Source organism: Amblyomma americanum, chromosome 1, assembly GCF_052857255.1.
Source record: "Amblyomma americanum isolate KBUSLIRL-KWMA chromosome 1, ASM5285725v1, whole genome shotgun sequence".
Classification (NCBI taxonomy): domain Eukaryota; kingdom Metazoa; phylum Arthropoda; class Arachnida; order Ixodida; family Ixodidae; genus Amblyomma; species Amblyomma americanum.
Window position 1 is genome coordinate 408,620,042 of NC_135497.1, and position 64,255 is coordinate 408,684,296.

The 64,255-nt window shown below is 47.1% G+C and overlaps 1 pseudogene; it reads right to left on the bottom strand.

The window, feature by feature from the left end:
* Nucleotides 1-42,346: 42,346 nt before the first annotated feature.
* On the bottom strand, nt 42,347-59,910 carry LOC144124254 (uncharacterized; annotated as a pseudogene).
* Between the last annotated feature and the right edge of the window lie 4,345 nt (nt 59,911-64,255).

Consider the following 64,255-nt stretch of genomic DNA (forward strand, 5'->3'; position numbering starts at 1 on the left):
CTAGTCCAAGACCCACTGCGCAGACACTCAAGGTTCAGTAATAAAGTGAGAACAATAAGACAAAGTCAGTGAATTATGCCCATGGAAATTTGACCACTTGGGAGGGCAAAAAATATGCACAAAATAAACTTGCTAGTTCATGGTCATACCAGATGCAAATGTCCAGTCCGTGTCTGCACTACTGTTGGTTTCAGTTCCTGCTACACTGGAAGGAAGGAAGGAAGGCCTCAGACGTTGCTGGCACATACCCACTACGGGGGAGTGGCCAAGACACAGGCGGTTAATTACTGGATACAGGAAATTTTTGACGGGAAAAGCAGTGGAAATAGTATGTAGTCTGATAGATTGGAAGAGGGAAGGAAAGGGGTCCAGTTAACTTGGAGATCGAAGACGGGACAATTGCTTAATGTGCATAATAGTACACAATGCCTGTAATGTTGCAATGTCTTACTGACAGAGATCAGGAAAAAGAAATTAGAATGGGAGTCGCTGCGTTTCTTGAAGAAAATTTTGCACAGCAGAGCGCACACTCCTGTCGCTTCGTCCAAGCAAAGAAGCGCCAATGGAAAGAACAACCGCGGAAGACACAGGCAAGCCCAGTTGATGAAATGGAATTTGCAAAAGACGCTTCCTCAAATGAGAAAAGCGGCGGCAGAACAGCAGGAAGTGATCTATTGTCTCAGGTTCGGCACAAAAAGGGCACAGTGGGGAAGCTGCCAGGCCAGATCTGTGAAGGTAGAAATTTAGAAGGGGAACCCGGCAACGCAAGCGCGTGAAAGAGACCTCTAGTCTGCGTGAGCGCCAGTCTTTGCTACTCCAAGGATGCAGAAGATGCTGATATTCGGGAGACGATGTAAGAGCCGAGGCAGCAAATTCCTGAAATATTGTATAGCTGCGAAACCTCACCGCAGCTGTATATGCACACGATGGTAGGACAGCAACAATTGGGCCGCTGAGAGAGGCTCTTGCTAAGGAATCTGCAACCTCATTTAAGTGAAAGCCCATGTGACCTGGTACCCAAAGCAACCTTACCGAATTTAGATGCAGCGGAATCAGGAACTTAAAGAGGCGTAATGGCCGAGAGTCAGTGGGCGAGGATAAGGAAGAGCAAATGGACAGAGAGTCTGTCATAACCACGACCTGGGAAACGGTAGATTCTAATTTTCGTAAGGCTAAGATTACTGCTAATAATTCAGCCAGAAAAATTGGAGTGAAGTCAGGAAGACGGAGAGAAAAAGATCAATCCAGTGAAGGTGAAAAAATTCCCACACCTGCCTTTTCGCGATCCTGCGAGGCATCGGTAGCAATAAGAACATGAGAGGGAAAGGACCTTAGGTGGTCCTGCAATAGACCCTGAAGAAGCGGGAAGGGCTGCAGCTTTGCATTCGATGGGAAAATGTCATCGAATTCAATCTGGACAGATGAGGAGTTGTTATATATTTGGCGGACATCAGTGAAATGGATATTTATGCGATCAAGGAGGGACTGCACGTAACATATCTGCGGGGTATGAAATCGAGACCAGGCAGCACTAAAAAAGGCGGAAGGTTGACTAAGAAATATTATACTGGAAGCGTGAAGAGGGGAGTCGCACAATTTTAAAAATGTTTGAACTGTTAAAAGGCGAAACCTAGCTGATAACGAAGGCATTCGCGCCTCAAGGTGCAGAACAGCATTGGCGACATATTTTGGAAGCCCCAGACAAAGGCGCAACGCCTCACGCTCCAAAAGCACAAGAGGGCGAAGTTTATAGGCAGGAGCTCCTGAGAATAAAACACACCCGAACTCCAAAATTGGGCGGACGTACATTTTATAAATCATCAGAAGCGTATGCCTTCTCATGCCTGACCTAGCACTACAAAGCCTGCGCAGGATGCCAATGGCCCGAACTCCTTTTGCAGAAACTTGCTCAATGTGTGGCCGCCAGGAGAGAGTAGAGTCGTATATTACACCGAGATACTTCACCGTCTGGACTTGAGGTATTATGTTATTTCTATAGACCAGGCAGATGTTTACAGGAACAGAAACTGGAAATACTAACAATGCGCATTTCTTCACATTAAGGGACAGATGAATTCTTCCTAGCCAGTTGTCAAGAAGATTGAGGTAATTTTGCAGTGTGCGATAAAGAGTGTGAATGTCACCTGCTGATGCAAAAAATGCAATATCGTCGGCGTACACATAAGTTTTCACATTTTGAATGCATGGAATTGAGCTTAGAAAAATGTTAAAAAGAACAGGGGAGAGAACTGATCCTTGCGGAACACCTCTTGTCTGTGGAAATCTCCTCGAGGAAATACCATTTTGGCAGCAGTAAAATTCTCTATTTTCTAAAAAGACAGAAATCCAGGCTACAAAATAGCTTGGGAAGTTGAGTTCCTGTAATCTTAGTAATAGAGTCGAGTGCTCCACGCTGTCGCATGCTTTACTGAGTCGGTTCAGTACATCTTCTTCCACTTCCACTTCATTCATGTGAGCATTGTGCTGCTGCAGCTGCTCTATTGTGAGTGTTTCCCACCTGGAATCATCACAAACAAAAAGTTCATTGCTGAGCAGATATATAGCCATACCCTAATTTGTGCACATAGCACAACCGATCATTGTAGAAGGTCTGACATCCCATATACAATTAGCAAAACAATTCCATCTCGGTCACTCGACTAGTGCGCTTGCTTACTAAGGCTAACCCCTAACCCACTTTTACAAAGCTTGAAAAGAAAAACAGATAGCCATAGACAGCCTCCCGTGCCTGTCTGCAAAAAATAAAAGTAGATACAATCACTTAACATCAATAACTTCTAAAAAACAACAGGAAAGCTGCCTTTATGCCATGCAAGGTCATGAAGGGACTGCCTGTACACACAAAGTGGGATGTGTTCCTGTGTCAGAGGCCAAGCATGTTACCGTATTCATGAGCATTCAGCATGTATCCTCCTTGCTTACACCCTACTCTAGCTTTTATTGAACTGTCCGTTGCTAACATGGCAGCTTGAAAGCAGCAATATAAATATCCCCACATAGTTAACGCCATCACGTCGTAGAACCAGTACACCACGTACAGTACACCACGTATTGTGCCAGTGCTCTACAAAGACGGAACGCTGATTGGTGTTGGCAGAACCACATTGTCAAATGAACTAAACCTCTGCAATGTAACTATCCCCACATAGTTAACGCCATCACGTCGTGGAACAAGTACACTACGTATTGTGCCAGTGCTCTACAAAGATGGAACGCTGATTGGTGTTGGCAGAACCGCATTGTCAAATTAACTAAACCTCTGTGTTACGAATGCGGCTTTTTTGTAAAAGGTGTCAACTGATATCACGCAGTTAAGAGGTCTTATTAGCTCCTAGGAAACTGCGGAAATTTTTGTGTTCATAGCTCCGCTCCAAGTGTGCAAATCCCACTGTGAAAGGAAAGGATTATAGTCAGTTTCATACACAGCAGTCAACATGGCAGACGCTGCGGTAGTAATGCACCCTCAAAACCAAATTACTCCACCACATATCATTCATTCTTCTCGAAGCTTTGGTGAGTGGACGGAAACAAAGAGTGCTATAGACGTTTGCAGTAAGGGTTCCATGGGCACTGCCATAATGTTCACTGCAATGTCATGAGCCCCTCGTGCTAGCACGGCAGAAGAGGTAACAGAATAGGTTTTTGACAGTCTAGAGAGCAGGCGTTTCAATAACTGGCTCGCCCGATGCAAAGGTCTATAAAACAAAGCGTTAGCTTTGGGAATCAGTGTTTAAGTTACGAGGCGCTCAGTGTTCAGGCCCTCTGGCTATTATTTTCACCGAGTGTGAACTATTTTTAAAATGTTTTTTGAAAGTGGGCTGTATAAGAGTTGTAATAAAAGCTATGGCAGTGAAATTAGCTAGCAATCTTAAATAGATGCAGCTTGCATTAGTGTTAAAAATTGGATTGAAATTTAGCCACATATTTAATTTTGTTTAATTTTCTACTAACGTAGAAAACTTAGAACTCCGACTTAGACTTAGAACTCAGGGAAAGACGGCTCAAGTTAATTAGAGAGGAAAACTGGCAGCCAAGCACAACATCCAATTATTCTGCAAGTTGTAGCTTCCATTTCCAGCCAAGGAAATGCTACTAGACAGTTTGACTGCCCACCAAGACAGGGGTAGAGTCTTTTACCCGACGTCAGTGCTCCGAAGAGTGTTACATGGCCTCAAGAAGTTCGTCGGTATCATACTCAAAGACCGAGCGCATCTTCAAAGGCCACTGGACACATATGCTTGCTCTACAACTAGTGTGAATAAAATCTCGGGATTGCCTGTCCTGGCCCGTGAGAACAAGGATAGCGTACGCATGGAAGCACTACTGAATATTATATGCAAGAAGCTTATCAAACCATTGCTAACAAACCATGCACTCGACATAACAGACAAAAACTTATGCAATTGCGAAGATGTACAACAAGAAACCTCTTTCCCGAAAATTCTTGGAACTGCAGTATAAGAAATGATTTCCTCAGCCTTCATCGCACCGACGCATGCTATTTTTCCTTGTAAGTGCGCCTGGGTCTGTGCCTTCAAGCGAAGTTTCTTTTTAATATTCACAAGTCGCTCGCCATGTCTGATACTCCCCTTGTTCCAGTTCATTTCATCAACGCACGTGCTGGTCATTTGGAGAAATGCGGTCAGTCAGGCCTGCTGTGTCAAAGTCACTGTGCGCGTGTGCACCACACAGGAACCTAGTGAGCTGTGTTTCTTGCGGAAAGAATAGAGAAGAGGGGCATGTGTTTATCTGAAATTTGTCCACGTTATTCGAGGAGGTACCGTTCGGCGAAGGCTCGTCGGAAAAATGACCAGAAACAGCGCAGTCTGGGCCCTCCAAGATCTGCATCACCCGATCGAAACATCTCTCGCAATGCTCCGCAGCAAGATTGCAACAGACTCGCGCTTCGCAATGTTCTAAGAACATTAGATATGAGGGATGTGCCCCCTGCGGGCCAATTAACGACTGCCCAGGCAGGTTACCACGAGGTATTCGGCTTCCATCGATTGAGATCCAGGCAGTCCTCCTTTCCCACGGGTCACCTGGCTACAGTTGAGAGCTCAGGCATCGCCTCCTCTAGGAAGATGCCTGCCATGTGCGCCAAAAACCTGCTGCCCTTACCTTTTTCTTTTTTACTCCTTTCCACTTGATGTAGTAGCTAGCAATCCTTGTGGCGGCCGCTTGCAACATATGCGCGCATGCGCACATCACCGCGCGGTCGTGGCACACCCGCGCCGTAGCAGACGACGTCTCTGCGTCAGACGGCGCCTTCCGCGCGTTTTCGATTGTTTAAGCAAACGAAAACAAAAGCACGCAGAGCTGAAAGTAAAAAGTCGCACACAAGTTCATGAAACCGCTGTTCACCAACTATGCCGCCAGCGCTACCGACAGGAATGGTGTTGTCAAGTTTCTTGGTCGCAAGCCTATTTCCCGCAAAGTGCTTAAATTGTAGGTGACTTAATAGGCATACGCCAAACTCAAATGATTTGCTTTTATGTTGTCGTTGAACCTGCCCCGAGTTTACCACTAAGCAAAACCACGTGCGACTCGCATCATGCTGCGTAAGCGACATTCCAGGACGAGGCAAATCTGTCAAAATAAAATATTTTCTGAGGGCGTCTGGTTACGTTACTTGTGAACGCTAACTGCATTGACTGCAACAACTGCGATACGTGCAAAAAACTAAAATTTCATTGCAAGTGGCCAGAACACAACGACTTCGCTCAAATACAATTGAACAGACGGGTCGCGCCGCGCTTGTCGAGCAGCTAGAACAGCGCCGCCGATGCCCCCTACTGGCTGCTACCGCCGCGGCACCTTACCACCCTGACTAAAACCTCCCGCATTGGCGCAGATAGGGAAGTAGCTAGCGCTATCTCTTAACAACCGTCCGCAACTTAGGGCACGGCATCTACAATGGGTGAGCGAGCGGCGCCGCAGGCATGTTTCTAGAGGAGGCAATGGCTCCGGATTTCCTCCGGTTCTTATTCTATCTCAAGGATTATTTTCTCTTTTTGCTTGTCCGAAGTAGTTGATTTCTTGCCATTGGCAACAGTACAATACAACCATGCATCATCCAGTGTAAATACTTATTTTGCGGCACTTCTAGCCACTTCAAGCACTTGTTGCAATATGGATGTTTCGAACATGTTCCTTTGTTGTAAACCGTCCAAAAGTTACTGCTTATGCAGCAGACAAAAGGTCCTAACGGCATGATAGAACGGCGTGCTCACCACGCTTTCAAGGGACACTGAGGAGAAATTGAAGTTGGCTTGTATCGATAAAATACCAGCTCCTGATCACAAAAACGCCGCTCTTACTGAAAACAAAGCTCTTGTAAGGTAGAAAATAGCAAGAACCAAAATACAGCTATCGCCACCACAGGCCAATCTCGCAAGTACAAGCGTGGTGACGCCGTAGGACAAGAGACGCCACCTTGGAGGAATTTCCCATCCTACTTGGGTTCGCGAATCTCTGAGGCTGACAAAGGTAGGTTGCGCAGATCAATAATGAAGCAAGTTTTGTTTTAAAACCAATAGTGCACTTTTATCACATAAGGAAGGCAGGCAAAAGACAACCTGAATGTTGGAAGTAAAGAAAACGGATGCTTGGCGGCGCCACAGGCGGCCAGGAGAGTTTCGATTTTTTATGGCGCTTCGCGTCTATGAGCTTTGCGTGCCCTGTGGTTTTGTTTATGACGCGCTTCGATTTACAAGCGCCGAACAGCAAAGGAACTCCAAGTGACGCTTCAAGTGCTAGTTAACCTTTGAGGGAGCCTGTTAAGGCTTGTCAGATGATCGCCACGGTCGATGAAGAGCTATGATGGCACGATGGTCGGTGATCGTACAAGGCAGCACTTGTGTATTCGCACGCTTGCCCGGCGAAACATTCCCGGCTGTGCCAGTCAAGTTTAAACTACTTCACGGAAATCGTTTATTATGGACGGGAGACAAGGTACAAGGCAGTTCAGAAAAATTGCTGATGGCCTTGGTCTGTTAGGCCAGGATATACCTAGCGAAAGCGCGATGATGTCTGCATCAGAAGAGTGCATTCACTAGATGCGCCTTTATTAAAGGCTGTAGCTTGAGGCGTCGTGGCGGAGCGGTAGAGTTTCCGCCTCAAACGCCGAAGGACCTTGTTCGTTTCCGAACCTCGGCGCTGGACTTCTTTTTCTTTTTTTTACTCAGTGAGTGGGCGGGAGGTTTCAGTGGCTCCCATGGATGCCGCCGCCGAATACGTTGGTTAGCGTTTAAGCGCAGGCTCTGTTAATGCGCGTTTATGCTGCGGCGAGGCGCGCGCTGCACGGCGAAGACACGTCGGTCAAAGCGATACCCTCTATACTCCAACTGCGCTTGACCGCCGACGCGTTCGGCGGCTTCGGCGCACTCTGACCGCACTGGCGGGAAGATTGGAGCATGTATTTCGCGCCGAGTGCGCCAGCCGCCGCCGGCCCGGCTAGACTGATTTGGCTCCGCGGCGAGGTGCGCGTTGTATTAAATAGCTGCGGCAGTTGTGCGGAGCTGTTCTTTTCGAGCTCGGCTATCTTAATCCATTCACAGTACATATCTGAAGGTACATGCAAGTTGGCGAGAGAGCCAGATCCAGTGGACCCGTTGGATCTAGCGGAAGCCGTTGAAGCGTCGTGCGCCGGCCTTGGTTTCAAGCCGCCGACTTTAAACGCGACCGCCCTCGAGCACCCATTTGATTTTTGTGGCAAAAAATGAATAAATAACTTGGCCCTTGCAACCGTGGGAGGCCTCGACGCCGCCTGCTGCGCCGTGCAACCGCGCCGTTCAAGGAATCACAATCCGTTGGCCCCAAAGCCCCGGCCAACCTCCGATGGGCGCAAGGCGCCGACCTTGTCCTGGCCCCTTGCGACTCCCCGCACTGGGGTTATGATATTTAGTTTACAACGGCTGCTCTCTGAGGAATGGGGAAACCACCCGCCGGCGCCTAACCTAACCGTGCTCCCTCAAAAACATCGCACGCTCTGTGGGGTGAGGTCGCTGAAATGCAGGCCAGAGTTTTTGCGAGAACTACGTCGTCGGGTTCGGGAACGGGATCCATCGTAACGCTGGCAAGACGCCGGTGCAAACGTAAACGAAGCGACGGTGGCGACCCCCGATAGATGCCTTCAACGTGCGGCGGCGGTAGCTTTCATTTCGGCAGCTGCTAGACCTCACCGCTAGCCGCAGAAATCACGGAGTCTCCGTTTACGTCACGTTTCACGTCACTCCGTTCTGTGTCGTCATAAGAGTTAATAATAATAATAATAATTGGTTTTGGGGGAAGGAAATGGCGCAGTATCTGTCTCATATATCGTTGGACTCCTGAACCGCGCCGTAAGGGAAGGGATAAAGGAGGGAGTGAAAGATAAAAGGAAGAAGAGGTGCCGTAATGGAGGGCTCCGGAATAATTTCGACCACCTGGGGATCTTTAACGTGCACTGACATCGCACAGCACACGGGCGCCTAAGCGTTTTTCCTCCATAAAAACGCAGCCGCCGCGGTCGGGTTCGAACCCGGGAACTCCGGATCAGTAGTCGAGCGCCCTAACCACTGAGCCACCGCGGCGGGTTCATAAGAGTTCTCGAGTTTGAATCGGTGCGGCAGGAAAAAATTTGTCAACTTCGAATCCAAATTTCTTTGAAATAAATGCATCTTTCGCTCCCGGACAAGCGTCAACAAAGCCATGAAATGCCGAACTATCAGATATTGCTAACAAAAAAATTTTGATAGGGTTCTCCTCAGTGTCCCTTTCAGATTTCGATATGGAAACATGATCTTTCAGTATTATGTGGAAGTCAGCTGAGGCTTCTTAAGCAATTGCTGCGCTCTGAGACATTCAAAAACTTGTTTTTTTTTGTCATTAACAAAATAAAAGTTGTTGCTCAAAGCCCGGCAAAAGGATGAAACAGCATGATCGGGTGCCGTGCATCACAGTCTCCCATCTCCCAGGCATTGCAACCGAAATCGAGGGTCATCTTTTATCGCCGCCTAGCGGCCAGTCTGCGCAATGTTGAGGCGATCTCGGGGCCCATTAAAATCGAGGAGACGCTTCAGGCATGTTCTTAGCCCTGCTGCACTGCGGCACTGGTGCTAACAACCTTCATGCAAAGAAAAGAAAAAAATTAATTTACCAAACCATCCAGGTTGTCAGGTAAAAAAAGCTACCGTAAAATTGTATGTGCGCCTTTGCGACGTCAGCGACGTCGGCATGGAGCGAATACGCGAATGGCGCTATGAATTTCCCGTGCAATCTGTAAATGGCAAATGGCATGGCTGCGCGCCAAACTTGTAGACGGGCTTGCAGAGGTGGATTGTGTTGTCGGTGCGAACAGTTGGGAGTTAATCGACTGAAATTGCTCAAGGGAAGTCAGCGGCACTACATCTTTATTGTTTCTGTGCTTCGCGAGTGACTTTGGCGGCAGCCACACGGCAACGTCTCCGGTTTGGCGAACTTGTGAGAAGGTGAGCATTTTCGCAAATTTTGAAAGCGGTTTTTTGTTTGTATTATAACCCTGCGTCTCGCCGCATGTTATGTTCACGATAACATCAGTATAACGTGAATGCGCTTTCTGTCTCTATTTGAAGTAACATTGGTCGATTAGCGTAAACTTTTGGATTCAATTAAGCACAGAGTGTCCATGTTGGTAGTGCGTGTCGAATGTGTTTTGAGATGATTCTGCGCAGGAGATGGTCTTCTGATAATTTGTGTACTACCAGATATAGTCTAGAGATTTGAAACCATTCATCTCACTGAAACAACGTTGGAAAACTGTTTTGTGTTCATGCATCTGCTGTCCTTAAACTTGACTTTTCGGCAATCATTCGCATGGCTCCTTTGGATCTGGACAATTGACTACTGTTGCTAGGGGTGCCTGGTAGCAGAGCTCCTGGGGACGCCCAGTGGGTCAGCTGTTTGTTCAAGTGCCGAGTACCAAAGGTACCATTCCTGACTTTTTTTCCCAGTCAGTTAACCTCATATTCCTTGCAAAAATTACATCATGTAATCAGGTAGTAAAAAAATTGGTAACATCTGCATATTTCAGAACAGTTCGGAGAAATGCAGCATCAGTATTCTCTCAGTAGACTTTCTGAGACCTGGATTCATTTTTTCTAGGACTGTGGCAAGCAGTAGGTCAACTGTACTCATTTATTTTCCTCTGGTGCAAAGTAAAGAGTGCAAACATCATAAGACAAGTCTCTAGTCTGTTTCATTCTCACTGCATTTGGCCAAAGCATAATATGAAATGCTGTATTTTTTATACCCTAGTTTCCTTTACTTTGAGCAGTAGATATTGACAGTGAACAGCAAGGCAACTCCACTCGCTGACGATTTTGCCTTCGGCAGCAAAGCAGGGAATACCTTACCCCATGTGTTATCTCGACAGACTCAAAACTGTGATGGACAGCTGCAATCACCTCTCAGGTGCATGCACTCGTAAGACACATAAGGGTCATTCAGTCTATAAATTCCTATTCTTTGTCCAGTGAATCCTCTTACGTCATTTTCAAGCCACAGAGTCATAGCTCCTTTCACTCGGCCACCCCGGGCCAATACTGCCGTGTTTCTCATTATCATCATTAGCAGCAGCCTGACTACATCCACTGCAGGACAAAGGAATCTCCCATACCTCTCCAGTTGTTCCTGTGCTGTGCCAGCTGTGGGCACCTTATCCCCACAAACTTCTTTATCTTATCCACTTAGCTATCATACTTTCTGTCAAGATGCACCACACCATGAGGAACTTCATATACAGTGCAGATATTGACTGATATTTAATGTGTCCAGGAACCTCGAAGTGCCAGGGGATAGATTGATGGCAAACAAGTGGAAGATAATACTGGATGCTGTGAGTTACTTCTTAGTACTTTGACATGGAATTGCATTGACGGCTGATCACAGTTTAGAGTGGAGCCACTATTCAGTCCAATGCCAGGGAGAAGGGAGCTAGAATAACTTCCTCCCTTTTAGTTACTCAAAGTATAGGCATTAAACCTTTAAGCCATAGCTAATTCAAGCAGACTGTAATTGCCTGTTCTTCTGATAGAAAAAATGAAAAATGCAGTGATTTTTTCTGTGGCTGCACATGATACTCTTTATGATGCTGATATTTCAAGCATTCATCTCAGCCCAAAAGAAGTTTTGTAGAGCCGCCACGGTGGTTCAGTTCTTATGGCATTCGGCTGCTGGCCCGAAAGACTCCAGTTCAATCCCGGCGGTGGTAGTCGATTTTCGATGGAGGTGAAATTCTAGAGGCCCGTGTACTGTGCGATGTCAGTGCACGTTAAAGAACCCCAGGCACTCGAAATTTCCCAAGCCCTTCACTACGGCGACCCTCATAGCCTGAGTCACTTTGGGACGTTAAACACCCATAAACCATAAATGAATTCTGTAACCTTCTGAGAACAAAAGACTTGTGCTTTTTTAAATTTTTTGTTCTGTTCTCAGTCAGTTTTAACACCTATCTTTCTTGGTGACTGATGCCTTGATGTTTGTGCACAGGCCACTAGTGGCCAGAAAAGGTCACTGCACAAAATAAATATCAGGTGAATAAAGTGAGCAAGAAACATGAATTGTCAGAAATTCTAAAAAACACTCAGCTGACCCAATATCACAGCATGGCAAATGAAATTTGAATGATGACCTGATGCCTTATCATATGGGGCTGAAAGGACAATAGACACCTAATTTTATAGACCATTTACAGAGAGCAGTTTGCTCTGTCCGCGACAGGCGGCGCCACTAGGATGACCGCTACTTCTGGCCTTCAGAGCCGTCATTAGCAACATCGGCACGCAGTGGGAAACGCTGCTGCGGAGCTCGTATACGAACGTCAAGCGACTCTTAAGCAATCCGGTTGTGACACGGATGTCATGTATATTGTGGAATTAATGTCTAGAGCCCGTGTGGTGAGAAGCAAAACCACGAAACAGGACGGGACTGTGGCAGGCGACAACACAGGGTGGTGCCCTACCAACTAGCCTACAACCGAGTCCTTCTAAGTTAGAGCTAATGTCCCTGCGGTCCAGTGTAGGAAAAATAGACGCACTTGTTACATATGGGAAACTTCGCAACACAATTGTCGCCGTCTTTCGAGGAGCATTCTTGCGACTTCATGATGCTTTCAGGGAGAACAGAATGCTCATGTGTTGTTCCATGAAAAAAAAGGTAAACATATCACAAATGCCATGCGCCAGTTTATTTCAGAGCCAGCAGTAGCTGCGGGTATGCCAGAACGAGCGTACCTGCCTGTAACCTTTCTCATCTTCGACAAACACTGATCCACTATTTCGAATACGTTACATTATTATTTGCAGATGCACCTTAATAGGTATTTAATGGCTGCATTTTATTTTCTTCCTTTTTTATTTATTTTAGTTTGCCTTATCCACACCGCTCTCGATCCTTCCGTCCTTATCTCCTAAATTCCCTGCCCTACGCAGAGTACCATGCCAGTGATTTCCAAACGCCGGCTAAATTTTGCTTTTCCATTAAAGGGTTTCTCTCTATATTTAACCTTTGCAAAAACAACTTCCTGGGCATCGGCGCAGTGCTCACTAAACGGTCGTGCATACTTGACACTAGTACGATGGAAGCGCAGCAACGGAGCTTTTGCAAAAGTCCTCAGAAGAAACACTTCGACATGCAATTCTCTCGCCCAATGCAAAGCTCTATCGAAGTACGCTAATGCACGGGACAGCGGTGGAATTTATCAAGACATGTATATTATTGCTTACTCCGGCTGGCTACATCTGCGGGTCCTGAACTCCGGAGCACTTTTCAGTTTTACTTGGCATGCAAGAGAGCACAGTCCAACGTCGCCGAGCTTCTCAAGGCGCCCTTGAAAAACACCTTATCCTTCCTTTTTAAGCCGGACTGTTAACGGAGGATAAAGTAAATACCTGGGCAATCGGCCGGCGATCACACCCACGTTCGGTTGTAAGTCGCGTGCACAGTGCTGAGCAGTGAACGTTCTTAATAGATTTGAACATATATTCCTACATTCGGCAAAAATGTCGACCTCTAAAAAAGAAAGCCTTCAGGCACTGTCCCGCTTTTAATCTGCAGTTTGACAAGAAGTTATGCGGTCCGCAAATAGCGTTATACAGTGAATTGACTGAATAAATATGAACGCGCAGGTAGCTGACCCCGCGGTTTGTTGACACATTCGAGCGGATGCGGGCAGCCCAAAGGAGACGAGTAAATGAGGTGGTTAGACGCAACATTTCCCAGTACGAACACGTTCTATGAGCACTCACGCTAAGTTTTTGTGCCGTCCGACAGCTCGTTATCCACAGCTAGAGCCGGAGAAGCGTCTTGCAGCCGGGAACCAGCGCGCCGACAGCCGTCGAAACGAGAAGGCCCGAAGGCCGGCGATGGCGAAATGGTCACGTGACCAAATATGGCGACGGCCATGCTCCCGCGCTGTAAAGCGTCTATTGCGCATTTTCTTCTGTCAAACGATGTGTTAGACATTAGAATACATGGGTTACTGGGTGGTATTTGCCTACAACCGCTAAATAATTTATGATTGAATTTCTTCTCTTATGCTGTTTCGATTTCGTCAACTGGACGACGACTGTGACGTCAAGTTGATGTTGTGGTCACGTGATGCACTAGAAAAATGAATCACTAATATGTAGTTTTAATTCACTACGACATTTAGACCAGCCTCTTCCAATACCTGGAATGACAAAAACTGATGTGTCAGCAATTATATAGCCCAGTTTTTGTGCCCCATACGACCTAGAGACCAACTACCCGTCACAGTCATCGTTCGACTGATTAAACCGAACAGCGTTCGGAAGAAATTCAATTATAAATTATTCAGCGCTCGTACATGAATACCACAGAGTACTCCATGTATACGAATGTCTAATGCATTGTTTGAAAGAAGAAATTACACGAGCAAAAATTTAGTGTTTATAGTCCCTTATTCAGAAGTGATACAATGTAACCATCAAACTTCTCGTATTTTACTTCACATGCTTGATGTTGGTTGAAAGATTCAGGCTACATTTAGCACTGCCTATGTACTGGGTATAGTGCGGGACTTGCAAGGGGTAAAGCTATTCTGCTTCAGGTGTGATTGGTGCAGTATCATTTTGTTTCTGAAATAATGGTGGCCATTCCACTCAGATGTCAGACAAGGTCTCAATTGAATTGCACTTATTTCTGATTTTCTGCAACTCTGGATTGCCATTTACATAGCATTGCTCATTCCAGTTGCCGATGAACACCTCATAAGTTGTACTATTATGCACTCTTTTCTTTGGCACTATGTATGAGCTTCTGTTCTCGTGCTTTCTAGAAATAATGCATGCAGTTTTGAAGTGCGAAAGGGAATTTACATTTATCTAGATTGTCATGTTAGGGCCGTATGTTCCAGCCAAATTGCACATTGATGTCAATGTTGGTGGTTTCTTTTCATTATTGTAAGAGAATGTTATAGTTTCACCTATAGCAAATAATAGCCCTCACTAATTAGCTGTTTTTGTCATGTCCAGTATTTTGATATATTAAGCCACCAAAGCGTGATTCAGAATGTGGTCAGGACGAAAGGCACTGAGCCTTTCGTGTCACTAAAAAATGTGCTTTAGTTTGGTATGGCTGCTTAAACACCTATCTCTGGCATCTCACAAACTGAATGAGGGAGGGAAAAGCCTCAGGGGGCTTGCCGACATTTCGACAAGAGCACTTGTATTCGTCTGGAAAAGTGGTTATCATTGGTGGGGTTTAAATAAGGTTTTCACTTCGAGGTGAAAGGCCTGGTGTGTGGGACGAGGGTGCGATATGGGAAAGGCATTAGGATGGGGAGCGTGAACCTTGTCCAGGCATGTTGGCTGCTAAAGAGGATTAACCGGTTGACCTGCAAAACTGTGAAAAGAAAAGGCCAGCTCAGTAGAAAGGAATCCCGGGTTGTGGAGTGTGGAGAGATAGTGGACTTGAAAAGCTTTGTGTCCAGCTGCAACAGGTGGCTTGGTATGGCTGACTGCCTTTACTTGAAAAACTAGGATAAAGGAATTAAGCAGCATGGCAGAATAAAATACCAGGGGGGGGGGGGTGCAAAATAATGTGAAGGAAAAAGGGAAAATGAGGGCGGGTTCGGAGAAAAGGCAAAAAGAAGGGGGGAGGGAAGAGTGTGGAAGCCAAGGGTTCCCAGAAGTGACATCAGGAGGTGCAGGATATAAGGTAAAAGTATAACAATAAATTAAGGAAAAAAGGAAAGGAGTAGGATTCAGGGGGAAATGATGGGTTGGGGTGGAGGGGTAGGGTGAAAGAAACCATAAGTCATCAATATGTAGTACTTGGAAAACCTCTGACCATGTGCAAGGCCTTTTTAAATAATTACTCCAGTGCCGGAATGTACAGAACTGGCCACATTTGTACAAACATGCGAGCGCGTAGCCGCAGTGTTTAGAGGTCTACTGCGTGCGACACAGCCACCCATCGCTGCAGAATAGAGCAGGAGGATGTGCACCTGCATGTGGTGCTTTGTGTCATCTGTCACTTCACTTCGATGTGCGGCAATTTCGGAAGCAGTGGCCCTCCAAAGAGCACAGCAATGCGCTCGCGTGTTCGCACTAAGAGTGGACAACCCTGTACTTGAGAGATTCTAAGTTTCCTCAGGATATGTTGACCCCACACGAAAACAAGTCCTCCTGTTGAAACATTGGCAAGCATCTTGAGGTTTTCCACTCCCTTGTTCACTTTGCGAGCGTCAAGAAACCATCTGCCTACTCTCTCTCTACCATGCAGTCCTTGTATGGCGAGTTACCTTTCAATTAAGCCCTTACTATGTACAGATAACCACATCTTGTACAGTTGTTTCTTTATGTATACATCAGTGATAAATCAAAAAGGAAATCAAGTGATTTGCATTGTTTAACACTTACTTTAAATCTACATCATGAGGATATAGTTGAAAGTGTGCCGTTTTCCGGCTACAGGGTCTTGGTTGTGTGGTGACTGGTTTTTCTTTATCAGGGCTACTTGACAGTTGCCATGGAACGCAGGCTTTTGAAAAGTTCGTTCCTGAAATAAGAAAGCGTTTCCACTGTTCAATGGAAATTTTATTAGTTAAAACTTCAATCATTGCAGGTCAGGGATTGATATTTTTCATATAGCTAGCCTGAAGTTAAAAATTCGCCGAAGGAACTTTGTAACTTCTTTCCTGCCTTAAAAACCCAGTATTTATTTGTCGCTTTCAACAGCAGAGGGCTGTTTTAGGGCACATACTTTTCACTACCTTGAGCGAAAATTGTGCAGTACAGACCCACCATAAAACTAGGGGTGTAGTATACAAATTGCTTGTATGCAACTACTTTAGCATTAGAGCATGCATAGCGTGGTCTCTAAGTCAGATTCTTTAAATTTGCAACTGGTTCATAAAAGGCCTATTCTGGCAGATGGCATTTAGCAAAACTGTCTTCCTTTCACTGCTCCTAAGGATAACTTTAGTTCTTTCAGAAACATATGTATTGACAACATCTCTTAAAGGCATAATTCCTCATATTAGCTCTTGTTACCTCACAATATTTAGTTTTGTGCCTCCAGCATCACTGACTTGCATCATATTTTAAATAGAGTAGTAAAATGCTCGCTATTAGTTTAAACCACAACTCATCATGGGGCTGTGCACTTTTTGTTATGTTGCATAAAATATACTTATGTATGAAACAATTTCTTTCAGCTGCACTTCACATGATTCAATTTCCACCAGAAGAAAGGCTGTCACATGCTCTTGTCACTTGGGGGGCTGTACACATTGAGCGGGGATTCGGTTCGGCTGTTGGGAAGGAAGTGCATGAAAGCATGCGGGACTTCAGCGTAGTCAAGATTGAGCTGATTGGCTTTGAGGTTGCGGTGTACGAGGATGGCGGTACTCGAGCAAAGATCTGGCGCCACCGGTTGGTTGTAGGCGGCATAGCTGGTGGGTTTGGTGTCAGTGAACATTTCTTGGAGCGCGATAATGTGGGGTGTGTATGGTTGGGCCTGCAGGGTATGCTCCAAGGCTCTCCGCTTTACCTTGAAGCCCCTGCATTTAAACTGCCATACCGTGAGGGGCGCGCTAGCCATCCCGTTTCGTGTTGGGTTCGGAGCGCTGCGGAAGCGCTATGGTGGTTTTGAGAATACCGCCAGCACACGCGCGCGTGGCTGCACTCTCGGGCGCGGGAGTCGGAGCAGGCGACTAAGTGGCCGTGGGAGGGGGCCAGTGAGGTCGACCATTTGCGGGGGGGCCCGTGAGGCTGTCAAGACGAATGGTGAGGGTGTGGATATTGGCTGCCATGGCGGAACAGCCGTCAATGATACGGTCAATAGTGGGAGTCAGCCGTTGGAGGACGTCCTCTATTTTAGAGATACGAGCGTCAAAGGCATCGAATTTGGCATCACAGTCAGAGGCGGATGGTGGGGGTGCCTTGTGCTTAGTGCATTTGGGCTCGTTGGTGTCCATGTTGGAGTCATTGGTGTGATCGGGGTTGGGAATGTGAGCCATCTGCAGCGGCTGCAGTTTTTGGTGTGCCTGCGCAGACTCCAGGCTGTGAATTCTGGCATTGGCCTGTGCCAACTGGAGCTGTAGTTTGACCATGTCTACCAGTTCTCTTACCTGCGGTTTGGCTAGTTGGCTTGTAGCTCATGGAGGAGTTTTCCATCCGACCTGCTTGGCGGGCTTGCTCTCCGGCCTGGTCTGGGAGTTAGCACGGGGATCTCGAGAGTGTGATGAGGAGCGGCTACAGCTGTTGTGGTGTTGGTTTCCGCGGCCTCGGGAACGCTACTGGCAGCCACGTGACAAGGTTCCAGGGTCAGTGTCAGCATCCGTGGATGATTGGGATGATTTGGGCCGGTTGGTGGCCACGAAACGATATTTGCAGCTCCTGCTGCCGGTGGGATGCGGGTCTTTGCACACGATGCACAGTGGCTTGACAGGTGGATGGTTGGCGAGCTGGTTGGGGCTCATGAGCCACGCCGCAGCGGCGGCAAGTGGGTTGGCGTGGTTGAGGGCACACGTCCGCTTTGTGGCCCAGCTTCTGACAGTTGCGACAGCTTCCCCGATAGATGCGGTACTTGGGCTTTACCTTCGAGGTGTTCCCTTACAAGGGGCGCCCGGAGGCGTGTTTCGAACCCGGGAACTCCGGATCAGTAGCCGAGCATCCTAACCACTGAGCGAGCCACCGCGGCGGGTAGCAGAACCTACTTTCATGACCTATGCATGCTGTGCCGGCAGACGCTATCCCACTTGGCCGGAGGCCAAGGTCAAGGTCTAAGTCGAGATAGTTGGTGTAACAGCCGCTGGTGTCAGTTGCTGTAGATGACGTCGTGTGTCGAACCTGACTACCACCAGTTATGCTCAAGCATCACCTATGGCTCAAGGTTTGACCTCTACCTACACTCAAGGTGAAACTTGCGGCCCCCATGACCTCTAGCTACATTCAAGGTAGCCGCATTTAATTCCAGCTTAAGTTGAGCTCAACTACGGATGGTATTTAAAATACACGTATTATGCCGCAAGCTTAACGGAATCGCTTTAAACGAATGCCTTAGTCTTGTTAAAAAGTCCTGAAAATGAAAAAATAAATATAGGCTGTTGGTTTCGCAGTACTTAGCAGGTAGATGTTTCACACAGGCTCCATCGCTGTCCATAGCCCGAGGCAGTGAAAAAAATTAATGTGGATTAGCTCAGCCAATCCAGGATATACAAAGCGAAATATGTCGGCATTCACTGTGTTCATTGGCGTTGGCATTGACAATGTTCTAGACGCGATGGCTTTGAGCAAAGGAAGGGCGCATAACTGGCACCCTGGATATGCGGACGCCTCATTCGTGCTTTGATACATGTGGCGGTGGTGAAAGAGAGGCGTGGCTTGAATGCATTAGCACTGACAGCGTTGTCGCTGACATAATGCACTGCAGTAATAGCTAGGCTGCAGCGTTCATTTGATGATCAATCTCTTACGATCAACCATTAACTGCATGACACCTCCCAGGGTGGCAGGGAGGGCACGCTGCCTACCCAGTCTGCGGAACGCAATCAAAGGCTTTTGCAGTTGGACGCCAACGCCATGTACATGAAAGCGAGACTGAGGTCTCCATGAACCCATGGAGCTGGTTGTGTGCCTTTCCTTTTGTGAAAATGAACGGCCTTTTGTGAAAATGAACAGCAAAGTTGTCAACGCCAATGAACTCTATGAATGCTGTGGGCTCACTTGTTTTGTTTGGTTTTTGAGGAAAGGAAATGGCACAGTAACCGTCTCCCATATCTTGGTGGACATGGGAACCATGCTATAAAGGAAGGGATAAAGGAGGGAGGATAAGAAGAAAGAGAAAATTGGAAGTTGGATTTTGAGGAAAGGCCCGGCAGGGGAACACCTGACTAGGCTGACTGTGGCTCGGTGCTACTAGTGGTGCATGTGCAGTAGTGACTAGGGAGCGAGAGAAATATTCGTGACTAGGTGTGTGATGTGACTTCATGTGCCTCCTCAGAGCACCAGGACGGCAAAATCGCAAGTTCGCGGCCAGTAAAGCTTTCGCTTTAAAAATTAGCAGTGGCTTAGCTCAGCTATGCCAGGATATACGTAGCGAGAGCTGTAGTTCTCTATTGGATGCACATGTTGTCGAGTTTGTTGTGACTAAAATGTTAAGCATTGAACAAGTATTTGGTGAGACACATTGTTTATTTATTACTTTTTGACAGAGATAAACACTGCCCAATCATTGGTAAAGTAACACGCAGTTGTCCCAATGCTGCCTACACAGTATTTAGACTGGCTGCTTTTCTCTCAGATACACAAGGTCAATCCTTCCACTCCAGGATCCGGAGTACCCAGGTTCGAACCCGACTGCGGCAGCTGCTAAGGCTAAGGTGCCCGTGCGCTGTGTGATGTCAGTGCGCGTCAAGGATCCCCAGGTGGTCGAAATTATTCCGGAGCCCTCCACTCCGTCACCCCTTTCTTCTTCCAGTTCCTCCTTTTATCTCTTTCCTTAACCCATTAGCGCCCAGCGTACTTTACAAAGTACACTTGGTTTTTGTGCTATAAAGTATTACCAACCGAATATTCGGATTTGGTTAGTTCTCATTTCTGACACCAGGTGTTACAACATGACACTCCTAATCTTATATATTGGCTCGGAACCCTTTCTTTCAATCTACGAGTCATCGTCATCCCGGAAAACGTGGGCTGGTCGAATGCTTGCGGTGAGTACTGCTTTTTTCTTTGTTTTCTGATGTTTTACGCCATATATTGTATAAACAATGGCATAATCAGCCTTATGAGGCGTAAGGTGATCGCTACCAAGCGCAGGAAGCAGCTAGACTGATCCATTTTGATTTGAGGGGTAGATAAATCGCGGTGTACTTTGCATAGTACAATGGGCCATCGCGGGAGCTTACACGTGTTTGTTGATGTAGGTTGCCTCAGGATGGATCCGGGTGTTTTCTTTGGAAAAAGACCGTTTTGCCGGTTGTCTGAGGCTCTCGAGGCTGCCGCTGATGTTGCTGTGCATGCGGAAGAGCCTGTAGATATTATTATTGTGCCTCCTGAGCCTAGTGTGGAGACTGTTGAGGAGGAGGGAGACGACGACGGTACAACTGATACGGTGGTGAACGACGTCTCAGGTGAGTAGAGAGACCTTTTACATACATTGATCTAGAGAAACATAAGCCTTTATATTGTTTTCTAGGCAAGCTGGAGTTGCATTGTGGTGGATGTGAGGAAACTCGTGACGATGCAAGGCCGCGCAACAAAAAAGCGAAGGTCCAGCGTCCGTCTTGGAAGAACAGCCAGCCAGAGTATCACTGGGCCACTCCAACTAGGGGCACTGAGGAGAGAGAGTTGAACCTCAAGTCGTTATACTTTGGAAAGTCTCCGAATGAGGTGTTCAGTACAATACTCGATGATGAAATTTTGACTCATATTATTGTGCAAACCGGAAAATATGCAAAGCAGAATTATGAGCACGGTTTTGTCATCAACATAGAGGATGTGAAGAAATTCATTGGAATTCTGTTGCTGAGCAGATATCACAAGCTGCCCAGCCAGCGAATGTACTGGTCCCTTGACGAGGACGCTGGGGTTTCGTGTGTTGCAAGCTGCATGAGCTGACAGCGATTTCTTGATATAAAGCGCTTTTTGCACCTAGCTGACTATGATTTGATTCAGAGCACAAGTGACAGAATGTTCAAGGTGAGACCGCTAATGGAGCTCCTGAACAAAAAGTTTAGACAGCACGGAATTTTTCATGAAATCCTGTCCATAGATGAATCAATAATAAAATATTTTGGGCATTACTCATGCAAGCAGTTTATCAGAGGGAAGCCGATACGCTTCGGCTACAAGAACTGGATGTTATGCAGCGCCAATGGATACTGCTATGCATTCGACACATACTGCGGCAAGTCCATTACACCTGATACAAGGCCACTGGGCTCGCGTGTCGTTCTTTCTCTTCTTGAAGTTGTGCCGACGCCCAGCGACCATGCTGTATTCTTTGACAATTTTTTTACCAGTCACAGCCTTCTCGTGTCTCTTTACACTCTAGGATTTCGAGCAACCGGGACTATTTGAGAGAATCGTCTGAATGGATGCTCTCTGCTTTCTAAAAAGGAGATGGAGCGAAAGCAACGTGGCGAATATTGCTTTTGTTTTGATCCCGAAAACGAGGTTCTCTTAGTGAAGTGGAGAGACAATAGCATAGTGACGATGGCGACAAACTACGACACCATTGAACCCCTGAGCTCGGTGAATCGATGGTCATCTTCCGAGAAAAAAAGAGTAAAGGTTCCGCAACCAAATCTCTTCAGCAGCTACAACAGTGGCATGGGAGGGGTTGATCTTCACGATCAAACTGTGAACAACTACAGAATTGGCATCCGAGGAAAAAAATGGTGGTGGCCCCTATTTTCGCAGATGATCAACATGGCCGTAGTCAACGCATGGAGAATTTACCAAGTTGTAGGCGATTCGCAGCTTGATTTACTCGCATTCACCCGCATCATAACGAGGCACTACTTGTGCCTTGGTGTGCCTAACAGGACCACCAAGAGGTCTGCAGCGTCTGTCGTACCTGCCATTATTCTCGATCCGCACGGACATTTTCATAAGAAGCTGGAAAAACAACTGCGCTGCACTGTCTGCCACAAAAGATCAAAATGGTCTTGCGAAAAGTGCAATGTTACACTCTGCATAAAGCATGGTTGCTTCAATAAGTTTCATGCACCGTGCTAAATTTCACATTGCCATGGAAGCGCCCAGTGTACTTTCTAAAGTACAGTGTCATAACTTGTGAACCAATAAAGATAAAGCTATAAAACTTTGCAGGTGTTGTTATTTACTTCAGTTAATAAAATGTGCAGAATATAATTGAAATCGTATGAGTAGTTTCTCCATGGGCCTTAAAGGGACACTGAGGAGAACCCTATCAAAATTTTTTTGTTAGCAATATCTGATAGTTCGGCATTTCATGGCTTTGTTGACGCTTCTCCGGGAGTGAAAGATGCATTTATTTCAAAGAAATTTGGATTCGAAGTTGAAAATTTTTTTTCCCGCCGCTCCGATTCAAACTCGAGAACTCTTATGACGACACGGAGAACTCTTATGACGACACAGAACAGAGTGACGTGAACGTGACGTAAACGGAGACTCCGTGATTTCTGGCGGCTAGCGGTGTGGCCTAGCAGCAGCCGAAATGAAAGCTACCGCCGCCGCACGTTGAAGGCATCTATCGGGGGGGGGTTGCCACCGTCGCTTCGTTTACGTTTGCACCGGCGTCTTGCCAGCGTTACGATGGATCCCGTTCCTGAACTCGATGACGTAGTTCTCGCAATAACTCCGGCCTGCTTTTCAGCGGCCTCAGCCTCACAGAGCGTGCGATGCTTTTGAGGGAGCACGGTTAGGTTAGGCGCCGGCGGGTGGTTTCCCCCCTTCCTCAGAGAGCAGCCGTTGCAAACTAAATATCATAACCCCAGTACTAAATATCATAACCCCAGTGCGAGGAGTCGCGAGGGGTGCGTTGCGCTCCTCGGAGGCTGGCCGGGGCTTTGGGGCCAACGGATTGTGGTTCCTTGAACGGAGCGGTTGCACGGCGCAGCAGGCAGCGTCGAGGTCTCCCACGGTTGCAAGGGCCAAGTTATTTATTTATTTTCTGCCACAAAAACAAATGGGTGCCCGAGGGCGGTCGCGTTTAAAGTCGGCGGCTTGAAACTAAAGCCGGCGCACGACGCTTCAACGGATTCCGCTAGATCCAACGGGTCCACTGGATCTGGCTCTCTCGCCAACTTGCATATACCTTCAGATATGTACTGTGAATGGATTAAAATAGCCGAGCTCGAAAAGAACAGCTCCGCCGAACTGCCGCAGCTATTGAATATAACGCGCACCTCGCCGCGGAGCCAAATCAGTCTGGCCGGGCCGTCGGCGCGAAATAGATACATGCTCCAATCTCCCCGCCAATGCGGTCAGAGTGCGCCGAAGCCGCCGAACGCGTCGGCGGTCAAGCGCAGTTGGAGTATAGAGGGTCTCTCTTTGACCGGCGTGACTTCGCCGTGCAGGGCGCGCGCGCGCGCGCCTCGCCACAGCATAAACGCGCCTTAACAGAGCCTGCGCTTAACCGCGCTAACCAACGTATTCAGCGGCGGCATCCATGGGAGCCACTGAAACCCCCCGCCCACTCACTGAATAAAAGAAAAGAAGTCCAGTGCCGAGGTTCGGAATCGAACCAGGGCCTTCGGCGTTTGAGGCGGAAACGCTAGCGCTCCGCCACGACGGCTCAAGTTACGGCCGTTAATAAAGGCGCATCTAGTGAATGCACTCTCCTGATGCAGAAATCTCCGCGCTTTCGCTAGGTATATCCTGACCTAACAGAGCTAGGCCATCAGCAAGTTTTCTGAACTGCCTTGTACCTTGTCTCCCGTCCCTAATAAATGATTTCCGTTAAGTAGTTTGAAGTTGATTGGCACAGGCGGGAATGTTTCGCCGGGCAAACGTGCGAATACACAAGTGCTGCCTTGTACGATCACCTACCATCGTGCCATCATAGCTTTTCATCGACCGTGGCGATCATCTGACAAACCTTAACAGGCTCCTTCAAAGGTTAACTAGCACTTGAAGCTGCACTTGGAGTTCCTCTGCTGTTCAGCGCTTGTAAATCGAAGCGCATCAAAAACAAAACCACGGGGCACGCAAAGCTCATAGACGCGAAGCGCCATAACAAATCGAAACTCTCCTGGCCGCCTGTGGCGCCGCCAATCATCCGTTTTCTTTGCTTCCAACATTCAGGTTGTCTTTTGCCTGCCTTCCTTGCGTGATTAAAGTGCACTATTGGTTTTAAAACAAAACTTACTTCATTATTGATCTGCACAACCTACCTTTGTCAGCCTCAGAGATTCGCGAAACCAAGTAGGATGGGAAATTCCTCCAAGGTGGCGTCTCTTGTCCTATGGCGTCACCACGCTTGTACTTGCGAGATTGGCCTGTGGCGGCGATACCTGTGTTTTGGTTCTTGCTATTTTCTACTTTACAAGAGCTTTGTTTTCAGTAAGAGCGGCGTTTTTGTGATCAGGAGCTGGTATTCTATCGATACAAGCCAACTTCAATTTCTCCTCAGTGTCCCTTTAATGGGTTAAGGCGCAGTTCAGCTTATACAGTGAGACAGATACTGCGCCATTTCCTTTCGCCCACAACCAAATTATCATAAAGTTCGGCATCTGCGTTTTTATGGAGGAAAACTGAACACCAACTCCTCCTCCCCGGTTGCCATGGTAACGGCGCATGCCAAAAACCGGCCTCTCCCATGTACCATTGTAACGGTGCATGCGCACAACAGTCCTTTCGCGTGTACCGCGAAATGCTCGACAGGTAGCATAGTGTAGCTCTCGCTACAAAAAATTGGCTGTGGTTTAGCTCTGGCTAAACCTAGTTGAATTGCAAAAGCTTCGTCGTTTCTTTGGCACGTTGTCTACGCAGCGTCTCATTCCGACGCTCTCGAGAAACCGGTCTCTTCTGCAGTTAAAGAATCACTGCTGGACATGGCACTTTTTCTAGCCGCAGCTTCATTACGACGCTTCTCGAGTCGTGCGGCGCGTTCTTCTGGTGTCTTTTGAGCGCGTTGTCTCTTCCTCGCTTCGTTCTGTCGTTGTTGCATCTTTTGCACTCTCCATAACGACTACAATACACTGCTGTTGCTGCTGTTGCTGATAGGAAGAAGGAAAAGGAAAGCGCACGGGCCTGCCTACTGGCTCAAGCCAAACCACGCTCGCTGCCACGTGCTGAAAGTAGGAGAGTTAAAGGACAGGAGAGCAAAGATAAAAAGAAAAGGCGCGTGCTAATATGCTCCGGGCCGATTCCGGAGGCAGTGCAGTACCAAGTCGACCCGTGCCAGAGTGCTTCAAGCCAAGCACTCCGCCATATTCCAAAAATAAGTTTAATATCTTGGGTCCAAGGACCCGCAGGAGATATTAAATCAGGTATCAATATCACGGTGGTATCACAATACACTAAGGCGAAGCGCATATATATACCCCCCGCGAGGCGACACCTCCTCTCCCTGTGCCCCAGTCTGGTGGAGCGAGCGTTGTCGGCATTGATGCCGGCGCCATCTGTTGGAGCGCGGCTGCGGCGTTGCTAGGCAATGGCGGCTCAAGGTCGTTCGTCGGCCACAGCACACGGCTGAAGTGCGCGAGCCAAAATGGCTCGCTGGCTGGCGTAGTAAAGGTTCCGCTTTAAGAGTTAAGCCTACACACCACCAAGCAATGGACATTGCTTCTGTGAACTACGCTGCGGTTTTCTATGCGGGCTGTGAGTGGATCAATTGTACATGCTAACGCGACTCAGCAGATGCTATCTACCGCGAGGAATTTGCAACGCTATTCGATGCTTTCATGACATTAAAAGTCACCTGAATTTGGGCCATATGACTTCACTGCAGTGGACAACCCTATTTATAGGTTGCCGAAACTGCACAGGTGCTTCTGCAAAGGCATGACCGTAGGTGAAGCTTCCTTCTCTTTTCTAAATTGACGTAGAAGAAAACGTTCGAAACATATTCGAGACGCAGTTTCGCATAATTGAGCCTGTTGCTGCAGCTGCTCCACCATCTTGTTCTTTAGAAGGCGCAAAGGCGCGCTGGTTTCCAGCTTAAGTTGAGCTTAACTTCTTGTGGTATTTAAATTGCACAGATTATCCTGCAGGCTTAACGGAATTGCTTATAAAAGTAGGCCTTAGTCTTCTAATCCAGAGGTTAGGGAGACAACCTTGCAATGCAACAAAATTAATATAGGCTGTTGTTTTCGCAGTACTTTGAAGGTTGACGTTTCACTGAGGCTCCATGTCAGAGCACGAGAGTGAAAAAAAAATGAACATTGGTTTAGAGGAAAGGAAATGGCACAGTAAATGTCTCACAGGTCTTGGTGGACACCCGAACCCGTAGTATGGGAAGGGATAAAGGAGGGATTGAAAGAAGAAAGGAAGAAAAAAAAATAACAGTGGTTCAACTATGCTGAACCAGGTTAGAGAGCGAAAGCTGTGGTATATCCAGACACGGCTTGGCCTCTATGAGTGCGTTCCGCACACTGGACAACGCGCCTACCCTGTCAGATGGCGGTTAAATAATGGTTGATCGCGAGAGGTTGGTCACCCAATGAACGCTGATCTGGATTTTTGCTGCAGTGGTGTGTCTGCCACAACATTGAAAATTGGTTGGTTGTTGGGGAAAGGAAATGGCGCAGTATGTGTCTCGCATCTCGGCTGACACCTGAACCGCGCCTTAAGGGAAGGGATAAAGGAGGGAGTGAAAGAATGGAAGAGGTGGTGTAGTAGAGGTCTCCAACAGTAATTTCGACCGCCTGGGGATCTTTAACGTGCACTGACATCGCACAGCACACGGGCGCCTTTTGCCTCCATCGAAATGCCACCGCGTTCGGATTCGAACCCGGGTACACTGGATCAGTAGCCGCGCGCCCTAATCACTGAGGACGTCACACCGCGCGGCTTGCCGTCGCCGTTTGGTTTGACGTCACGCCGCGTTCCTCGTCGTTTACAGATGCATTTAAAAATTGATTCGTGCTGCATAATCGCAAGACCAGAGCATGTGCATGATATGACCGCAGAAATCGACACTCACGAAAATCAAGAGCTGAAGAACATTGAGGGGCTCTATACTTGGTGGGCGTACAGTTTTTCTCAAAAGTTTAGAGCCTGGTGAGGTGGGAGGGTTAGAGGTGTCTTTAAGCCATCCGGTAGGGATTGAGCAGCATCCGTGGAAGTCGTTGCCTTTACAGTCGTTACCAAACTGCCATTGCGAGTGTCGGATGCACTTTGCTCATTATGGCAACTATGTCTCAATTGATTTATTTCTTCCTAAAATGCTAGAAAAAAAAGTCAAGAGTTACTGTAAGCGCACAATGCCCAGACAGTGGAAGCAAAAAGTCGAACCGCTAAGAGCAGCTATATCGGCACTTTTTGTTCTACTCTTTTTTTTTTGTTTTTAGACAAATACGAGACGAGGGCGAGTCAGATGAAATTTAGCCAACCCACCTTGCGCAATAATGGTTCGGTCTATTATCTGTGGGGCATGCGGGTAGCACACAGGCATCTCATCTACGAAAGTGACACTCAGGTGTGCGGATCAATGTCCTTTAATGGTCACATACACAGGGTTGTATACGGTTGTGCAACATAATGTACGCTTCAAACGTTGAGCAGCATGGTGTCGTAACGTTTTTGAGAGCCGAAAGTGTTTCCCAGCAAGTGATTAGTCGCCGTGGGGCTGCCGTGTACGGTGAACGTTGCATTTCATTGGCCACTGTGAAGAGTTGGGGTAAACGGTTCAAAAAGGAACGTGAAAGTTGCAAAGACAATCCAAGACCGGGCCACCGTACAATTACCTCCAACACAACTGCAAAGGTTGATGAGCTGATGAGCCGTCGTTTCCGCCGGAGAGGTTCTGTTCACTTTTTTATTTAGATCGTCAGGGACCATTACTGCTTGAATTTTGTAAACCTGGAGAGACTACCAATACTTTCCGATAATGTAAAAAGCTGGATCGGCTGCATGCCACAATCAAGAACAATGTGGAAAATTGACGAATGGTGTCATCTTGCTCCATGACAATGCCCGTTCCCACGTCGCTGACGTGGTTACCGCTGAACGCTGTAACATCTGCCATACGGCCCAGACCTGTCGTCTTGCGACTTCCACATTTTCGGGCGTTTGAAATACAGCTCAACGGAACCTGATTCCTGCCGGACAGTGACATGAAAGAGTCAGTTACAGGCTTTTTGAACCAGCAACCAAAGGAATTTTATGAGGCGGGAATCATGTGACTCGTTAGTCTGTGGGACAAAAGTCTAAGTGCTCATCGAGACTACTAAATAAAGTACCACATTTGACGTATATTCGCATTGCCTCACTTTTATGACTCCCTTGCCCTCGTCTTTGTAGCTCATAAATAAAATAATCATTCTATACAAGCCATCGCTTTTTTTAAGCGAAAGCTTCGCTACGCTACCTCATAACGATTTCGTATTGCTTGTGGTTTTGACCTTCAAGTGGTGGTGGTGGTAGAAACATTTATCGCCAAATACAGAGGGGGCAAAAACCCCTTACATGGCACGAGGCAACCCTTAGGGGGCTGCTTTTACAGGCCAAAGGACAGCCCTTGGAGGGCTATCTGCTTCAGGGCGTCAGTAATTATCCGGAGCTGGTCAGCAGCAGCGGAGCTGGCCAGGAGAGTCCCTAAGTACGACTCCGCCGTGGTTGGGGGTGGAGGGTGTGGGAAGGTAGGACGTGAGGAGGACATGGAGGAAGTCTCCCAGCTTCCCGCAGAGCTTACAAGAAGAAAGGAATTGATCGAGGTAGTGGACATGAAGGAGAATAGGGTAGGGAGCAGTTCGGGTCTGGAGTCTGCGCCAGTGGGAAGCGTGGGTTAAGGTTAGGGAGGGAGCCGGCGGTGCGTAAACGCGCCGGGTATCTCAGTAGTAGTTAAGGATATCTTTGAACATTAGCAGATACTCCTGGGATGGTGGAGGAGGTCCAACTCCGGCCCGGAAAGTGAGACCTCGGGCGAGGGATTGGACCTCCTCGTTACCCGGGAGGCCCTCGTGTGCGGGGGTCCAGATAAGGGTTACGTGGTGGGTGGGGTGGAAGAAGCGTAGAAGCCGAGCCACTATGCGGGATATCAGGCCTTTGGCGAAATTGGATAGGGTGGATTTTGAGTCTGAGATAATTTTGGTGTGGAGATGAGAGCGAGTGCAATGGCCGCTTCCTCTGCAATTTCCGATGAGTCTGTGATGACGGATCCTGATGCGATTAGTCAGGCCTGAGACTTAGCGATGGCGAGAATGATGCGGGAGCCCGACGATTACGCTACTGCAGCGGTCGGGTTCGAACCCTGGTACACCGGATCAGTATCTGCACGCCCTAATCACTAAGCTACTGCGGCAACGTTCTCAGTGCTAATGCATGCAGCCGACATTTCTCTCTCCCAACCGCCTGCAAGTGAGCCGGAGGTCAAACCTCTTATGGTGCGGTTCGGGTGTCCACCGAATCAATCTTCAGTTATCTCAAAAGGAAAGGAAAGGCGAGTAGCTGGCTCCCTGGGACGATTGACACCTCAGTTGTGCTTCAAGCTACGTGGCTGGCGGTAGCCACAGATGTGCACTGCATGCGTTGGCATTCACAATGTTGTAGCAGGTTGGCATTCACAATGTTGTAGCAGAAATGCGGCACTGAAGCTATAGACCCTAGGCGTTCTTTGTTCATTGGCATTAGCGTTGACAAGACTCTAGACTCCGATGATATTGAGGAAAGGAAGACGCATGCATAACTGTCTCCCTGGGGCAGCAGACGCCTCAATGCTTTGAGTTATGTGGCATGCCCTGAGAGAGATGCCAGGTTAACTGCTTCCTTCGGCTGTTGAGTGAAACTGTTGGATCTCTCAAAACAGCGAGTGCAAGAACAAAACCTCTCCCCACAGCTTGTGGCATGAGGGAGAGAGAGAAGAGAGCGAGGAGCCGATTTTAAAGCGAAAGCTTTACTGGCCGCGAACATGTGCTTTCTCCGTGGCCGCGCTCCGAGATGGCACTTGGATGGACGGACGGACGGTGGCAATTTCCTGCTTAAAGATGCTGTATGTTCCCAGCGCCGATTTAGTCAGCATCCCTGTTTTCCACAGAGCTCTCTTTGTTTCTTTAACCTTTTTTTAACAGACAATTGCTCCTTTGCCCCCTACTGCTGTCCAGATATTTGCTTGTCAATTTTCTAGTTCGGTTTCTCCGTGTCGTGTCAGCATTCCTTATGTACAGGTACCTGAAAGCTTTCCTAGCCCACTGCTTTTCCCCAATTTTTCTCAATCGCTTCTCAAATGCTATCTTACTGCTAGATTCTCTGCTCTCGAACGATGCGCATCCCATATCACTCTGTACCCCCTGATTTGGTGTATTGCCTGGTGCTCCCAAAGCTATCCTCCCTACGCCGCGTTTTTTTATTTCTAACCTTGCTTGAACATCTGGTCTTTTGCACAGGACCGCATTGCCTAAAGTCAGGCTAGGAACCATCACCCCTTTCCAGATCCCTCTTGCCACTTCATACCTATTTTAATTCCACAGTGCCCTATTTTTCATGACAGCTGCATTCATACTAGCTTTATTCATCACATATTTTTCATGCTCTTTCAGATACTTAGCACCATTATTTATCCACACCCCAAGATACTTGTACTCATCTACTACTTCTAGCGTGAACTCCAGGCGTGAACTCGCCGCCCTGATCATTAAACATCATGACTGCAGATTTTTCCTTACTAAACTTGAAACCTATTCTATCTCCCTCTGTACCACATATGTCTATCAACTTCAAATCTTCCTTGTCAACCATTAGCACTATATCATCCGCGTATATTAGTCCCAGTAATGACTGTTTAATCCATTCCCCTTGCTTGAAAAAGAAAGGTTGAAGCCTAGTTCGCTCCTCTCTAGCTTGGTCTCCAACCCTTGCAGGTACAACATGAACTACAAAAGAGACAGAGAACATCCTTGCCTAAGCCCCCGCTGTATCTCTACAGGCCCTGATACATTTTTTTCCATTTTATAAGCACTCCGTTACCTTTATATATATATATCTTTTAAAAGATTAATTACTCCATCTTCCACATCCAATGTGCCCAGTATGTCCCACAAATACTCTTGAATAATGTTGTCGTAGGCTCCCCTAATATTTAGAAATGCTATCTATTGGGGCCTGTATTCTTTATCAGCAATCTCTATACACTGCGTCAATGAAAACAGATTGTCCTCTAACCTCCTTTGTTTGCGGAACCCATTTTGTAGCTCCGCTAGCACCCCCTCGTTCTCCACCCAAGCCTGCAATCTGTCCTTTATAAACTGCATCACGACCCTGTAAACCACAGATGTCACTGTTATGGGACAGTAGTTATGTCAGCTTTGTCCCCCTTTCTCTTATATATCATGTTCATTCTACTTGATTGGCATTCATTGGGGACTTTGCCATCCACTATCATTTTATTCACTACCTGTATTAATGTTTGCTTGGATGTTGGTCCTAGCTTCTTTATTAACATAATCGGAATACCATCGGGTCCTGTTGACATGCCACTAGGAGCCTTCTTATCTGCCCTTTCCCACTCTCTTTGCTCAAGTGAAGCAACTGCAGTTACAGGTCTATCCTCCTTCAATAAATTATGTGCAACATTTCTTTCTTTAAATTTTTTTGTCATCCTTGTTCCTATGTGTTGCATCGCTTCATCCCCTTCTAATCGAATACCCTAACCTGTAATGATAAACCTTCGGTCTAGCCTAGTCTTATTACTCATTGCATTCAGATGTTTCCAGAATTTTTGAGCTGCTTTTATGCGTTGCATATTGCAATCACTCAGTTCAGCCCTTGGGCGCGGCCGGGCAGCCACCAAACCACGTGACGTGACGTCATGACAGCCGGAGGAAAAGCTGGGCCCCAACTGGCGCGGTCTCGCGCGGCCGCAGCCACCACCTGACTCCCGCTCCTCCCGCTAGTGGCGCTGCGCTATGATTGACGTCACGGCATATGTATAAAAGAGCTGCGCTCCTTCGCCGGGACAGTCTTATACCCCTGTCACACGGGCATTTTGAGGGCCCTCGTACTGATAGTTTATCGACTCAAAGGCGATCGAGCGCTGCTACACGGGCAGTTTCAATGGCGATCGAGTCAATAGCCTATCGAGTCAACGGAGCAGCACGGAACTCCATCGAGATATGCAACGCATTCTTGGCTTAACCAAGCTAAGCCTGGCCATTTTTTATATCCTTTTTATTTACTTTTGACATCCATTGGGCACCCTTTCTTCTAATTTTCTCATTAATCAAATAGGATGCTTCCTTTCTGCAATTTATGAAGGTATCCCATTTTCTGTCTACTTCAACTTCTGGTTCCCCCCTCTTCTTGAAAAATCTTTATTCCCTGGACGCTTCCTGGTGTTTCTTATAGCCCTCTTGACCAACTCTTGAGTTTGTGTCTTTTCCCTTTTGGCTTTACTCGCACCTTAGCTAGATCTAGCTCAAGTAATCGACTTAATTTGGTATATGTCCATTCTGTTTCATTATCCTGAAAAATTACTTTCTCAATTTGTTTGGCTTCTGCTTCCATTTGCTTTTCTGAGTAGAAATTCCCCTCTGATTGTTCATCTCGCTTCAGTCCTACATGGGTTTCTCTTCTGAAACTCAACTTGATACGCTTGTGGTCACTACCTAGACATCTGGAACCATGTTCATCTATGCTCATTACTGCTAATCTATTATACATCCTCTGTGACATTAGTGCATCATCTGTCGTCGAGTGCAGACTCTCTGCCTCCCATGTTAGGAGCCCTTCACATGTCTCGGTACTGTTGCATACAACTAGATCATGCCTGTCGCACATATCCTGCAGCATGCTTCCTGCCGAATCTGTGTACCCATCCATGTCTTCTATATGTGCGTTCATGTTGCCTAATATAATTATCCCGCCCTGTCCTCCTAGCTCATCAATGTCGCTTGCAATACATTCTAACATTTTCCTGTTTTCCTCTTTGGCATTTGCTCCTGTCCACAGGTATACAAAGCCAAGGAGTGTTTGCTTCCCTGCCACTTTTCCTTTTAGCCATAAATGTTCCTTGCATCCCAGTTTAACCCTTTGAAAATTAATGCTTTTATAAATGAATGCCCCAACTCCAACCCCTTTCTGCTGCCCTCTGTTCTATTGCAATGTTCGCATGCGTAGTCTGGGTTGCAGGGTTGTTGCTCCCTGTCTGTAAGATGCGTTTCCACTAAACCATATACCATTAATTCCTCCTGCCTTAACTGTTCTTCCATTTCACTCTATTCCTCATTGCATGGCATCACAACGCACGCCTCGCTGCAGATATTTCTCTCTCTCTCTCGCTTCCTTGTTGCAACTGCGCATGTGCCACTAATAGCACTGAGCCACAGGTGTTCCATGGCTGCACAGGGCTGCGCCTTACCTCAAAATAATAATTGGTTTTCGGGAAAGACAATGGCGCAGTATCTGTCTCATACATCGTTGGACACCCGAACCGAACCGTGCCCTAAGGGAAGGGATAAAGGAGGGAGTGAAAGAAGAAAGGGCGAAAGAGGTGCCGTAGTGGAGGGCTCTTTAACTTGGGGATCTTGAACGTGCACTGACATTGCACAGCACACGGGTGCCTTAGCGTTTTGCCTCCATAAAAACTCCGCCCACCGCGGCGGGTATTTTCTCAAAATGCGGCTTTTGAATTTTCAGTTTTCTTTTTCTTCTTTCCCTCCCTCCTTTATTGCGACAACAACATAGCTAGACAACCAGACTAACCTGGACTTGCAATCAAGATTAACCAAAGCTAACCATGCTATGCCTTAGCTTTCGCTACGTATATCCTGGCATAGCCGAGCTAAGCCACTGCCAATTTTTCCGAAGCCCTCCACTACGGCATCTCTTTCTTCCTTCCCTCTTTCAGTCCCTCCTTTATCCTTTGCTTTACGCGCTTTGCTTTACGGCGCCGCGTTCAGGTGTCCCCCTAGGTGTGAGACAGATACTGTGCCATTTCCTTTCCCCAAAAATCAATTTAATGTATTTCAATTTCAACCAGAAAAATTGAGAGTGCGGACAGCGGAAACGGCCATAATTCCTCAGACACTTGACCTGTAGCCAGCTGAAAAGGCTGGGGTAGAAAATAGGCACTTAAAATAAGGTTAAGAGGGAAGGTAAGAAAGGTATGCGGAATGGGTAATTTTAGAGATATAACGAATGATTTTTCTTAATCTGCGCAGCTTTCTAAAAAATAATGGTGATGGTTACGTGAATGATGCCTTCACTTCGTCTGTGTTGTACTCAGAACACAGCTTACGAGATAGTGTTCATGGTTATGCTAATAATTAGCCTAAACTACTCCCTAACTGTACTGATTCGAGACTAATAAACCTTTCATAAATTTCCAAAGTAAAATAGGTATTGAGATAGTCATCACTTAATTCCCTTTTGTGCGAGATAGTCATCACTCAATTTCCTTTTGTGCGCTTGATTCACTGCGCGCCGGGTTTAAAATAGCAATGCTGTGACGACACACGCTTCATGTGCACGTTTCGGGCATAGGACGGATGTGTGCCCGATCCCCGACACACGCAAATGCATAGGGATGTGGCATGGTTAATCCTCTGAGCGATCACAAATGCACTCCTAGGTGCGCACTGTGCCTGGGACAACATCAACTGGAGGACAAAAATTTTTCGAAAATCTACAGGACTCCGTACCTTGTGCGGCGCAAGCAATGGGAGAAGAAGCTACGAGAACAAAATAGCCTACCCAAATCAGGACATATCCCCCTACGTAATAGGTTTGAAAGCCTGAGAGCAACGAGTTAAGGATCCCAGTCACGCTCGAGAAGCAGATCACAATCGGCCGCTAGAGGAAACACGGTTGTAAAGATTGCTATCCCAGGGAAGACTGATACAGACTCCCAAGACAAGCCGAAGCCCAAGCCTAGGCTACACAAGACCCCTTCGAGGACGAACGTTGGGCAAGGCACAGCGAGAAGAGACCCGGACGACCCCTGGGGACTGAAGAATGCAGCACAGACAACCAAGCATGACGGTAAGCTCTCCCAGGTGGTGGGGCAAATCCTAGAGGTAAAACTAGATCAACTAACCAGCGAAAATCATATGCTACTCATGAAACTGGAAAAGATTGAAAAGGAGAATGCAGAGCTAAGGCTGGGGGTTAAGCATTTAGAAGAGCTAAATTTAAGGGGACCCCTCTCGTCGGCAAGTGAGGAAGAGGAGAGCAGAGAGCGAGGCCCTCCTAGTAAGAGGAGGGCTAAAATGATAGGCTCAGCAGACTCGGACAGGCTCGGGGCAGACATTAGGGCCCTGAAGGAATTGGTAGATTAGAATGGAGAAAAGCAAGAAAACTTGCAAACCAAAATATAAAGTATTGAGGGAAGCCTAGGCTGGCTCATGCACATGCTTCACGAGGAGGGGGCCATTGGAGCAGCTCGGGGTATACACAATGGTGAACAAAAATAAGAGCGGGAAAGCTGCCAGCTGCGTCGTCTGGCTGTGGAACTGTCGGGGATACCTGGGCAAAAGGGGGGTCTTGCAACAAATCCTTACTTCACATGCAGCTCCCCCATTAGTGATTGCTCTGCAGGAGACCAACACGCAAAAGGCTGGCCTCAAAGGCTACAGATGCTTCCCGAGTTCCAAAGGGGCGAAAGCCAGAGTTGCCACTCTGTTCGAGCATAATACTGCTGTCACGTAACATCCTATGGGCGGGAAGATAGAGGCGGTTCTAACTGAAATCCACTCCGGCAACCAGGAAAGGGAGAACCTTTTTGTACTTAACATCTATAGCTCCCCTAGGCAGAGGGAGGCATCCTTCACCCCCTCTTCAAAAAGGCACATAAAATTGCGGGAAATAGTAAGCTCCTCATATGCGGGGATTTTAATGCAAGGCATCTGGAATGGGGCTATAACACTCACTGCACCAAAGGAAAAAGACTCCTTCCTAGAGGCCATCCTAATCAATGGGATGTCAATCTTAACAGACCCGACGGCTCCCACTAGATCTGGGAACAGCATCAATAATGACACGTCACCAGATCTTACTCTAGCACATAGATGTGGCAATGTGGAATGGAGGAACACTGGAGAGAACTTCGGGAGTGATCATTATGTGCTGGAGATCACCAGTCTTCAATCGAAGGGCTCCCAAAATCAGCAGAAAAATCACTGACTGTGATAAATTCTGAGAAATCAGACAATCCCCGGAAGTTAAAGCTTGGCCTACTTTGAAGGCATGGCAGAGGGCACTTAATAAAGACCTAAGGGAAGCAACAGATACAGTTCAAGACACCTTAGCGGTGTCCCCAATGGACAGTCAACTAGCCAATCTCCTGAGAAGGAAAGCGGATCTGGAAAGGGAACTGAAAAACCGACGGAATCGCAATATTAGGAGACAAAAAGCGAGACTGACCAAAAGCATAGAAAAGCATGCCGCTGATCTGTGCAAAAGGAACTGGATGGTGACGTGTGGTGAACTTGGATCTAATATGAGTCTATCCAAAACCTGGGCCATTCTCAGGTACATGATTAATCCAATCAAATCCAAGAGGGAGGCCAGGCTAAATCAAACCAAAATAAAGCATATCTTTAAAGGGAGTAATGAGGACCTGCTAGATGTGATTCGCAAAACCTATGTTTGTCAAGACCCAGGCTGCCCACTTTTGGAATATGAAGGCGGGGAAAATCGAAGCATTGATTCTTCGTTCGAGGTTGCAGAGGTGCGGGCAGCATTGCAGGACCTGAAAAAGAAATCGGCTCCAGGCCCTGATGGCGTCATCAACACCACTCTGAAGAACTTGGATGATAATTCTCTCTCTTTTCTAACTGAGCTAATGAACAAGGTTTGGGACGGGGAGGACTTACCGGAGGAATGGAAAGTCTCTAAATTAGTACTTATCCTTAAGCCAGGCAGAAGTCTTGACCTAGGCAACATGCGACCCATCTCTCTGACGTCTTGCTTGGGCAAGCTCATGGAAAAGGTGGTGCAGAGAAGAGTCTCGCGCTACATGGAGAGCAAGGGACTCTGGCCTGTTGAAATGGTAGGTTATAGACCAGGTCTTAGTGCACAGGGTGTTATGTTAAGGCTTAAACATGATATACTTGATGATTCCAATGGAACTAAAGGGGGCAGGGCAATCTTGGGGCTGGATCTTACAAATCCATTTGATAATGTGGAGCATAGAGCGGTCATTGAAGGCCTCAGTGAGGCCGGAATAGGCATCAAGTGCTTTAACTATGTCAAAAGATTCTTAAGCAATCGAAGAACCACTATAAGCTTTGTAGGGCTCTCCTCAAAGCAGTTGGGTTCAGCAATAAGGGGACCCTTCAAAGTTCAGTCCTCTCTTCATTGCTCTTCAATTTTGCCATGAGAGGACTGTCCCACAGGCTAAATAAAATTGAGGGGCTAAAGCGCAACATTTATGCCGATGATATAACCATTTGGACAGCAGGGGGAACGAACGCTGACATCTCATACCAGCTGCAGGCAGCGGCAGAGGTAGTTGAAAACTATGCTCTGGAGAGAGGGCTTTCCTGCTCCCCTCAAAAATATGAGATCTTCTTGCTTAATACCAAAGACGAGATGAAGAAAGACTCGCTTCCCTCACCTATACGGCCCGATAGAGGTTGTCGTTGAGGGTAGGTTAGTACCTAGGGTTGACACTATAAGAGTCCTAGGATACTTTCTCCAGACGAACGGATGTAACGCAACCACTATCAAGAAGCTTAGCACATATATTGCCCAAGTTATTGGTATCTTTAGGCGGATCTCCATCAGAAACAAAGGCCTGCGAGAGCACTGTCTCCTGAGATTAGTACAAGCATTCATAGTAGGATTGCATACTCGACTCGATTTATGAATCTTAGTAACAGAAGGAGAAAATAGACAAGTTAAAATGAAATGCATACAAAAGAGCTCTCGGCATCCCACCTTACTCCTTAATGGAGAAACTGCTTAGTATGGGAGTCCACAATACCTGTGCGGAGATCACCAGGGCAGTAAGAGGAGCGCAAATTTGGAGGATTAGCTCCTCAATAGCAGGCAGGCAGATCCTCAGTGACCTAGGGGAGAGCGAGAGGAAACCCCCATATGCTGCAGAGCTCATCCTCTTAGACATACGGAAGCGTCTCAAATTTGCCAATACACCTAAGAACATGCATCCGGAGCATGATAAAGAAAGGGGAAGGCACAGAGCTCGAACAGTAATGAACAATCTGTCCCGGGACCCGCTGGGTAACATAGCCTTCTGCGACGCAGCCTGTGGCTCTGATGGTGCCTCCATCATTGCTGCCGTTGATGGGAATGGGGAGAAAGTGACTGTAGCATTGATTAACACTAGGAATGCGTTAGTGGCAGAGGAGGCTGCTATTGCCCTAGCGTGCGTCAGTACCAAAGCCAAGATCATCTTGTATGACAGTAAGGCAGCTGTTCACAATTTTTGTAAGGGGGTGGTCTTCAGTCAAGCCGCCAAATTACTAAGAAGGTACCCCTCGAGCAGAGAGGTCTCCTTCATATAGGTTCCTGCTCATGAGGGCATTCCGGGAAATGAGGCTGCTCACAGCTTTGCTCGAGAATTATACATCCGAGCTGCTCTGGAAGTGCCCCTGAGTGGGAATAAAGACCCTCTCATAACGTATAAAGAAATAACCGAAACACCTAGACTGGATAGAACACTCACTTCCGGATAGGTCACTCCAAAGGAGTGCAGGGCCTGGAGGAGGCTTCAGGTTAACAGATTCTTTCCGTACTCTATACTACACGATGAAGACATTGGTGACCCTGAGCTCCGCAGTAGCTGCCACAGAATGACTTCGCAAAATCACTTGATTTGGGAATGTCAGGATTCTCCTGGGGCTAAATCACAAAGCATCCCAGACCTTGCCACCTGGGAAGAGCTGATCCGGAGCCACGACCCGGATCAGCAGACTCCTCATCCATCAGGCGGAGACAGCTTACTACAAGACTCTCTCCACGGTCTCCTGTGCTGAGAGCCGGCCGGGAGGCACCCCCTCCTAATTGCTGCGCCTCGACCGTGAGGCCCCATGATGACGGAAATAAAGTTCATTCATTCATTCACGTGCTTCTTGTGCTCTCACCCAAACTGAATTCGTCAATCTTTTTTCAACAGCGGTTCTTGACCACGTGGATGCAAGATTGTTTAATGTAGCTCGAGAAGACCACTGACAAACCGCCCAGGGACTTGGCTACCGGTGTGTGCGGTTTTTTTCCTTCTGCTTTTAAATTGCTCGGGCTGCAAGAAGGTGAGCCTATATCCATACTGAAAATGACGGTAATGCCAAAAGAAGTTAGGGCGCTCGGCTACTGATCCGGTGTACCCAGGTTCGAACCCGACTGCGAAACGCAAAGGCGCCTGTGTGCTGTGCGATGTCGGTGCACGTTAAAGATCCCCAGGTGGTCGAAATTATTCTGGAGCCCTCCACTATGGCACCTCTTCCTTTCTTTCACTCCCTCCTTTATTCCTTCCCTAAAGGCGCAGTTCAGGTGTCCACTGATATGTGTGGCAGATACTGTGCCATTTCCTTTCCCAGAAAACCAATTTTAAAAAATTGGCAGTGGCTTAGCTCCGCTATGCTAGAATATATGTAGCCGGAGGTACGTTTCCCTGGCTGAGCTTGTTGTCACTGTATGTTTAGCAATGAGAGACATTGTGTATGCACATCTTTTATTCATTTTGCTTGGCAGAGTTGAAGACTGCCCGATGATCTGTGAAGTAGCATGCAGCGGTCTCAATTTTCTCTATGCCGTATTTCGATTTGGTAGTCTCTTTGGTATACAAGGTAGTTCCCCATTGTGTAGTCTGGACGTGTGGTTCCGAAGCTCATTAACTTTTTCTTTTATTAACTTTTTCTTGAATTAACTTTTCTTTCATACGCTGAGTAAGAGTGTCCTGTTGAAATCACCCAAAGTCATACACAACTGTGAAACCGTGCCTTAGGCTGGTATACACGTGGCAACCACATCAATCGTCAGCTTGACAGATGTTCCTGGTGCCACGTTGACTCCTTGGATGATAATGCTGCTCTTCAGAAGCCGAACACAGCAGGCTTCACCATTATTCAGTGCGATCGAAGGGAGATGTCTGACGGCGGTGATACCCTGTTTCAAGTGCACACAGACTCCAGCATTCTTATTTGGTTCAAGACGACTGGCGTAAGCAACCAAGTTCAAATGGTCTGCTTGAAATGTCTGGGTCGTAGATGCACTTTCGAAAACTCGAATGGTGTGATCAGTCACACGACGGGCCTTCACACCCTCTTCGGTTGGTTCCCATTGACTGACGCCTTCCATAGGCTCCATCTTGGCGGCTATGCGCCGTCTATTATGCCCGGCAGTCTGGCGTCTCCATTTTGCAAGGCGTTACTCTCTTTTTTCTGGCGTCTCCGCTGCTCTCTTCGCCTTCTGACGCATTCTCTCATTGTTGAGCAGCCAACTGCCATGCGGCAACCCCAGGATCGGAAGAGTTAATGTTCTCTTGTCTATACGGCTGTTCAGCAGCGGCTGGACTCTCCTGTGCATCCATATCAAGCTTTGCCATACAGCCGCCGATTACATCTCCGCCTTTTATAAGCAATGTAGCACATGCGACGACGCGCATTTCGGGTGATAAAGCGGCGTGCGGCGAGGCAGTGGGGACGAACGTGGCGCAGCTGTGGGGTCTCTGGTTACAATAGTATCGGCGCATGTGCACAAATGCTCATCCGCGTGATGTCACATTCAGCTTTGACGGTGGAGCGGGCGCGCGGCGACGAAGCGCGTGGCGCACCCACTGTTCCTCTCCGGTTGCCATGGTAACGGCACATGCGCACAACTGGCCTCTCGCATTATCGCGAAATGATCGACTGCTAGCCTAGTGTAGCTCCTGCTACAAAGGGTCTCAGCAGTCATGCAGGCATTGTGGAATCAGGGTGTAGATGAGTCTTATGTCAAAATACTGTAAGATATATATAGGAACTGTACAGCTACCATAGTCTTCCATAAAGTCAGCAATAAAATTCCAATTAGGAAAGGCGTCAGGCAAGGGGACATGATCTCGCCAATGCTATTCACTGCCTGTTTACAGGAGGTATTCCGAGGCCTGAATTGGGAACAGTTGGGGATAAATTTAATGGAGAATACGTAAATTATCTCTGATGACATTGCATTGCTGATTCACTCGGGAGATGAACTGCAAATCATGGTTAATGAGTTAGACAGGCAGAGGAGTACTGTGGGTTCAAAAATTAACATGCAGAAAACCGAAATAATGTTCAACAGTCTAGCAAGGGAACAGCAGTTCACAATTGTCAATGAGGTGCTGGAAGTGGTAAAGGAATTCGTCTACTTAGGACAGGTAGGGACAGCTGATCCGGATCATTAGAGGGAAATAACTAGGAAGGATAAGAATGGGGTGGAGCGCATATGGCAGCTTCTCTCAGGTCATGAATAGCAGGTTACCAATATCCTCTCAATATCACCCTTGTACCGTTTTGTATTATTGCTAGAGCAATGGCAACTTCTTCTGCCTCGGTTGCACTTGTGTTTTTAACGGTGCAGCACGAGACCGGGTCTCCACTCACGAACCACTACCGCTGTGTGTGCTGCCTTGTGATCGTATTCAGCAGCGTCCATGTAGAGCACATGGGATCTGCCTCGAAATTTGCTGTGTAGGGCCACAGCCCTATCTTTGCATCTACCTTCGTTAAATACTGGATGCATGTTCTTTGGCAGCAGAGGAATTTTGAGTCTATCCCTGGTTGTTCTAGGTACGTTATATGTCTGCTATGCACACTCTGAGGGTTAAAACCCCAGGCGCTCCATGATTTTTCTTCCAGTTTTGATTTTTAAAAGCCTTTGATGCTGCGACACGATGGTAGCTTGTATGAGCTCATTCAGAGTGTTGGAGACGCCTAGCCTTAGAAGTTTTACCTTTGAAGTATTACCTTTGAAGTAATCAGAGGAATGCCTAGTGTGGTTTTTATCCCTTTTCTTATTATGATTTCAATTCTGTCCTTTTCTGCTTTGGCCAGTTTGAGATAGGGGCAACGTATAGCACTCGGCTTATGACGAAAGCCTGAATCAATCTGAAAGATTGGCCTCCTTCATCCCTGCATGCTTGTTAGAAATGCGCTTGAGTAGCTGGCACGTCTGGCTGGTACTCACTTCAAGTCTCCTGATAGTTTCTGTGTTTTTGTCATTTTCTTGTATGCGCAGCCCTAGGACTCGAATACTCTCTACCATCGAAATGGCTATGCTATCCACTCGTATAGCTTTATTGTCACGGGTCGTTCAGACGACGCGGGTCGAAGGCACAATGGGGGACCATGACCACAGGAGCAGGCACCAGAGACGGGCCAAGGGATCGCGGCCGGGCTCACGAGTGAGTCCTGCCGAGCTTCTGCCTCTTCACTGTCGATCGGCACCCCGCTGTTTGAAGATGACGTTAAGTGCAAAATCAAGGAAGAACAATAACACACACGACACTGCCCCCCCCCCCCCCTCTGAAAGGTGCATCGTCCTGATGCGCAGAGAGGCGAAATTAAGGCTGAAAAACGTGTAGAGCACGAAGAGTTAGGCCACGTGCTCCGAGCGGTCGTAGTGCGCTTTCAGGCGAGTTACGTGAACGACTTGGGAGGCAGGCGGCTGGCGGGACGCCTGCGTTACGAACGGCAACACTTCATAATTTAACTCGCCTATACGGCGAATTACTTCGTACGGGCCAAAGTATCGTTTCAGCAGCTTCTCGCTAAGACCACGGCGTCGAATTGGAGTCCACACCCACACTTGATCGCCAGGATTGAACTGAACATCATGGTGGCCTTGGTTGTATCGGCGAGCATCGACTTGCTGGCTGGCTTGGATGCGAAGGCGTGCCAACTGTCGGGCTTCTTCCGCAAGTTGGGCGACGAGTTGAGCATCGGCGTAAGCGTAGACGTCTGGCTGGTGGGGCAGCATAGCGTCGAGCATGGTAAACAACTTTCCGGCCATGCACCAGGCGAAATGGGGAAAATCCGGTAGTTTGTTGAACCGCAGTGTTGTATACGCAAAAGTTACTTTCGGTAACACTTCATACCAGGTTCGGTGCTCGATGTCGACATGCATTGAGAGCATGTCAGCCAAGGTCTTGTTAAAGCGCTGGGTCAGCCCGTTTGTTTGCGGGTGGTATGCGGTAGCTTTGCGCTGGGCGGTGTGGCTTAAGCTCAGTATCAGTGAGATAAGTTGAGACAAATGCGGCACCACGATCAGTGATAAGGACCTTTGGAGCACCTTGTTGAAGAACGACGGACTAGACAAAAAGCTTTACCAAATCCCAAGCCGTTGATGATGGCAGAGCGCGTGATTCGGTATACCGCGTGAGGTAGTCCGTCGCAACAGTGATCCATCGGTTGCCCGATTGCTACTTTGGAAAAGGTCCGAGTAGGTCCGTACCGATCTGCTGGAATGGACTGAGTGGTGGAATGATGGTGTAAAGGAGTCCCGCAGGCTTCACGGGTGGAGTCTTGCGCCGTTGACACTCGTGGCAGGTCCTGGTGTAATGGCGAACGGTCTTGTCAAGTTGTGGCCAATAATACTTCAAACGTACACGCGCGAGCTATCGGTGAACGCCAAGTGTCCCGAAGAGGGGTCATCATGAGACGCTTCTATAATATCGTCACGTAGACCAGTGGGCACAACTAAAAGCCATGACCTCGGGCTCAGGGCAAAGTTCTTATAAAGAACGTTGTGTCGAAGGCATCAATTACGTACTACGCGTACAAAAGGACGAGGACCTACGCCTCCTTGACCCTCCAAATGTGAGATCACGTCGCGAAGGTCGGGGTCGAGTCGCTGCTGCGCCGCTATATCTTCGGTACTTAGAGCTCCTAAGAATATGTCATAGTCGTCCGTATCAGTAGGCGCGGATTCAATGGGAGCGCGGGAAAGGCAGTCAGCATCAGTGTATATGCGGCCAGACTTATAGATGATCATAGCGTCGAATTCTTGCAGTAGAAGGACCCATCGTACAAGTCAGCCTGCAGGGTCCCTTAGATTGGTCAGCCAACACAGAGAGTGGTGGTCTGTGACCACCTGGAATGGGGTTCCATACAGATAGGGTCTGAACTTTGTGATCGCCCAAATTACTGCGGGGCATTCTTTTTCGGTGGTCGAGTAATTGGTTTCTGCCTTCGACAAAACACGACTGGTGTATTCGATGACACGTTCGGCGCCATTCTGGTGCTGTATCAGGACGGCCCCGAGGCCCTTGTTAGTAGCGTCAGTGTGTACCTCAGTCGCGGCTTCCTGATCAAAATGGCCTAGGACAGGGGAAGCCTGCAGGCGTCGTTTTAGATGGTCAAATGTAAGCTGCTCTTCACTACACCACTGGAATGGGACGGACTTCGTGATGCGAGTAAGTGGCGCGGCGATATCCGAAAAGTTAGGAACAAAGAGTCTGTAGTAAGTGCAGAGGCCCTGGAACCTCCGCACGCGTTCTTGTCCGATGGCGTTGGGAAGGAAGCGACGGCGACTGTTTTATCGAGATCAGGAAAGACGCCCTCATGACTGACGAAGTGACCCAGAAATTTCAGTTTGTCATAGACAAACTGGCACTTCGTAGGCTTGAGGGTGAGGCCGGCCTTTCTGATAGCCTGCAGGACCACTTTTAGGCTAACAAGATATTCATGAAACGTGCTGGAAAAAATGACCATATCATCAAGGTAGACAAGGCATGTTTGCCTTTTGAGGCCAGTGAGCACAGTGTCCATAATGCGCTGGAAGGTCACTGGAGCAGTACAGAGTACGAAGGTCATCACCTTGAACTCATACAGTCCATCTGGGGTGGTGAAAGCCGTCTCTTTTCTGTCACGCTCATCGACTTGTTTCTGCCAATACCCACTTTTAAGGCCGATTGATGAAAAGTAACGGGCATGACGCAGGTGGTCAAGCGCGTCACCGATGTGCAGAAGGGGATATATGTCCTTCTTTGTGGCTCTGTTGAGGCGCCAGTAGTCAAAACGAAAGAGAAGGGTGCCGTCTTTTTTCATCACCAGCACCACCGGAACAGCCCAAGGACTCTGAGATGGTTGGATAATGTCATCGGCCAACATTTCGTGCACTTGATATTGTATCGTTTCACGTTATTTTAACGAAACCCGATAAGGTGACTGACGAACAGGATGGACAGCGTCGTCGGTAATTATTCTGTGCTTTGCTATTGGCGTCTGACGAACCCCTGCTGACGTAGAAAAGCAGTCGTGGAACTCACCCAGCAGAGCGAGGGGCTCGTCTCTCTTTCATGAGCAAAGTTGCGGGGCAATGCTGACACCAAAGGAGGCACCGAGGGCTGGGGAGGGGGTGTACAAGAAGACAAGGTCTCAGCATCGACAGGGGCGCTGAGGCGCTCGGTAAGGCCGATTACTGTGCCCTTGGTGAAGTGCTGCGGAGCGCTGCAAAAATTGGTGACGAGGACTTGGGCACAGCCAGAGTGAAGCCGCGTGGCACCTCTGGCAGCACCAACACCCCTGTCAAGAAGCAGCTGCACACTGCCTTCAAGAAGTTCTCCAGAGGCAACTGGTGTGGACTCGACCAGCGGAAACATGCTCGAGTCAGGCGGCAAAGTGACGTGGTCCGCTAAGATGTGCGCCTCGGAGAACGTCGACTCTGAGCTTGGCGGGTCAAGGGCACTAGGGGTAATGTGCGGCAAGAGGCTGAATTCGGGGCTGAGTCTTTGAAGACACCGGCTAACACGGATCTCGTCCTCCTTACTAGAAGGCCGGCGGCCCGGGCTGGGAATGGGACTCTGTGAAGCGGGAGGTAGGGGATGACGTTGCATAAGATGGCACCTCCGCCAGAATGTCACAGGTTGTTCAGACGATGCGGGTCGTCCCCGCAGCGGGGCATCTGCAGCTTGCCGGCGTCGGTGAGTGGCGACACCGCAGGTTCCCGAGCATCCGCAGGGACATCCCCGCAAGGGGATGATGGTGAACAGTGCATCACCACGGACCCGAGAACCTGTGCCTAGCCGTGCGTGGCATCACCGTGTCCGGGGAAAAGGGAATCCTGGTGGTTGAGCCGATGCCGAGCGTTTGGACCTTTAAGGCCCCTCGGCGGAGGCAACACACCACTTTGGCCCCAGCTTCCTGTAGACGGCACCTCCGGCCTGACCCGACCGGAGGGAATCGGCAGTCGCCTTTTCCTATCCTCCCCTCCATCTTTCACGTTCCTATGTCTTTCTCACAACTCTCCTATCTCCTACTCGCTTCTTGGTTTTTCCTTTTTTCCTGGCGGCGAGGGTTAACCTTGTGTGACCAACTACCCTGAGTTGCGTCATATTTGGTTATAGTTGAGGTGTACAGCTGGTGTGGGCAGGACTTGCTATCAAGTTCCTGTCCCATCCCCGTGTTGGACTCCGTGGTGGGTGGCTGGCACCATGACCGAAAAACTAAATTTTTTTATGGCTCCCCAACTTTCAAAACCTGATCGCTCTCTCAAAAGAGGGCAGAACAAGGCAGACAGCTTCTTTCAAAAAAGAACAGTAACTTTCTCCAAATATCATGTGATCCACAGTGAACAACAAGATAAACAGGCAAGAATAATAACCCCCTTCTTTGTGTCAAAGTGCTTGACTGAAACCTTAGGCATTGGCTATAAGCTGTCAAAAATGACCAGCGGCGACTTATTGCTCGAACTGTGTGACAATGTCCAACACTCTAAGCTCTCCAACCTAACGTCCACAGGGGAAATCCCGGTCTCCGTGACTCCTCGCACTTAACACTGTCCGAGGCGTAATATCGGAAAGTGATTTTCTTCACATAACTGAAAAAGAAATGCTCGAAGGGCTCATCGACCAAGACGTCATAGATGTCCACCGAATCAAAATCCGGAAGGACAACAAGAAAATCGACACAAAACACATGATCCTGATGTTCAACACCAGCGCCCTGCCCGACACAATCGACGTGGGATATTTGAAAATCAATGTAAGACCATACATACCAAATCCTCACAGATGTTTCAACTGCCAAAGGTTCGGCCACGGCTCACAAAGCTGCCGCGGTCGCAAAACTTGCGCAAAATGTGCCCCGAATGATCACCACTCTGATGTATGTGACGCAGCCCTGCGCGGTGCAAACTGTGAAGGAGAACATGCTGCATACTCCAGGGCGTGTCCGTCCTGGAAGAAAAAGAGATAATCACCATAAAGACAAAAGAAAACATTTCATTTAAAGAAGCGAGAAGGCGTTTTGCACTTACAAACACATTCTCCTCCACAGCAAAACAAAACTTCACTGATGTGGTGCGCAGGGGTGTAGCACCACACAGCACTCCGGCACCTGCCAAGGCCGCTCCCACTGAGCCTATGGCAGGGCCACCCACGCCCCAGGCAGGGTCAGCGAAAGCTGCCCTGTCATTGCCAAAGCAGGGACCGCCGGTCCATGGGTCGGCATCCCGCAGGACCTCCCCCCGTTGGTAGAAACCTGAAACTAACACAACCGCGGCTGCGCGGTCCTCCAGCACCTCTGTTGAGGTGATGGGTACAACACCCACTCCGCCTCCATTACAGCGGCGGAACAGCTCTCTTGAGCGAAAAAAAGACTGGCCCCTCATAACGGGCCCACCACATAAGTAAATCCCCTTTCATTTCCTATCAAAAACAGAAACATGGCTTTTTTAATTCAGTGGAATTGCAGAGGACTTATGCGGAATTACAGTGACATAACACATATTTTAGGGTCAATTTTACCCATAGTTTTATGTCTTCAGGAGACCAATCTTGGTCTACAACATGTGCATATCCTGAAATATTATAAAACTTTTACACACGATCGCGAGCAGGCAAACCGACTCTCAGGAGGCGTCGCAATTGTCGTCCAAAGCGGCATCCCTGCTCGAGAAATCAAGCTCAATACAAAACTTGAGGCGGTTGTAGTCAGCATTGTGAGCTATAAAACACTAACAATCTGTTCCGTATACATTCCTCCACATTTTACATTAACAGTCCATGATCTAGAAGAATTGATAGATGAACTTCCAGAGCCATATCTGGTAGTTGGGGATTTTAACGCTCACTCCCCTTTTTGGGGAAGCGAGCGCTGCGACTGTAGGGGGCAAACAGTCGATGATTTTATCCTCTCAAATAACATCTATCTTTTAAATACAGGAAAAGCCACTTATTGTTGCCCAAGCTCGGCAAAAATGAGCTTCCTCGATTTAGCTTTCGCATCACCATCGCTTTTTAACGATTTTAAATGGGATGTTTTAAATGACCCTCTGGGAAGTGATCACCTACCCATTATCATCAGCCTCTCATCGTCTACTCCAGTCATCCCCACAAGACCACGGTGCTGGAAACTTCACCTCGCCGGCTGGTCACTTTTTACAGCTAATGCCACACTAGAAAAAGAATTTTGTGAAGACCTCACCATAGACGAAATTAACGAAAGGTTTCCTACATGCATAATATCGGCCGCTACACTAGCCATACCACAAACAACAGGACTCGTACACAAAAAACATAAAGTATGATGGACACAAGAATGCACGTTAGCAAAAAACAACAAAAAGCTTGGGGCTCTCTACGTCTGTGTCCAACAGCGGAGAACTTGATTGCCTTTAAGAGGGCCGAGGCCAGAGCGCGATTCATTCGAAGAAATGCCGAGAAATCCTCTTGGCAGAAATATGTGTCCTCAATAAACAGCTCAATAACCTCAAAAAAGATGTGGGAAAAATTTCGTAGATTCAGTAGTGACCATACCCCTTTCACACTTCCTCTATTGACTACACCTGGGACACAAACATCATTAGAGGAACAGGTCAACATATTGGGTGAGCATTTTGCTGAAGTTTCCAGTTCGTCCAATTACACAAACACGTACCATAAGCACAAAGCAATAGCAGAAAAACAAAAACTTCCATTTGCAGCAGGTATGCACGAGGACTACAACCAACCCATCACACTCCAAGAATTGAATAGGGTATTATCTTCGGGTAAAAAGACAGCACCAGGACCAGACAATGGGCATTACACTATGCTCGCCCATCTCTCGGAGGCTGCCATGCAGGCATTGTTGAAATTCTTTAACAAAATATGGACGACTGGGTATATACCTGAGGAGTGGAAGAAAGCAATAATAGTACCTTTTCTGAAAAACCTGGAAAACCACCAACAAGTCCTAACAATTACAGATCGATGGCCCTCACCAGCTGCATTGCTAAATCTTTCGAAAGCATAATAAGCATTAGACTGACCTTCACACTTGAATCTCGTCGATTCTTAGATGTACATCAATGTGGATTTAAGAAAACATGCTCGATCACTGATCACTTTATCCGCCTAGAAAACACCATCCGAGAGGCGTTCATCCACAAACAGCACTGTATCAGGGTCTTCTTTGATTTGGAGAAGGCCTATGATACCACGTGGAAGTTCGGCATCCTCCATGACCTAGCAGAGAGAGCTAGGGATCCGCGGCAGGATGCTGAACTGCTTGAACGACTTCCTGACCAACCGCACATTCAGAGTCCGTCTAAGAGCAACTCTGTCAATGACATTCACCCAAGAGAATGGTATACCCCAGGGATGCATTTTAAGTACGACACTTTTCATAGTAAAAATGAATTCTTTGGCCAAAGTAATACCCAAGTCCGTAATGTATTCAGTTTATGTAGATGATTTACAGATAGCGTACACTTCTTCCAGCATACTGTCCTGCGAGAGACAAATACAAATCACAATAAATAAACTGGCTGCTTAGGCAGAGAAAAATGGATTCAAATTCTCTCCTCAAAAAACAGTAGCTGTTCTGTTCTCATTACGACGAGGCCTACAGGTCGATCCCAATCTGCTTGAATCAAATGACACTGCCAGTCAAACAGTAACATAAATTTTTAGGCGTCACTTTTGACAAGAAACTTACATTTCTACCACACATTAACAACCTTAAAAAGAAAGCATCCCAAGCCCTCAATGTATTAAAGGTACTCTCGCGAAAACAGTGGGGGTCCGACAGAGCATGCCTATTACAAATATACCGCTCTTTGGTGCGCTCCAAGCTGGACTACGGGTGCATAGTATATGGTTCAGCAAGAGCATCCTACTTGAAACGACTGGACCCTGTTCATAATCTTGGTCTGCGCCTATCAACTGGAGCATATAGAACATCCCCGGTAAATAGTCTTTATGTTGAAGCTAATGAGCCGACACTAGAGGATAGAAGAGTCACACTTACATGCACGTACATCCTAAAAACCCGTTCTCTTCCTAAACATCTCTGCTATCCCATTGTTACCAAGTGCCCATCTAGAAGATTATTCAATAATAAACCACATTTTATCAGGCCACTAATAATGCGCATTTAGGATAAATGTGAAGAGTTAGCAGTGCTGGACACCCTACCGAATATTGCACAAACACATGAATATCTGCCACCATGGTACAGCCTCCCTACGGTGTGTGACTTCACACTGACACACGTAAACAAAGAGCAAATGCCACCTAAGCACATACTGCAAGAGTTCTTTGTCTTACGAGAAAAATATGACACCTACACTGAATTTTACACTGATGGCTCAAAAACAGTCATGTCGGAAGTGCAGTAATTCAAGGTAAAAATGAAAAAATGATACGATTGCCACAGTATGCATCGGTATTTACTGCGGAGTCTTATGCAATCTTTGTAGCCGTAGAACAAATAGTAAAACAAAACATAAAAATAGCATAATTTACACCGATTCACTGAGTGTGCTCAAAGTGCTGCACCCTACAAATGCTGCTGAACCCATAATAGGAAATATCATACATAACATAGTCAAAGTCACAAAGCAAAAACATAACATTATATTCTGCTGGGTCCCTAGCCATGTTGGAATTTTAGGTAATGAGAGAGCAGATGCTTGTGCAGCACAAGCTCGAATTGGTCATATAAAACAAGTTAACATACCACAGAGGGATTTTTCTAATTTACTGCACAGTAAACTAAGGCATAAGCGGCAGGTTGCATGGGAAGAACAGACAAACAACAAACTACACTATAAAACCCGTTTTGGGAGAGTGGAGATCATCTAAACATCAGGAACGTTTTACAGAAGTTATTTTGTGTCGACTACACTTTGGACACACACACCTTACACACAACTTCCTATTGACCAAAAAAGACAAACCTCTCTGCGAAATGTGTGACGATGAACTCACGGTAAACCATTTTAATTGTATGCACAAAACTGGAACAACTGAGGAAAAAATATTTCACAACATTCTGCAATGAATACATCCCACTACACCCCATGTTACTTTTGGGTGATCAAGCACTGGTTGATTTTTCAAGCATTCTTAAGTTTCTCAGAGAAGCCAATGTTTTAAACAAACTTTAGATATAAAAACCGTAACCTTTAACAAAAGCTCTAACCGTGTGCTTGGTGCATCATAGCCTCAGTTGCTTTTGTGCCATTAAAATCAATATAACTAACTAACTAACGATGCGGGTCGAAGGCATAATGGGGGACCAGGACCACAGGAGCCAGGCGCAAGAGACAGGCCAAGCGGTCGAGGCCGCGCTCACGAGAGTTCTGCCGAGCTCCTACCTCTTCACCGTCGATCGGCACCCCACTGGTTGAAGATGACTTTAAGTGCGAGATCAAGGGAGAACAAAAACACACACGACAATATCACAGCCCTTGCAAGGGGGACTGTTTCTTTTTCTTTTTTGAGATGACAGAAAAAGAGCCTATGATTTTTCTGCTCAGCATTATAAGCCAATCGGCTCGAGATATTTCTCCATTGCATCTATGGCTCTCTGAAGTGTGCTTTCAATCTGTCCATCGCTACCCCTGCTCACCCGCAGCGCCAAATCGTCGACATATATAGTGTGACGCAGATTTGTGATTCCGTCCAGCTGCCCTGAAAGCCAAATCATCGCTACATTAAACATGGAGAGAGAACGGACCCTTGCGGCGTCCCTCTATTCCCCAATCTAATGTTTTTGAGTGATTGTCCTCCCAGGCTGATGGTGGCAGTCCGAATTGAGTCTTACGTAGTTACACGTCTCGACTCCAACATTTATCGCGCTAAGGATCTGAAGTAAGGCAACGTGTTTGACACTATCAAAAGCTTTGGAGACTACCAGTCCCACAATGACCCTAGTATCAACAGTCTTTTTATCGATGATAGCTCCTTCAGCTGTGGCATGACATCGCATGCCGATAGGTTTGATCTGCAGCCTGTCATGGTATCAGGATAAAGATTTTGATGTTCCATGAATCTATTCAGTTTTGATTGAATAAATTTTTCAATGCAAGATGTGATGGAAATGGTTCTAAGATGCTAAAAAGCTGAGCTTCTTCCCTTGCTTCGAAAAGAAAATCAGGTTCGCAGCTTTCCATGCTTGCGGTATCTCTCCCTTCTTCCAGAAAAAACATCAACATATAGAATGCTCAATTGATGAGGATGACGTAACGGTGTGAATGGGGAAAGGATCGAGCAGATACAAGCAAGAAAAGCTGCAATGAGCGGCCAATGAAATCGGCCAATTCGCTTTATTTAGCGGGATGCAGTACTCACCAGAAAAATCAGAATTTACTCTTCCCCCCAAAGAAACACGGCAGGGGAATTATAAATTTGGAAATAAACGGACAACCCCTAAGAAGTACGAATAAACTTTGCATTTTGGGAATGTGGCTGCAGGAGAAAAGCAAGCGGGGTCATGCCATCCAGCTTTTGGAACGCTAAAAAAAAGAGATGTGCAGAATGCTAAGTCGGAGTTCCCGGGTTCGAACACGACTGCGGCAGCTGCGTTTTTTATGGAGGCAAAACGCTAAGGCGCCCGTGTGTTGTGCGATAGAGATCCCCAGGTGGTCGAAATTATTCTGTAGCCTCCACTACAGCAACCCTTTCTTCCTTTCTTCTTTCACTCCCTCCTTTATCCCTTCCCTTACGGCGGTTCAGGTGTCCAAGGATATTTGAGACAGATACTGCGTCATTTCCTTTTGCCCAAAAACCTATTTAAAAAGAATGCTAAGCCGGGCTACGAACAGTGGAAAAGGGATGCAGGAGCGAGAGGCATTGCTGATCACTTTCACGGTCATCATACCGAGGATATCTACTACCTAACAATAGGAAAAAGAACAAGAAACAGACATTACCCGTCGCGGTGGCTCAGTGGTTAGCGCACTCGGCTATTGATCATGAGTTCCCAGATCCGAACCCGACCCCAGCGGCTGCGTTTCGATGTAGGTGAAACGCAAAGGTGCCAGTGTGCCGTGGGATGTCACTGCATGTTTAAGACCAGGTGTTCGAAATTATTCCGGAGCCCTCCACTAGGGCACCTCTTTCTTCTCTTTATCCCTTTTATCCTTTTATCCCTCCTTTATCCCTTCCCTTACCACGGGTTCAGGTGTCAGCCTAGATAAGTGAGACACTGCGCTGTTTCCTTTGAAAATTGGTTGTTAGGGAAAGGAAATAGGGCAGTAGCTGCCTCACATATCCTGGAATACACCTCAGCCCACCTCAACTGTGCTGTAAGGGAAGAGATAAGGGAGGGACTGAGAGAAGAAATGATAGACGGGCCATAGTGGAGGTCTCCGGAATAATATTGACCACCTGGGGATCTTTAAAACGCACTGACTCACATTGCCTTCCCCCAACAAACAATTTCATCAGAAAGGCGTATCAGAAATCCTTTGGCGTCATGAACAGCGTGTTGACCGAGAAGCTGATGAACATGGGGGGCGTACGGCACCTATGAGGAGCACGTAAAGTGAAACCATGCTCAGGTTTGAACTGGAAAGACGTAAAAGATCGCCCGCTGGTAGAGCGCAACTGGTAAAGCTGGGATACCTGGTAGATGAGGGCGAAGACGGGACCGACATTGACAGCAAAACGAGGAGCAATTTCGTGGTTAAACCGGTGCTCATAAACATGGACACGAAAAACCACGAAGGAAGAAGGGCGGTGAGGTCATCGGAGTTTTATTTATTTATTTATTTATACATACTGCAGCGCAATTATATGCGCTATGGCAGGAGTGGGAAAACACAAAAATGCAAGGAAACAAAATGCAGCAAAATGTACAAAGTGAGCACTACAAAAAGTTGAAATCACAAATGAAATATCAAACAAGAAAGGAACTGTTAACGACAGGGTAAGAATTCACAGCTATTATGCGTCTTCAACGGCAGTTACAAAGTTTTGAAATGGACAAGAACGAATGGACCCGGGTAGAGAATTCCAGGCTTCTATTGAACGGGGAAAAAAACTAAACAAAAGAATAAACAGATGGTTTTGTATGTGGACGTATCCGGGTACAGAACAGAGGGAAAAAAGATGCCACCATCATCTGGAAGACAAAGTAACAAGCATTAGCTGCTTGGTTTACTACAATTGATATAAATGAGATTAAGGTGAGGTACACTATGGGAAATACGAATTTCACACCTTTGGATTTATAAGTGACGTCACCAATCAGTCATTCATTGGATATATCAATGACATCACCAATCAATCACCAGTTCATTACAATAACGTCACTAATAAATCACCTAATGGGTTGTTTTATTGATTTAGTATGGGGCCGTCTTCTTGGAATTCTTAGAAAATTTCACCCCGAAGGGAGGTGGTAGCACACCCGAAGAAATCTAGAAAGGTGCTGAGTAAGAGCTAACGCACTTAAAAATATATGCAGTGGTTTAACTTTCGCAGCCCTGGAATTTAGCAAAAAGCAACGACTTACTAAGCGTTTCACGCTCGTGTATGGCAGCTCCGTTGCACGCTCGCGACAGCCGTTCTATATATACCCACACGACCACGTGGCTATGACGTGATATCACATGGTCTTAAGACACACCCATCTGATGTCATCACGTGGCTTCACAACACCCCATCAGATGTTCTTAATGTCAAAGGTCAACCCGAAGGTCACCCAATGCCAAAGGTCAACTAAAGGCCATGAGTCAAAGTCAGGGCTCAAGGATTCGACACCCTAACTGTGCCACATATATGGTCATAGACGGCTATCCTTGGTTGGGCTGAAGTTCGTTCAAGGTCGTTGTGCTGCCTACCCGAAGACTGCTTTACTTAGCGTAGTGATGCTTTTCACTCCAACATTAGCTGCGATTTAACTAATGCTGAACCTCAGTGGTTAGCGCGCTCTGCTACTGATCCGGAGTACCCGGCTTCGAACCCGACCGCGGTGGCAGCACTTCGATGGAGGCTAAACGCAAAGGTGCCCATGTGCTGTGCGATGTCAGTGCGCATTTAAGATCACCAGGTGTTCGAAATTATTCCGGAGCCCTCCACTAGGGCACCTCTTCCTTTTTTTATCTCAGTCCCTCCTTTATCCCTTCCCTTACGGCGCAGTTCAGGTGACAGCCTAGATAAGTGAGACTAGAGTCAGTAAATAAAACTTGGAGTACCGGCATTGTAGCACGGCGGTAAGCAGGGGCGGCCATTTTGGTATTTATCATTGTTGTCAGATTGCCGCTTCTGTGACCTCGCCTCTAATCGGCTAACAGGGAATGGGCCGCGGTAGTAAAACGCGAAGTCTGGGAGTCGATCGGCACTGCCACTCAATGTACTTAATATAAGCATGCAAGTTACTGCATTCATTCACCTGAACATCTGCATAGTACGCTTATAACTTCGCAAGGAAAAAAAAGCACATATGTAGCTGCGCACTTATTTACCACCTTGAGCCGGTGTGCACGGGGCACTGGCAGATTCACTCGCCCCCAAGGAATGCGTTCTTTTGTTAATAGCACAGCATGTTTTAATGGTATTTAATATTTACTTGAAAGTGTTTTTTAATACGACTGACGTAACTATTTGTCTCAAGTAGAAAGAAGTCTGGTAAGCGCGGTCAAGTTGGCGTGCTTATAGCGTACCTTAAGCGTGCTAAAAGCGACATGCTTTTTCATTGCATCATGCATGTGTCGTGTTTCATGATGTAGTCCATGATCTCGAAGCTTGTCTGGAAAGAAGCAGCCTCAGGCTTGCTACTAACAGACACATGGCGAGATTGAGAGGGGACGTGGCAATGAAAAGTGTTTTCGTTATTTATGCATGCGATATGTAACTAAATTTAGTGCAAATATGAAATTTCTATGCTAGTTTCAGTAATGCACTTTATTTTTAGCTATACGTGGTGCAGTTCTTGGGTGAATATAATTAACACCCTCGTCAGTCACCTCAAGGTATTAAATAATTGAGTAGAATGTATGCAATTTTTTTTATGCCAGCATGTTCACGAAGCTTTGTTCTGTATGATGATGCTATTTGTTCTTTTTTTAGATGATCATGTACTTATGCATGCATAATTACATGAAAATGTTTCTTACAAAAATAACTAACATGGTACTGCACGTGTAGGAAAAAATCGAGAGATAAATTACACTCCTCAATGTCTTAGGAATCGTTTGCGACAAATAGAATCATTCTATTTTCATGCGTTACGAAATCCCGAAGGTGTGAGTGATGCCAATCGCCGAAAATGTGAAAGGTCAGAAAACGAACCTTAACGTTTATTCTCTCATTTTTTGCCTCCTCGCTTGCGCTTTGGTCAAAGAAATGCGGCACTGAACTCAAAGAAAGCCTCAAAGAGATCAAAGAAATTACCTCACAATTTTCGATGACCACGCATCTAGACAGCGTAATTTATAAATTTCTACTGAATATTTTGCTGTAATTTTTCGTCACGAAACAGAAGACCCCAGGGCTAGGAAAGAAAATAATTCCAGAAATAAAAAAAATGTTCACCAAATCGATCAGTTTAACAAGGGGAGAGAGAAGTCGACCTGGCTGGTGCGTGATCCTGCGGATAAAAACAGCACCTAAGCGAGACAGAGGAGAATGGGGACATGACGCTGTCCCCACTTTTCGCACAGTGCGACACCTACGTATGTCAGCAGACGGTGAGCGCACGTCTGCTCCGCCGAAAGAACGCCAGCACATCCTTTCACTACTGTCCCGAAGTAAAATCATTCTGGCTAGAGCAGAGGGTCAAAAACTTTCTATTTTATTCAATTCCTAGCGTAGAAATCAATGCCAGAAACGCTTTCTGTTTACTACTAACCATATATACAGTGCACAGTGGCGACTGTTTCTCTGAATACGCCGCACATGTCCAACGCGAGCTCATGTACTTCAAGAAATTACTAAGTTGAAAACATCAACCATTGCTGTGATTCGCAGAAACTGAAAACGTGCCTACAAGCCTTGAAAACCCGCGTTCAACACCTCTCCGTGACGACACTCCCTGGCCTTTTGCCTACCGTGAGCCCGCTAGCGACTGCAGCGCCACCTCGTGCCTCAGTGCCTCCTCTACTTTCTGTGCCTGGCAAAAGGAGAGGTGAACAATGGGAGCCAGCCGTCGGGGCTAGTACGGCCTTTCGCCGCCATGCGCCGCCACCGGAGTAGGATGCCCATCGCATCACCGTTGCTCATAGAAACGGAGACCGCAGCTGTTTTGTTGTTGTCTTTTCGACTGCGTTCATGTTGTTTCAAGTACAATCAAAACATTTTTAAAAGGGAGCTCGGAAACTCTTATTGCTATGGGTAACCGGCCCATTTCAGTCGTGTCGTTTGCGGCTATTGCTGTGCAATGCGTGTCTGCTGCGCTGATATGACCTCACACCTGCTTAAATCCAATGCGTGGAAAATTGTTCTGTCACCTTTAAGTTCGCTTGTCTGAGGGTCGTTATTTGAAAGCAGTGTTTGGCAGCAGCTAACACTGAAAGCTTGGGCGTTGAAAGAGCTGGCGCCAGAAAATGTGGAGCTGTGCCATGTGGTTTCATCATTTGATCTGCAGCGCACTTCCTGCAACACTGGTCTCTCGAGTCACAGTGTTGACGCTCAACTTGGACGTATATATGGTACGCGCGAAAAATGTGCCCTCCTATCAGTGCCATCAGTTATGTAACGCAAGGCGCTGCACCATCTGCCTGCAGATAACACTGCTTCTATCTAGAGGTTCATGCATTCAATATCAGCGCATTGTGAGTCAAAACTTACTCCAACTCGAAAAAAAAGCGCTTACTGTGGAGGGTAACTCCCATATGGCAGTTTCACGTACTTTCGCGTTCCACAGTTTCGCGTACTTTCGCGAAAGGGGCTTTCTTGCAATATGTTTAACTACGTCATGCTTATCAGTGACATTGAATGCGTAGTTGCAGAGGAGCGGCCTCAGGAAACGAACCGATATAAGGTTCATGAGCTTAAGTCTGTGCTCGTTGCTGTCATCGCTCTTGCACTTCAGCAACTTTGAAGCACAAAGAGCTGGGACAGCGTGCTCTACTAATCTTGTGAGAGGCTTTTGCAAGGTCTGATTTTCTTGAAGGGTGCGGTCAGCAAAAGCTCTTAATGTGTCCAGAACGAAGAGAAGCTGATCTGACGGATAGAGCAGCCCACCTCGGTTTTGGCTGCAGGTGAACTGAGAGATTGGCTGGTTGCTGACTGGCTTGGTACACAAAGTAAGGCAGTTCTCGCATTCTATATGCTCGCCGAAAACTCATGCAATGAAACCCGCATAAGCGGTAGCTAAGATCTGAAGCGATGGCAGGTGCTGTGGCAAAATTGCGGTGGTTAGCCTCTGAAGCATCAATCTTGCTCTCGGCAGCTTCGACGGTGCTTGCACAGTCGACGTTAGGGGAGGCTTTGGAGCTGAAGTAGAAGTTCGTTGCACAGAAGAGAGGATATCAGCGGGTATGAGTGTTGATATCGGAGAACATTTTTTGTGGGCAATATTTGATGCTGAATTAGACGCAGCGATCCCGGTCTTCAGTAGCTTTTCGAGACCTGACAGGGCAGCCCGAACATCCAACATGTTGTTACACCCGGATGACATTCGAAACTACCAAAAAGGGATTCAATTGGATCGCTGTTGAATTTTCGGGGGAGGATGAAAACGAACTTCTCTTCAGTGAGCAGATATTTTACACACGCCACTGTGGAATACGTAGTGATCAGAATTGCCTGATACGTCTCGTCTGTGAGAAATTCACTGGTATGCCCGCATCTTTTTTTTAGCCCTTCTATATACATAGGGAAAGTGACTTCAAGCCATTCAAGCCGCAGATCAGCACTGTCGTCGAATTGACGAGCATCCGAAAAATGGTGGTGTATGTGCTGCGTCGTATCGGGAAGCACGAACCACCGATAAACGTTCTTCATGAACGTAATTGTTGGGCCTGCAGCTGAAAATGACACGACACAAGTGTGCCTAGCCTGATCGTTCAGGTGCTCCAAGGCAGCGGTGACACTAGGAGACATGAGCTGGACAGCTCTTGCCACGTTCATCTTTTCTATGTTGGTCGGATAGACGTGCTTCCTGCTCAAATAGCAAACAGGCTTTACAGACAAGCCTTTCTGCAGCTCGTATAGGCCTTTTACATGAGAAGCAGAAATCTCACCTTTTGGGCCAAGGCCACGCGACAGAAACTGTGACCTCACCTTCTTCATCACATGGCACGGATCAAAGCTGATGAAAAGAAGCCTGTTGCAGTCACAGGGGTGTTCGATCCGGTAGGTAAGCACACCATTTCCGAGCAGTTTCATGCAGTTCACATTCACCTTATGATTGTCAGTCACAAGGCGAACAATCCTAAACCCACAGGCTTCCACTTTTTGCATGACAAAAATCGTCAACTGCTGGAGTTGGGGCCAAATTAACCCTCTTGTAGAATAGTATGCGACTGGGATTCGAAACATTGTTGACAATCCACTGAGGACAAAGCACAAAAGCGAGTTGGCTAAGACAAGGTCGGCATTTTCCTCTTCCAGCCCAATGTCCACTTGCCCGACAAAGCAGTCACGTTGCTTATTATACTGCAGCTTCTCCTTTACCCTCATCTCATCAACAATGAGCAAGCAGACCTTTGATTGTGGATTGCCCAAGTTTTGGGCTTCAGATATCAGCCAGGTTTCCACCAGTTGGCTGAACCCAGTCTCACCACTTGTCGTTCCAATATAGTTGGTTAGGGTCTTTTGGTCAGGTAGCTTCAAAAGCATTTCCCCCGAAATATGTTCTTAGGCTTTTGTTGATAAATGCCTCAGTATCACACAACGCTGAGTTGTTTCTTCACACCAGGTAGGCCTTTTTTTGTTGAAAGTGCTGATTTTATCCATGAGAAACAAAGCTGAAGCCTCTTTTTCTGCTGCTCTTTCTCTGATGTAGGAAATGTCTGCTGTCAAAGAATCCTCTTGCAGTTTCTTGAGCTCCATCTTGTAGTTGTCAAGCGTCTGCTGTAGTCTTAGTATCTGGCTCCTCAGGTCTCTTTCTTTTTTCTTCCATTTGGCCTTTTCGGTAGTGAGCAAAGAAGAGGCCGAATTGCTGTCAACCTGGATGCCTTTATCGCATGTAGCAGTCTGTGCAGCCTTGTGCACCCATTCATTTTGGCAGTCTACAGCATGAAGGTCCATTGTTTCGTCTGCAGTGCTTGTAGTGTCCATGGGCTCCGATTCTTCAGCTTCGGGACCTGATAGCGTCAGCGTCGCACATGGCAGCGGTCGAGAGGTAGCGTTGCTACTGGTGCAAGCATTCGTTGCCTGTTTGTTCACAGCACGATCACGTTTAGTAATACTTGCCGTGCTTCGTTCAGGGGTCACCTTGGGCTGCAAACGTGAAGGGTAATCTTCAAAGACGGATGGTACTGCATCCTTTCTGAGCCACTGCTTTTTACCTTCTATGAAGTCTTCTGTTCTGAAATGGCGGCTGCATACTCTAGTGTAGTTCGATTCTGTATTAGGCAACCAATTACTGCAAGCCACCTCTCTCGTACACCAGCGGCAGCTGGTATTCCATGGAACGACAGCCCGGGAATCTTTTTCTTTCCGTTTGATTTGCACAATGGAACACAACAACGCGACATACTGAGGCGTATAGAACACGTTCTTGCAAAAGCCTGAAAAAAAAGAAACACGGATAAAGCTTCGCATTGTCAGCGCGGCTGGAAGGACTGCATACAAAACGCGCGTGCGAAAGACAAAGAAAAACACAATTACAACCAAATACGAATGCAAGTTTCGCACTGGAAGTGCAGTCGGAGAGATTGCATGTGGAATACGTACCTGCAAAAGCCTCACAAAGCCATGCAATTAACCAATGAAATTAAGCCAATGCAATTAAACATGAAAGCAAGATTTGTACTGCGCGCAGCCGATCAGCGCCAGCCCAGCTTCTCGTATTCTCGAGCGGGCGGGCGGATGGATGGATGGATGGATGGATACGGCTTAACCTTTTAAATCGGGCGGTGGCTCAAGCCACCTAGCCATGTCTTGTGAAATTTTACTCCTGTCTTGCTTTTAGCCACCAATTGTATAACCTTCGCTTGGTTAGTTCTACCTTCTTAAAATCTATTTTCCCTTCACTATCCTTAAACCCCAATGCCTTGGATAAATCAGCCCCGCTGCTTTCCACTGTAGGATGAAGCCCTTTACAGAAAAGTATCAAGTGGTCAGCCGTTTCCTCCTCCTCTCCGCATGCAATGCACGTGTCTATCTCGTGGTACCTGACTCTATACGTCTTAGTCCGCAAAACTCCAGTCCTGGCCTCAAACAACAAAGAGCTTCCCCTACAATTATCATAGATATTTTCTTGGGCAATTTCCTGTTTAAAGGTCCGGTATGTTCCCAGTGCTGATTTCGTCAGCATCCCTGTTTTCCACAGAGCTCTGTCTATTTCTTTAACCTTTTTCTTAACTGATAATTGTTGATTTGCCCCCCTACTGCTGTCCAGATATTTGCTTGTCAATTTTCTAGTTCGCTTTCTCTGTTTCATGTCAACATTCTTTATATACAGGCATCTGAAAACTTTCCTAGCCCACTGCTTTGTCTCCATCTTTCTCAATCGTTCCTCAAATGCTATCTTACTGCTAGCCTCTCTGCTCTCGAAAGACGCCCATCCCATATCACCTTGTACCCCCTGATTTGGTGTATTGCCATGTGCTCCCAAAACTAACCACCCTACTCCCCGTTGTTTAATTTCTAACCTTGCTTGAACATCTGGTCTCATGCACAGGACCGCATTACCGAAAGTCAGGCTAGGGACCATCACCCCTTTCCAGATCCCTCTTACCAATTCATACCTATTGTAATTCCACAGTGCCGTATTTTTCATGACAGCTGCATTCCTACTAGCTTTATTCATTACATATTTTTCATGCTCTGTCAGATACTCAGCACTGTTATTTATCCACACCCCAAGATACTTGTACTCATCCACTACTTCTAGCATGAACTCCTGTATTCTATGCTCGCCGCCCTCTTCATTAAATATCATGACTGCAGATTTTTCCTTACTATACTTGAAACCTAATCTATCTCCCTCTGTACCGCATATGTCTATCAACCTCTGCAGGTCTTCCTTGTTGTCAGCCATTAGCACTATATCATCCGCGTATATTAGTCCCGGTAGTGACTGTTTAATCCATTCCCCTTGCTTGAAAAAAGAAAGGTTGAAGCCTAGTCCCCTCCCCTCTAGCTTGGTCTCCAACCCTTGCAGGTACATGAACAACAAAGGGGACAGAGGACATCCTTCCTAAGCCCCTGCTGTATCTCTACAGGCCCTGATCCATTTTTTTCCCATTTTATGCGCACTCTGTTACCTTTATATATATCTTTTCAAAAATTAATTACTCCATCTTCCACATTCAATGTGCCCAGTATGTCCCTCAAGTACTCCTGAATAACGTTGTCATAGGCTCCCGTAATATCCAGAAATGCTATCCATAGGGGCCTGTGGTCCTTTTCAGCAATCTCTATACACTGTGTCAATGAAAATAGATTGTCCTCCAACCTCCTATATTTCTGGAACCCATTTTGTAGTTCCCCTAGCACCCCCTCGTTCTCCACCCAAGCCTGCAGTCTATCCTTTATAATCCAGGGTGCGCACAGGTCCTTGAAACCCTTGAAAACCCTTGAATTTGGAAATTGCATTTTCAAGGCCCTTGAAAGTGCTTAATTTTTTTTTAACCCTTGCAAGTCCTTGAAATTTCCTGTGCGGGATGGAAATCGCGATATACACAAAAAAAATCGGTGCGAAACCCGTGCATAAAGTGGAAAAATTATTTTTTCAGCGCATAGTTTTTCTGCTGACCGTTACACGAAATTTTTTGAAAGTTTGACAAGTTTGGTGGAGCCCTTTAGACAGCTGGCCACATTGAGGTGGCGTGATCGCCCGTTCAAAAGTGTACGGCCGTATCGCCATCGACATCACCGGCCGTTGGTTCGGCGTCTCGTGGTTTTGCGTAGAGATGGGCAAAACGGCTCACTTCAGTGAGCGGCTCAGAACGACTCCGCTCACTGAAGTGAGCCGGATCATTTGAACGGCTCACCCGCTCACTTGGGTCGCTCAGGAAAGAGCCGGGTCTTTTGAGCAACTCCTTTAAAGAACGAGTGAGCCGTGGTTCTTTCCTTTCCACTCCCTCTCTCCACAAGTGCGACGCAGGGACCATCACTTTTTTTTTCTTTTCCTTCCGCATGCTACCGGCTCCTTTAAGCGCGTCTCTATTCTTGATGGCGCCGACGCGTCGCAGGCCTCCGCTATCTGATATTTCTGGGACGAGCCAGTGGGTTAGTGGCACCGCCAGTTAGCTGAGAAAAAAAAGAAAGAAAACTTGTCATCCTTCGAGAGGCGACGCGTAGGTGGGGCGGGGAAGGAAAAGAGCATCACGCAATAAGGGTAAGGGCTCCCGTAATAATAGGTTTTTCGGAAATTTTCTTTATGTGTTTTTCTTTTATCCAAGCCCTGGGCTCGAGGTTGTGTCAAACTTCAGGGCTGTAGGTGGCTACCTTCATTGGTTATCGAAACTTAGGACGGGCCTCGAAATACGGCCGCCCTAACTTCTTTGTTTATAAAACTTACAAAAACGCAAGCAAATGCATTACAAATCACAAGTCGGTATTGCCTAGTTTAGCTAGAGGCTCCGTGCAGTGGCTTGTAATTCTGCAAATATACCTAGGCTTTAACACGTGGGTCGATAAGTAAGGTCTTGTAGTGTATGTTCTCTGTGTGAGAATTACCTTTTTTTTTAGTTACAGTTAGTTCGGCTGTCTGTGTGAGATCTGCTTCTGTAACTCAGTTTGCCTTTGTACATTTATGTAGATATATTTCCTCTCTTCATCATCTGCATTCGACAATCGTCCCCATCTTCAAACACTGCCTGGAGAGGCCCTGTTCCTCTCTAAAGAAAAGGAA